The sequence below is a fragment of the Lactuca sativa genome, chromosome 4, assembly GCF_002870075.4.
Source record: "Lactuca sativa cultivar Salinas chromosome 4, Lsat_Salinas_v11, whole genome shotgun sequence".
Classification (NCBI taxonomy): Eukaryota; Viridiplantae; Streptophyta; class Magnoliopsida; order Asterales; family Asteraceae; genus Lactuca; species Lactuca sativa.
The window spans coordinates 146,937,696-146,988,551 of record NC_056626.2 but is presented as its reverse complement, the minus strand read 5'-3'; the positions used below and the strand labels follow the sequence as shown (position 1 = coordinate 146,988,551).

At 35.9% G+C, this 50,856-nt stretch overlaps 3 non-coding genes across 3 annotated transcripts; all 3 read left to right on the top strand.

Annotated features, from left to right (window-relative positions):
- Nucleotides 1-1,909: 1,909 nt before the first annotated feature.
- LOC111892331 (U1 spliceosomal RNA) lies at nucleotides 1,910-2,073 on the top strand. Its single transcript, XR_002850503.1, has one exon. It is a non-coding gene; the product is annotated as a U1 spliceosomal RNA (small nuclear RNA).
- A 10,282-nt stretch (nucleotides 2,074-12,355) lies between these two features.
- Nucleotides 12,356-12,507, top strand: LOC128133971 (U4 spliceosomal RNA). The gene has a single exon (XR_008232292.1). It is a non-coding gene; the product is annotated as a U4 spliceosomal RNA (small nuclear RNA).
- A 320-nt stretch (nucleotides 12,508-12,827) lies between these two features.
- On the top strand, nucleotides 12,828-13,023 carry LOC111892335 (U2 spliceosomal RNA). Its single transcript, XR_002850507.1, has one exon. It is a non-coding gene; the product is annotated as a U2 spliceosomal RNA (small nuclear RNA).
- Nucleotides 13,024-50,856: the final 37,833 nt, after the last annotated feature.

Below are 50,856 nucleotides of genomic sequence, written 5' to 3'. Positions count from 1 at the left end.
CATTGAAAAATATTTTGATTTGTATTAACTTTTAGGAGTCTTTAAGAATGAGAATCTACAAAGATTAAAGGATATGGTGATAAATTAACAACAACTATTTGCATCGTAAACCCACCAAAAGACCATAAAAAGAAAAGAAGCTAAAAGAGGTTGTGGTGGTGATGGTGAGATGGTTTAGGAAATCGAAATCCATGTCTGAGTCCGGCGTAAAGAGGTTGTGGTGTTGGGGAGCAGTGTCGATGGTGATGTGGGAAAGCACATGTAGTTGTGTGTGGAATCGTTTCTCGAGAGAACAAATGATGTCGGCGAAATATGTTGATGTAGAATCGAACACCAATAGAGTATAAGGTCTGATGTCAGAGAGGGATTTCAGAGGAGATGAGGATGTTGGAGGAGAAGGAACGACGAAATAATCGATGGATTCATTTATGTGGTTGAAGGGTGAAGATGAACACATAATCGATGATCGCTTCGGGGTATGATGGTGGTTTCGGCGTTGACATTGATGACCGGCGTCGGATGTGTAGCAGTTCCGGTAAGGGTTGTTATGGATGTAATTGGGTATGAGAAAGAAAGTAGTGAATCCAACTATTTTGGAGATGACGACCAGAGAAAAAGATAGGATGAGCGATTAAATCTAATGTTTTAGAGACAGAGCGATATAACATCTAATTTTTGTTAAAAGAAAGAAAAAATATTAAAATCTTAGTAAAGAGGGAAAATTGAAATTTTATAGATGATGGGAAAAAATTGTACTCCCTCAAAATACTAGTTTCACTTTTCAACACCATCACCATACAAACACTTATAGTCACATGTTTTTATTTTTTTCTTTTATCTTTACTCTTTTTTAAATTAAGATACACATAAAATTTATAATGTAACTATAAAATATTTTTAACTATAAGTTGTATTTTCTTAAATGTAATAATAAAACACTTAGAGTCACATGTTGTCATTCTTTAATATTCAAAATAATTAATTTTAGACACGCATATGAACATAAACTGCTATCATTAAACACTTATAGTCACATGTTTTTCTTTTTCTAATTTCATAATAAAATACTTATAGTCACAATTATCTACCGTGGTTATTGGCTAGTATTTGTCACGATTTTTAAGTAAAACAATGACAAAACGTGTGAAAATAGTTTTCAATGGTGACTGATTTTAGCTAACATGTTGCTAAAACAATACTATAATTTGATTAATGATCTTTAGTGACGAAAATAACCAAAACCATGACAACCCTTTTTTACAAACAATGACGGTAGGTCCGTTTTGTACTAGGGTAAAATCTTAATTTTAAGGATATTATATCTTTCATCCCCTCATTCAGCAAGAAATTATCCCTCGTTTATTAAGTCGTTTTCATAAGATAGGAAGCAAGCTTTTCTTGTGTTCGGAAGGCATATATAGTATAACAGATCCTGCTCAATTAGTAAGATGGTGATCACTTTTATCAACGTTTCCTGATCGCACTACTGTTCCTATTATACACTTCATCTATAAGTTGACATCGGTAATAATACTACTACAGCACAAATAAGCATATTATGTGGAATTTAATTATGACTATTTATTTGATCCAAAGAAAACATTGTAATTCAGAAGCATGCATCAACTTTGTCTTAATCTTCAATTTTGGAATGGACTTCTCCCATTTACCACAATCAGAGATTACAATTCTCTTAAGAGGGAGAGACCGTATTGATCTAACAGGCCCAGACACACTTGAAATAATGCAATTATATAACTGCCATTTGGCTGTGCGTTTTGCCCAGAGGAAAGGGGAACTAATGGAACACTACAATATATGATGTGAACCTGATCCCACATTGGAGGCTGAAGAAAGAAAACAGAAGCTGGGTTGTTGCATAAAAGGTGAGGGCAGGAGAATGGAAAACTCACTTACCTGGACAGGGTCTATGGGCGATCAAGAAGGTCCATGGCCTAGGTTGGTGATCTCCATTGCACATTACGGAGAGGTGCCTGTCTAAGGTCGGCCCAAGTTGGTCGAACCTATGTCATAATTTGTGCCAGTGGGGGCCTGCGTTCGCGCGGCCCCTACCAATATCCTAGTTTCAACATCTAGCTTTTTTATTGCTTCTTTGAAATAACTTAAATCTGAAAATAAAAATTAAAGAGGATATGTTACAAAAAATGATGCTTTCAAAATTTCAGGATTTGTTGAAGGTGTAGATTTTTGTCCAAATATGGAAAGAACGTGTTGACCAAATGACTCCGTGTCACATTTTTCCTTTCTCGACTTTTCAATATCAACTTTCTCTTTACGTCTCAATCATGAGAGCTCCTTTTGTAACACCTCTCCCTTGTTATGTTGGTTACTCTATCTGGACCGGGCTTTGTAAGAATGGGGAAATCGTAAAATACAAAAATGTGTCCCTTTAGCCATTTAAATATAACATGTCTAAGTCCACCGTTACAATGTTCATCTCGTGAAATTCTTATTTAAAATATATTTTATTATCACAATTCTCCGATTCGGATTAATAAACCTCGCATAATAACTTTCAAATTGCACGTCCAAATATCTTGTATCATTCAATTTCACATCCAAACATTCTTTAGTATGATAAATTTAGTTTACCTAAGGAAATATTAATATAAATTAATATGTGGAGGGTTATTTGTTAACTTAACCAAAGTATAGGTTCCAATACTAATTTAGATAAATTAAATGGACTTGGTTTGTAAATGATTTCCAAATAAGGACTACAAATGGGTTATTTAGTTTATAAGATTCAAATCTTGGACTTATATTCATAGATTTTTCAAGTAAGGGTAGTTTGTGACATTTTTAAAATGAAGTTTGAAATGGTTAGGACTAGTTTTGAAATATTTCCACAAGAGGGGTGAATTTTGGACATTTTAAAATGAAGTTTAAAAGCTTAGGACTAGATTTGTAAAATTTTTGAGAATGGGGTTAGAAAATTTATTTGGCATGTATGTTTGGTTAACTGGAGGCCTGTAACCTCCTCTCTTCTCGTCGAGTCCATGCACACGCAAAAAAAAAAAAAAAAAAAAAAAAGGTCCTGTGGCTTCTGATCGATCGATGAAGGGCAAGAATCAACAACTAAAAAACAAGACGGAAGTGGAGGTTACTTACAGTCATAAGAGGTGGCTGATAGCGGTGGCATGAGCTCCGACGAAGTGGCAGGGGGGAGGGTTCCGAGTAGTTGCTGCCTTTGGTTCTCCTTCTGTTTTCGAGCTGAAATCGACGAGGGGAAGGGTTGGGCTGGTGGTGGGGATTAAGTATAGGTTATAAGGAGGTGCTGGTGGGTTTAGGGTGGTGGAACGGTGGTGTATGGTGGGGTGTGTGTGTGTGTGTAACTGAGAGAGTGAGATAGAAAGAGTTTAGAGAGAAAGAGATCAAGAACTAGAAAGAGGAGATGATGGCTGATGTTGTGATGATTTAGGGAAGACATGAGCTTTTATTTATAGCCTAACGAGGCACTCACATGCCTAAGGAAGCCATACTCTCAAATTAAATCAAACACTTAAGATGGAGATATGTCTTGTACAATTGGAGATGGAGTGTAAGCAAAAAGGAAGTAGAGATGCAAACTGGGGCGGATATTGTCGGATACTACAATACCCATCCCCACCCCCGAACTCCGACCCCAACACCCGTACCCGCCCCCGACCCGCCAAATCCCCGACGGATTCGGGTAAAAGAAAACCCGTCGGATACGGGGAACCCGATGGATATCCGTTAAGTAAAAAAGATCCAATCATTTTTTTAATAAATCTGAGATATATATAAAAAAGACATAGTAATAATCATGATAACTAAACATTCAACAATTCATACTTCATTCTCGTACACAAAATAGTAAAAACAAAAAGAAAAAGATACGCACACATCCTCATGTTTGTTAAATAACTAAAATAAAAACAACAATTTTTCATGAACTAAATATCAAAATCCACAAAGCTTGGACCGGCTTCATCATCTTTTATAACTTCAATAACTTGTCCATTTGTTGCTCTAACAACCTGCCCATCTGTAGTTCCAGCAACATCAACACTTGGTTGTGGGGGTTATCTATCCTGAGTGTCACTGCAAAAAAAACAAAAAAATATGGTTGAAATCGGATTGATAGAACATAGATGCTGCTAAAAACATGTAGTTTGCTAGAAATTAGATTAATTCATTGATAATACAAAAAACAATTACATATATGCAGTAAAAAAGATACTGTAAAAACAATGCACTTTGCTAGAAATCAGTTCCACTTAATGCAACAATCAGATTTCTGTTTTACTAGAAATCATATTTTAGTTACAACCAAAACAGAAGAAAAAAATGTTGACTTAATAAGTTTCTACTTTCTAGACAAAACATTTAACAAATATGTTACAGCAACAAAAGATTCAGTGGCTGCAATCAAGTTGAAGGCATGATATTGATTATAACAAAATGAAGTGTAAGAAATCGTGTGACTAAGTTGTCGATTGTAACCAACATCACTAAAAAAAGATACAAATCCATTAGTTTAATAGGTTAACACCAAAATCGAGTGTAATAAAATAAAATCAAAAGCATGTAACAAATAAGTTAAAGGAGAAAAGATTCAATGGTTGTAATCAAGTTCAAGTCATGAAATCGATTATAACAAAAATGAGTGTAAGTAATCTAGTGATTAAGAAATCGATTATAACCAGCATCAGTCAAAACATATACAACCAAAAATCATTCAATCAAGAAATCGATTATACCAGGATCGATTATACCAGAAATCGACTATACAAGAAATCGATTATACTAGAATCGATTATACCAGAAATCGATAATACCAAAATCGAGGGTAAGAAAATAAAATTGAAAACTTAGGGCTTAGGATTTTGGGATGTAGCTGGGACTTTTGATTCCATGAGCGCTGAATCGGTGATGATAGCAAGGTAGCTTGAAGGTGAAAGATTGATGTCGTGATTTTGTGAAGAACTAAGAATCAAAGACGAAGGGTGGCCGCATCTTTTATAATGAAATAAAAAATTTTGATTCTAGAAAAGGAGATTAGAGAGAGAGTGAGATCAGTTAATGGCTTGAAGAAACGAGGAGTCAATTCCGAAGCGTCGTCTTGATACTGTGATTCACGAATCAATTTTCCATAAACACTATATATATATATATATATATATATATATATATATATATATATATATATATATATATATATATATATATATATATATATATATATATATATATATATATATATATATATATATATATATATATATATATATATATATATATAATCGGGTTTTAAACGGGTCGGATAGTGTCATATTCGTCTCCGACCCGTCCCCACTGCAGGTATAAAAATCTGCGCCCGTGCCCGCCCCGTTACCCGCTAAACCGGTTAAAACCCGACCCTAACGGGTCGGGTACCCGCGGGTACCCGAATCGATGGGTAAAATTTGCATCCCTAGAAGGAAGGGAGTGGTGGACGGAGAGAGGCACGTGGGCTTGAGAAATTGGGAAAAGAGCTGATTTTTCTATCTACTAGCAAAGCCATATGGGCCCCACATGAGGTTACACTCTTTAAATACCCAAAAACACACATAATCGGGTGCGTCAGGGTTCTGATGTCAAGAAATTTTTGGAACGTGCCGATAAATATAGTTTAATTCAAGGATTTCAAAAACTCATACAAATTAATTTATCGAGTTACGAAACTCCAGAAAATCGCGTTTAAAGTTTCGCGTCTAAATAGCCCATAATGCTCGATTTTTCGATTTTTGCAAATATTTTTGCTAAAAATATTTTGAGTATGTTATCAAATATTAGGCTATAACATGAGCCCAGAAAAGCTCTCGGAATTTCCATCAGAGGTGTGTAAGTGCCTCAACGAATCGATTCCGTTTTACACGATTAAAGAAAATTAGTGTTTTACTTTCTGTTTTCTTAAAACTATTGTATATTTTTCATACGAACTCCATTTTAGACGTTTTTTAAATTTTCAGAAATAAAGTAACACGTACTATAAGATTTTAATGTTTGATTTGCTTCTAACTACTTAATACAAATTTTCAGTTTTCCAGAGGCATTACCCAGTGTTACAGTTTGAGCTGTTTGATTTGTTTGACATTTTCCACATTTGGAAGTAAGGTATCGTTTGATATCTTATAATATTTGAAATGAACTCATTTATTTTACATTAGATGCACTATAATTGAATGAGTTAAATTACAAAAATATTTATTGTAATTTAGTCGTTTGTAGTCTATGACCTAAATTCTGGGATGTTACAATAAGTTCAAATTAAGAAATATATTTATTTGATTACCTACCTGCCATATATTGGGTTCAACCATTCAACATATGCAACCCTTTTCTTTATCTCTTCAGCTAGCTTATATGCATGTCCATATGTGGAATAATAACTAATATAAGGATCAAAATGAACTAATAAATCTCTCTATCAAACTCATTTACATTGGGAACTCATGTAATTTAGCATGATCATGCCATCTATTTAAACACATGGTGAGCGTTATTTATCAGATTGTCAGAACAATATGAGATAAAGAAAATCTGACAAATTTATAGTACCTACAGACAAAAAAAAGCAATGATGACTAGAGATGCTCCTTTTTACAACCTAAACTCATCCATTATTCACCAAACACACATAATGATGGATAATTGGTTATGAAAATTACACATTTAAAAATACTCCAATATTTTCACATCAACATAAACAGATAACTAGAATAAAATTAAAACCTAAATGAACTAACTCGATTAACTGAGTTAAGAAAGCAACAACGAACACTCGATACCTTGTTTCAATTGATTTCCTTTTGTTCTAGTTATCTCAGTTTTCTCTGAATCCAACACATTACCTATTTTAAACAAGACAGTGTTAAAGACTTAAATCTAAACACTTGACAATCAAATATATAAAGAAATAAAAAAGGAAAAGACAAAGGCTAACTGGATACAGTAATACAACGAACCTGGATACACAAACTTCTTCCTTTAGTGATTACATATGTTGGAATTCGAATAGATTAATTTATAGATTCAAGTAATGCAAAAATAATTGAATGCATAAGCTCAACGGAGAATAATCATTACTCCCAAGGTAACTCGGTCACCAGATTGAAAAATATTTTGATTTGGATTAACTTTTAGGAGTCTTTAAGAATGAGAATCTACAAAGATTAAAGAACCAGGTGATAAATTAACAACAACTATTTGCATCGTAAACCCACCAAAAGACCATAAAAAGAAAAGAAGCTAAAAGAGGTTGTGTTGGTGATGGTGAGATGGTTTAGGAAATCAAAATCCATGTTTGAGCCCGGCGTAAAGAGGTTGTGGTGTTGGGGAGTAGTGTCGATGGTGATGTGGGAAAGCACCTGTAGTTGTGTGGAATCGTTTCACGAGAGAACAAATGATGTCGACGAAATGTGTTGATGTAGAATCGAACACCAATAGAGGATAAGGTTTGATGTCAGAGAGGGATTTCAGAGGAGATGAGGATGTCGGAGGAGAAGGAACGACGAAATAATCGATGGAATCGTTTATCTGGTTGAAGGGTGAAGATGAACACATAATCGATGATCGCTTCAGGGTATGATGGGTGTTTTGGCGTCGACATTGATGATTGGCGTCGAATGTGTAGCAGTTCTGATAAGGGTTGTTATGGATGTAATTGAGTATGAGAAAGAAAGTAGTGAATCCAACTGTTTTGGAGACGACAGTCAGAGAAAAATATAGGATGAGCGATTAGATCTATTGTTTTAGAGACAAAGCGAAATGAAATCTAATTTTCGTTAAAAGAAGGAAAAATATTAAAATTTTAGTAAAGAGGGAAAATTGAAAATTTTATAGATGATGGAGAAAAAATTGTAATCCCTCAAAATACTAGTTTCACTTTTCAACACCGTCGTCATACAAACATTTATAGTCACATGTTTTTTTCTTCTATCTTTACTATTTTTAAATTAATACCATAAAAATTATAATGTAACTATAAAATATTATTAATTATAAGTTTTATTTTCTTAAATGTCATAATAAAACACTTACAGTCACATGTTGTCATTCTTTAATATTCAAAATAATTAATTGTAGACACTCGTATGAACTTAAACTACTATCATTAAACACTTATAGTCACATGTTTTTATTTCATTTCAGATTAAAATACTTACGGTCACATTTATCTACCGTGGTTATTGGCTAGTATTTGTCAAGATTTTTATGTAAAACAATGACAAAATGTGTGAAAATAGTTTGCAATGGTGACTGATTTTAGCTAACATGTTGCTAAAACAATACTCTATTTCTCCACACACCCTTTTTAAAGGATTTATCGATAATGTAATTTTTTAATTCCCACAGTCCCCATAAAAGCGAAGTAGACACATCATACAGAAGAATTCTCTCTATTTGACACCCGAAATGAGGTATTAGAGTATCCAAGTCTTAAATTCCGTAGCTCCCCATGTAACACACGACACATGACCATCACATGAGAGATACGTCACATAACACAAACAAGCAAGGGATGATGCATGGGTTCTAATGCCAACACCAACAATATAAGACTCCACATATCAAACGATGGGCTCCAGTTGGGACACCTTTAAAAGATGGGGGCGGTAGTGCAACATATGCCTTTTTTTTTAAACTCAACCATCATTTACCAAATACAAACAAGCATCGATAATTGGTTATCAAAATTGCACGTTCGAATATACTCCAATAATTTCACATCAACATAAACATATAAATATAATGAAAATAAAACCTAACTAAACAAGACGGAAGTGGAGGTTACTTACAGTCATAAGAGGTGGCTGATGGCGGTGGCACACGGTGGCATGAGCTCCGACGAAGTGGTAGGGGGAGTGTTCCGAGTAGTTGTTGCCTTTGGTTCTCCTTCTGTTTTCGAGCTGAAATCGACGAGGGGAAGGGTTGGGCTGGTGGTGGGGATTAAGTATAGGCTATAAGGAGGTGCTGGTGGGTTTAGGGTGGTGAAACCAAATAATTACCTGATCTAAGATATTATTATTTTAATCAAGGGTTATATAGGCTTTCTTGGTCAGCTATAAATAGAGTCTCATAGCCTATAAATTATGGCCACTTGACTCCTCAAGAGTATAACTAAAATTTTATCTCTTATATCCTCTCTCTTCAAGTTTCCTTGGTTGTTAGGGTTTAAGAGTGAATAATTAGAGGCACGACACTTGTGGTTTCAGCTTCCAAATCAAAGAAGAACGGATTTTTGATTGTTACTACAAAATAAAAAAGGTATGTAATTTTTAGCTTGTTTTTCAATCTAGAAAGTACCTAGGGTTCATAGGATTATTGTTGTTCAATAGAATGTTACTACGATAGTGTTATAACATAGATCTTATAGGTTGCATATACTATTAAGTGTTAATGATTTATCCGCGTTAATACATGTAAAACCCATCATAAGGTCTGATGTCGGAGGGATTTTAGAGGAGAAGGAACGGCGGTAGATTCGATTGCTTCGTGTATGTGGTTGAAGGGTGAAGATGAACACAAAATTTATGATCGCTTAAGGGTAGGACGATGGCGTCAACATGTACATTGATGAACAACGTCGACTGTGTAGTGTAGCAGTTCCGGTACGAGCGATGATGTATGTCATTGGGTATGAGAAAGAAAGTAGCGAATCAAAGTATTATGAAGATGACGACTAGAGAAAAAGAGAGAATGAGGATTAGGTCTAAATTTTTTAGAGAAAGGGGGAAATAAAAATATTTAAATTTTGGTAAAGTGGGAAAATATAATAAAATTTTAGTAAAGAGGGAAAATTGAAATTTTATAAATGACGGAAAAAAATTATACTTCCTCCGAATACTGTCAACACTGTCACGAAACTAACACTTATAGTCGCATGTCTTTTTTTTCTTTTATGGTTACCATACAAACTCTTATAGCCACATGTCTTTTTTTTTCTTTTATGGTTACCATTTTTTATATTTAGATAAAATAAAAAATAAAATGTAACTGTAACATACTTTTAATTTCAAGTTTCATGTTTTAAATGTCATAATAAAATATTTATAGTCAAATGTTTTTATTTTTTAATATTCAAAATCATTAATTTTATATATATATATATATATATATATATATATATATATATATATATATATATATATATATATATATATATATATATATATATATGAAATTAAATCGTTATCATAAAATAAATATAATCACATGTTTTTTTAAATATCATAATAAATACTTTTGGTCACAATAATCTTCCGTGATTATTGGCTAATATTTGTCACAATTTTTATGTAAAACAATGACAAAATGTGCGAAAATAGTTTGCAATGGTGACGGATTTTAGCTAACATGTGGGCTAAAACATTACTGAAGTTTGATTAATGATCTTTAGTGATGCAAATTCCCAAAACCCCCATGACCACCCTTTTTTAAAAACCAGTGTAACAGGTCCGTTTTGTACTAGTGTAAAGTCGTAATTTTGATGGATATTACATCTTTTATCTCATCATTTAGCAAGAAATAATCTATCATTACTCGATAGTATTATGAATACGGTAATATTACTTTTACTAAGAAATTGTGTATCTCCATTGGCTTGTATAAGATATGGGTATTCCTTTTCATCACCAAATGTGATCGGGTGTCATAATAGATGTGCTACCCATATTTCCTATAATTACATGTTTTATGAACACATCAAGCACTGTAATATTGACCGGCCGTTTCTATCGATAACCTATCACTAGAAATATAGTTTGTCTATCTCCCACCTCCTCGATGTGCTAGCATACTTAGTTATTTATTAAAGCTTTTATCACCATGGACGCTTCTGTACTTTTATTTCCAAAAATATTATATAAAAATGTAAATCATAATAACTTTGAGGAGGGATGATACTATTATGTACATTTATTTTTTAAATCGACATATATTAAGAAAAAAAATGAGCCCAAGTTAGGCACAAGGTAGCGAGGAAAAACATGCCATTTCAACAATTTACATATTCGAGCTAGATGAGTTTAACCAAGTACAACAATCCAAAGTCATTTTACTACTCCTAACCGAAATACAATAGCACACTTTCACAATACTGTTTTGAAAAAAGAGTCTCCGGTTCTTCACACACCCTTTTTAAAAGATTCATCGTGAATGTCGTTTCTTAAATCCCACAGTCCCCCTTAAAAGCAAAGTAGACACATGATACAAAATATTTTTCTCTGTATTTGGCACCCAAAATGAGGTCTTAGAGTGTCCAAGTCTTAAATTTCGTAGTTCCCCCACAACACACGCCACACAACGATCACATGAGAGATAAATCACATAACAAAGATGAGCAAGGGATGATGATTGGGTTCTAATCCCAACATCAACAATATAGGACTCCACTTCTCAATGGATGGGCTCCCATTGCATGGACTCCTTTACAAGCATTAGGTATGGGCCCGTTGAGATGGTGTTCTAACAACTTATAACACCAAGGGGAAAATGGTGTTTATGGTGTTATGACCATGTTATAAGGCGGATAAGAGGAGAATAATAAAGAGAGAAGAAATGTACAACCAATCAAAGTTCCCGTTTCAATATGTCATAACGCCAACAAGATATGCCTTAACATGAAGGAGGAAATGGTGTTCATGGTGTTATGACAATGTTATGAGATGCCACATCAGCAAAAATAGAAGTTCTCGTTGCCCATACCATATGCTCTAAATGATTGGGGCGGCTGGGCAACATATGCTTTTTTGTTAATTAGCTCAAGCCATGGGTTTACATCTCTAATGTAAAGAGTGTGGTGGTATTGGAACTTGGTGTCACGATGGAAAGCAACCGAACAAAGAACACTCCAGAGGCTAATAATGAATGGTCCACACGATATAACTAGAAAAAAAGAAGCAGCGGCGTCTCCCTTAAAATCACAGTCAGTAGATATATATATATATATATATATATATATATATATATATATATATATATATATATATAAAAGAATAGTAAAAAGTTGTAAACAGAACAAGAGGGTTGGGAACCATAAATAAATAAACAAATAACGTTGGTTGTCAGTTAATTCTGAATTAGTTACCCGCACAGGCAATAAAAAACAAATGAAAAATAACAACTTGTCATTTTAAAGAACTGTATATTGCATGTTATTCAATTATAAACTGAAAATAAAGGATGAGGTAGGTATATGATGATGCCTGCGTTTCTGTAGAGGGACTGGGAGAAATTAAAGAGTTTTGTTAGTCCCACATCGGTAGGAAAGTAGAAGGTGTTGAAAGAGAGGGAAGAATAAAAGGTGACGTGGAGGAGCATTACAAGCATCTTTGCGCTTGGGGCAATGACGCAGCTAATGAGGTATTAACCGAGGCGCGTCAATTGCTGGTTGAAAACTATTTCCAAACCCCCTCTTTGGCCTTGGGTCTCCCTTGGCCATCGAGAATTTCTGGAAGGGTTTCCTTTGACTGGGAAGCCCTAAAAATTCTTAGTTTGTCAAAACTTTAGTATATCCTAATCCTCCCTCCTAATTAGATGGCCTAAGAGTAATATTAATAATCAGACAGTTTTCATGTAATCAAAAAAAAGTCTGTTAGTAATTATGTGATTTTTTTTTGTATTGTAATTAAATATGGATAGTATTTTTGACCAATTAAATGCATTGATGTTTGTGAACTCTACATATACGGGAGATTAAATCAGCAAAAATGAAGGTTTGCTCTCCCACATCGGGTGAGAGAAGATTACATACAAGATGGCAGTGGCTATAGAAACCAAGCCCCAAGAAAACAAAAAGCATACCTTTCTCGGCCTTTTGGCTAAGATCAAGTGTAGTATCTGTTCTTATCAGTTTAATATCTGATATGTAGGCCATCGGCCTACTCGATATTAATCTTATTTTTTATGGGGGAGAGTCCATCACAGTGGCTTGCTGCTGGGTCTCTCGAGTGTCGCCTTAGCGTTGCACTACAGCCAGGGCGTGGCGCACCCCTCTAATCCTAGTCTAAAAGTACTTTTAATAGTTTTGAATGGAAGACTTTACTTCTTACCTTGTTAATGTAAGTTTAAAACTTATATATATTGGCCTTTAATTAGTAAGATAGGAAGCAAGCTTTTCCTGTGTTCGGAAGGCATATATAGTATAACAGATCCTGCTCAATTAGTAAGATGGTGATCGCTTTTATCAACGTTTCCTGATCGCACTACTGTTCCTGTTATACACTGCATCTATAACTTGACATCGGTAATACTACTACAGAACAAATAAGCATATTATGTGGAATTTGATTATGACTATTTATTTGATCCAAAGAAAACATTGTAATTCAGAAGCATGCATCAACTTTGTCTTAATCTTCAATTTTGGAATGGACTTCTCCCATTTACCACAATCAGAGATTACAATTCTCTTAAGAGGGAGAGACCGTATTGATCTAACAGGCCCAGACACACTTGAAATAATGCAATTATATAACTGCCATTTGGCTGTGCGTTTTGCCCAGAGGAAAGAGGAACTAATGGAACACTACAATATATGATGTGAACCTGATCCCACATTGGAGGCTGAAGAAAGAAAACAGAAGCTGGGTTGTTGCATAAAAGGTGAGGGCAGGAGAATGGAAAACTCACTTACCTGGACAGGGTCTATGGGCGATCAAGAAGGTCCATGGCCTAGGTTGGTGATCTCCATGGCCTAGGTTGGATATGTTACAAAAAACGATGCTTTCAAAATTTCAGGATTTGTTCAAGGTGTAGATTTTTGTCTAAATATGGTAGAACGTGTTGACCAAATGACTCCGTGTCACATTTTTCCTTTCTCGACTTTTCAATATCAACTTTCTCTTTACATCTCAATCATGAGAGCTCCTCTACACTTTGGGTTGTTTGTAACCATAAAAGAAATATGTGATTTCCGAAGGGTTTCTGTATAGACACAAATATAGCTCATAAGTGTTGGCTTATCTTGCATCACCTTAGTTAGTAAGCATCAACAAAAGGCCAGATCATTAATGTTGGGAGTTCAATTCAAATAGGATTGTTTGACTCTGTCGGAAATACCATTCCTCAAAGATGCTATGATTTCTACCGCACATGCAAAATTAGAGCATCTCTTTCACATAAAATGAAATCAAATCATCTTTCTTAAGGCACATAATGATTATTAGGAATCTGTTTGAGCTTCCGTCATACACCGTCATCAGCTTTCTGGAGGGAGTCCAACTGTTGGTGATTATGTGCCTAAACAACTACCATAACAATACACCTATTTCACAACCGATGAAATTCACATCTAAAAGAACATCAACACACTTGGTCACATAAACAAGTGTACATAGAAGGTAACAACGAAACAGCTAAAACACTAGGATGTATAAATACTATAAAAATGCCTAAGATATAAAGAAACAAACATACCAAGATCAGAAAGTGTAAATGACAATTAATCAACACATGATACACAAGCATTTAATTAACGTTTTTCCACCATAGGGGACAAGGTCGAACAAAAGATTCTAGGGCATGTAAAATTTTAAAAGTTTAGGCCCTACGACTAATAGATACATAAAATACCAAAGTGTGTCCCTTTAGCCATTTAATTCTAACATGTCTAAGTCCACCATTACATTATTTATATTGTGAAATTCTTATTTAAACTATATTTTATTAGCAGCCTATAAATAGCTGTTCATTCATTCCACACACCAATCCTATTCTCTCTCTCTCTCTCTCTCTCACTCCATTTTGGTTGGAATTTTGTTAGAGTTTAGGGTCTTTTGGCAAGTTCTGAGGTCCCTAGGCGCCCGATGTCTAGTAACTATTAGCCCAAAGTTCAGCCATTGCAATTTCCAGACTTTTGTCTAGGGAATCCTTGTAAGTTAAATTACACTCTACTTTATTTTAGTGTAATTTATATTTAAAGTCATAGTCGTTGTTATGAATTTATAAATAAGAACTATCAGTAAATCCAAGTTATAATATTGATTGATCTACTTAATCGGAGAGGTGTTTAGAACGGTCATGTTGGCTTGGTTGTTGGATTTCAAAAAGGCTATACACTGAAATGGTCTTGCCTCCCAACTATCCTACACGCCTGATCCTTATTTGATAGAACTATTGGTATTCATTGGAATGATTCTCCCAACTGTCCTACCTGCTTGATCCTTATTTGATAGAACAATTGGTATTCATTGGAATGATTGATAGGTCTAGACTATTTTTAGTCATGTAGAGTATTAGACTAAGACTTAGTGATACTAGGTTACGGAAACGGAAAAGTGGGTTGCTAGAAGTGAAGCGATGTCCATGTTTTGAGTCATCACTTTAACAGATGAGTGTGTAGTTACTTTCATCTTACACATAGATATGAAATATTTAAGATAATTACATGCTATATGTGCCTATTATTTGTGTTCCTGATAGCTATGCTAGATGAACTATTTATACATGTTTTACTTGATTTAAACTTTATGTAATTTTTATACGTATCAATATATTGGATAGAGATGGGTAGATGAATGATGAAATAGATGATGAGATGCCTTGAATTTAAAAATGATCTTGTCATCTAACAGAGTATAGACAATGACCACGAACCATTCTAGACAGTCCAATGGAACGCTAGCAGGCTCGCAACATGTAGATGTTTTTGAACTAAATGGTCACTAGGTGTAGCCCATCCCCTCGGTTTCCTTATTGACATATATTGCTAAGGAATCCCATGAGAATATTTGTCTATCCCGAAGATGATCCTTAGGATAGGTTCCTCGAATTAGATGCTTTATGAATAGAAAATGCGGATAACGGGAATGGGTAATCGGGTAGAATGATTAATAAAAGTATATAATTAAAAGAATTTAATTATTGTGGGTTGAAAACCATATGTGCTCACTAGGATCCAAAGCCTGGCCCACTCAGTTTCTTATATTACAGGTAGTGGCATGAGAGCACGGGTGTGATGATTGATGAGAGATTTATGGATTATATGTAAGTAGAATAATACATGTTTGTAAGGCCTATATTAATTCCGTTTATGCTTATATATTGTATTGACGACAACAACCCAAAGTTTTTAATATAAATAAAATACATTTCTTTGGAAATATTTTTATAATATCATCATCATGTTTTTTGGGAACAAATTCCACAATATTATTCTTTAAAAATGATACCCTGATTTTAAATAAGCATAAATAAATTGGTCTTTTCTTACCACGAAATTGGGGATGTCACAGTTGGTATCAGAGAATTAGTTTAAGCAAACTAGTAACTTGTAGGATTTATACACTTAAACATAAAATGTTAAGTGAAGATTGTCAGATGAGTGTCTACCACATTTAGGAAGTATGCCTGAATATACACAAGCACTAGCTTATAGGAAGATGCCTAAATTTCTTTTATATGCTAAATGATTTATGGTATAGCTATAATACGCCTTATGTGCCTTAGGATGGTATTATTTGATCGGATCTATTGTCTATTGCCAACCGAAACTAGAAATTTTATGTTTTCAGGTTTCTAAACGTATAATTACGATATTAGAATTGACATATAACTTTTCTGAGTAATAAGGAAATTTATACGTCTATCGTAAATGGAGCTTTCCTATCTTAACTTCTCGTCACTGTACACATAATGTCGGCTTTGGTGTATAGAACTTCATGGAGAGAATACACAGTGATATATGAAATGCTAATGGAAACCAACAGCCAGAGCCATGAGTGATTGAGCGTGCACCCGATGAAGTGCTAGTAGTTGAACTTGTCACTATGGCAACAATTATTGCTCTATTAGCCGAAAAAAGAGAGGAAATGAGGCATCTAATCCGTGAAAAAGTTGAGAGTCTACTACGCATGTTGAGAAACCTGAGTTGAATATAGAATAGTCCGAGGAAGGAAATTATAGCAAGACTGCTAGTCGAATAGAACCCCAAGTGGTTAGAAGAAATAAACTTGAGAGAGGGAATGAAGGAAATGATGAAAATGGGTGTAAGTATAAGAACTTCGCGGGTGCCAAGCCATCAATTATCTCTTGAAGCCCAAAACTTGTAGAGATTATGGACTAGATCTTCGAGATGGAGATGGTATTTGAGAGCTGCAACTATAGAAATAAGCAGAAAACCATCCTTTCCATTAGGAAACTGAAGACTGGAGTTTTAAGTTGGTAGAAGCTGTTGGCGGATACAATGCCATATGGAGAAGCCTTGTGGATATCTTAGGAAGCATTCATGGAGCAGTTGAAGATACATTATTGCTGGGAGGTGGATGTGATATACCTGAACAACGAGTTTTAGAACCTAAAGAAAGGGAAGATGAGTGTTGATGAGTATGACATTGTATTCACTGAAAAGAGGAAGCTATTCCCCTACTTGTTCCCATAAAACTCTCCAAGATAGAGAGATTTGCTAACGAACTACTAATGGACTTTGGTACAACAGTAAAGATGATAACTACTTTGAAGACATCCGTCAGAGCAGCTAATAATGTTGAGGCCCTGTTAAGGGAGAAGGATCTAGAGATAATAGAGGTAGGAGAGAAGAAAATGATGGATCTTCAAGGTCCAGTAAGAAGAGTAAGTTTCAAAATCTGGTTCCAAAATGTTTGGAGGTTGAGGAGAAGCAAAATGGTGCGAGAAGTGTAGGAAGAAGCACTCGGAAAAATGTGGCGCGGAGTTGATCTTTTACAAGTGTGGGAGAATTGGTCATTATGCCAACGAATGTACATCTAACAAAAGAGTGTGTTATGGATGTAATGAAGAAGGGCATATTGCGAAGGACTGTCTGAAGAAGAAGGAGGCTGCAAAGCCTAATGTGCCGCCTAGGCTAAAGGTCAGAGCATTCCGAATGACTCTAGAAGCAGCTACGGAGGAAGCAGATGTCGCTTCAGGTACCTTTCTAGTAAATGATTTTCCTGCCAATATATTGTTTGATCCAGTAGCTAATTATCCTTTATCACATAATTTTGGTAGAAGACTAGCATTGCCTGTAGATAAACTAGATAGTGATCTATTAGTAGAAGTTGCTAGAGGCAAATTCGTACCTATTAGTTATTGTATTAACAACATCTTCATAGATTTGAATGGGAATAAATTCAATGAGGAATTGTTTCCCATTAAGTTAAACGGGTTCAACATAGTGTTAGGGATAGACTGGCTTAGTGCGAATGACACCGACATCAAGTGTAGAAAGAAGATTGTAGTGATTAAAACACATGGAGTAGAACCACTTATGGTGAATGGCGACAAATGTGTAGTAAATTCTGGAATCATCTCCCTGATGAAAGCCAAAAAATGCTTGTCCAAAAGATGTACATCATGTTGGATTAATGTCTAAGTCCATAACTATAATTGGTAAGACTTAACCCGACCCGACATGGTCCATTTGGGTTGCATGGCATCATGCACTTGGATAGACTATAATGAGAGAAATAAGACACTTATGGTTATTAATATATTGTAAGTTCTAGTATATTAATAATAAGAATAATAAGATTATTTAATTAGTATTGATCAAGAATTAATCTAGGATTAATTAAGTGATCAAAAGAAGACTAATTAAATATATGGGTTGATTGTGTAAATCATCCATACTTGTATAGTGGGCTAATGCTCCATGGATAATCAAGTTGGGCTAAAACCCATAGGATGGTCCATGGATGCTCCATGGTGTATTTGAACCCATGGATCCAAGGAAATGGAAAGTCATGACAATTAGGGTTTACCCTAATTGTAACACTATATAAAGATCTTATTCTTGACCAAAACCGGGCACTAGAGTGTGTAAAAATAAGGGCTAGCCGATTTCATGAGTTGTGGATTTCTCTCAAGTTATTCCAAGTGTATTTGGTGCTGTGTGAACCATTTGAGGTGTCACACTTGGGGCACTAGGCACTCAAGCTTCATGAAGACTTTCTACATCAAAGAGGTATGTATTCTATCTTGTTATATTGATAGTTTTGTATGCTAGATTAGGATAATACCTTGGATGTTCATATTTGCATGTATAATAGAGAAAACATAGATCCAAGGTATTTAGGGTTGCATGTACACTTAGGAGTGTTAGAATGCTCAAAACCCAACAGTGGTATCAGAGCCTAGGCTTGTTTTCTTGTTATACTTGCAAAAATGCTTAAAAAATCGAAATTGTTGCTGTCTGATCATCAAACTCGGCGAGTTCATCAGGAGACTCGGCGAGTCCATGCCTAAAAAGTGATCAAATCGATCCAACTCGTCGAGTTGGTTCATGCACTCGACGAGTTGGAACCACAGACAGCATAAATTCGACTTTTTTGGCTGGAATTGGACTAGGAACATTACCCTAAGATGTTTTTGGACTTATAAACTTGTTTTTGATGTGGTAATGTTCATGCTAATCCAATTTCAAAGATAATTGTCAATAGATTCATGTTTTGTATTAGTTTAAGGTTTAGACTAATTACATGAAAAAGTTTGATTTGAATTATCTTGTTCTTATGAGTTGCTTAGATTAATAGAAAAGTTGAGTGAAATAGTTGTTTTCAATCCAAATTAATCTAAGAGTTGATTCTAAAATGTGTTTTTGTAACTTGTCCTCAAGTTATATGAAAAGTCACATTTAAGTTTCATAAAACTCATAAAAGTTGGCAAAGGTTACAAAATGAAGAGTCTAGTTCTAATTAAATGGTTTTATGACTCCATAACTTGTCCTCAAGTTATGGAGGACCAAGAGTCTCTTCATTAAATAATAAATAAATAAAAAAAGTGTAACCTTAATTAATTCCATAAGTTATAAAATAAAGAAAAGTTAATTCTTTTATTAGTTTAAAGTCTTCCATAACTTGTCCTCAAGTTATGGAACTTGAAGAGTTTTTGGATTAAAACTACTTTAAACACATAAGTTATGGAATTAATTAGTTTTGAATAGTTTCAAAACTTGCCCTCAAGTTTTGGAATTTGTAAAGTATTCTCTTATGAATACTTTAATTCCATGTTAGCCCTTAGAATTTTAAAGAGTTAAAATTCAACCCTTATACTTTATAATATTATAAGTTAATAATATATATATATATATATATATATACATATATATATATATATATATATATATATATATATATATATATATATATATATATGTATAAGAGTAAAGTCAGTCTTACCGCTAGTACGCCTCATTCACGAAGCCGATCTATAAGGTGGGTATAAGGTTGTTGCCTATAAAATGGCAACTTAATGGGTGTCCACTCTCACCCACCGCTTGCTTGACTGGTGGAGGGTCGTTAGCCGAACGGGTTTGACAGGACTATAATTCTCCCTTCATTAAAAGTATTAATGATAAATACTAAGTAACTAAACTCTTAATAATACCCAATCTTAGTTACTTAGGAAAAATGTGAATAAGGTGCTAATCCATGAAATTACACTTTGCACTTTGTTTAAGTCGGTTAGTGGAGCGTGTGTGGTTAACCGGCACACTAACTCGTATTTAAGCAAAGGGTAACTTAATGTTTATCATAGTATCGATGGAGCGTGTGTGGTTAACCGACACATCGATTGAGGGGTAAACACTCAAGGGTACCAAGTAATTTGCATGGTTACTTCACACCTTGTTTTGTGATCCTCGGCATCCCAGTCACAAAACCTGAAGGGCACACTCGAGATTGAAACATGCCATTGAACAGTTCAATGAATCTCAAAAGATCTAGGAGTTTCAAAACCAATTAAAACCTAATAATGCATTTCATTTATCTTGGTGGAAATTGGTGAATCGTCATTCACCTACCTTCAAATATTTTATAGCTTTTATTACGGCATACCTCTTCTAAGTTATAAAATAGTTTGTTGGGTCCTAGCCTTAATATTTCATATTTGGTATCATATTAAGGACTTAAGATCAACTATCTTGAATATCTCCCAAAAGATGTCTGGTTTAGACATTTATGATCTTCCCAAATCTCTTGAAACAAGCTTTCCTAAATGAAAATGATGTCCCTTGGAAATCATACTTCATTCACCTCCTCCAATTATTCTCCCCAACCCACAAGTTCTTGAAAAATTTAAGGTCACTCAAGCCCAATTGGCAAGGCAAGTTCTAGGTGTGGTCACGTCTTGGAGATGTAGTCACATATTGACAAGCCGGGAGAGTTGGGTGTCAAAGTCTTGAGAAAGCTGGTGGTTCAATCACTTTCTAAGTCACATAGTGAGTTCCTTTGGGACACCTATGAAATAGACTATGACAAGACCCTTAATGATCTTATCTATTTGTTAAGATCAACTTCCTTAAAACTTGATGGACATTGACAATAGTGACACAGGAAATCCAGAAAAGCATTCTCTTCCCAATGGAAAGGGATCGGCCATAGTCAACTCGGTTGACCAAATGGTAAAGAGAAAAGCTAAGTCTGTGGTAGTCCCATTTACCATTATCAAAGGGTCCATATGTTTATATTGCCAAAGGAAGGGACATTGGTTACAAATCTGCCAAATTTACCTAAGGATGTTGAAGTCAATAAGTTTGACTCTACTTCAGGTAAAGTCCACTATCTAACTCTGCTAAGTTTCTAATATGAGATTCTTGATACATGATGTGACTGGGTCACATGTTGATGTTTTAAGAATCAAAGAAAAGTAAAGAAACTTAAAGAAAGAATATGTTGAATCTGATCGCGTAGATGGATTTCTATCGCGTAGCTTAAAGATCGGATTCTTGAGCTACTTCTTAGGAGTTATGAGATATTGCTTAGGAATAGATAACAACAAGTTTTCATATGGATTGTAAGGTCAAGTTCTTCCGCAAAGTTTTTTAAAATAAAAGGAAAATTTTGATTTTATTTATTTTAAAATATCCTTACAATGGCATATGTGGAAATTTTTGTTGCTTATAAGATTCCATTAATAGCAAGAGTGGAAGTATGAAATTGATTCTTTCATTTGTGGTAATGTCTAAATTTACCAAATAAGGAAAGATTCTCACCACCCAAGTTTCAATTGGACCGGAACTTGGAATCATGGAAGTTGTATAGCATGATGAATGAGAACTTTCAAGTATTGGAAAATTAAGACGAATTACTTGTTCACATGGATGTGTGAGTCAAGTGAAGGACTAAGGGATCAAGTACACATTCTTGTGCGCTGATTAAGTCCACCACAAAAGATTGATAAGACTATTCGTCATAGTTTACTAAAGCTCAGTAAACATGATTATACTTACAAGCTTAAGTGTAACGCTGAGACATTGGAAAAGGTTCCAATGTATGGCAGAGCGAATAAGAAGAATCAAATTAGGCAGAAGGATAAAAGTTTCTCAAATCTGAAGAGATGGGAGAGTACTTTAGTATCAGTTTTTATGATCATCTTAATGATTTAGAGACCTTATCACAATTCATCCTCTAAGTGCTTTCTTATAGCTTAGAAGAGGAGCTATGAATTGGTGAAGTGGCTAAATCAAGAAGATGAGTCATACTTCGTTCCAATACAAGTCTTAGAGTCATACTCCAAGATTGTAATTTGAGTGATATGTCTTAAAGAAGGTTTAAAACACTTGTCAAATGTAAGAGTAAAAGTTTTCTACTCTTGTACATTTGAAATTGGTAAGTTGTGATGTTTTGGATAAAACAAAGACCAACTTAGGCCAATTGTGTGAAGTGTTTTTCTTGGTTAGAATCCACACTATCTCTTGGATGTTTGACAAGGGAGTCTTCTATGTCAAGAGGACAGTGGGAGTCTTAAAGGTCTTGAAAGTCTCAAGAACTAATCAAGAATAAAACCTGAAGTTCTTCACTAGCACACGACTTGAGGTTTATAACCTATCGTACTGACATATTCTGTGCCCATTCCAGTTAAAGTTGGCTTTACATATGAGTTCTTAGAGTTCTCAATTGGTTGCATAACAACTTGGAAGCAATGGCAGGCCCTTGAGCTGCCAGGTGGCAAGAAATTAAGATTGAGTTCAATCCATATGAGTTTGGATTTTTTCATTATCCTTGTCTTGTGACTATGGTTTTGAAAATTCACATGGATAAGAACACATACACCATTAAATCTAACTTTCATAAGGTTTCTCTCCAATGCATGAAAATGATGGTGAGGAAACACTTTCACTAAGTAGATTTTAGCTAGATAGCAATTGTGATATTTGCATTCTCAAAGTCGTTAGTGGAGCGTGTGTGGTTTACCGGCACACTAACCTGGACTTGTGAGAAGTGGCAAAAAGGTCTAACCATTATGATTACGGCATCCCTCTTCATAATTGTTTAGATACACAAGTGTGCTATCTAAGGGAAGGTGTATGATTTTGATAAAGTCTTATCAAAACAATCTAGTATCAGAAATCTGAACTTTGGTAAGAAAGTCAATGAAGTATTGATTTCTAGAAGTCCAGCTGATTTCTGAGTACATGTCAAAACTAGTGGGAGCATAAGTGTTATGCTAATAATCATCATGTTAGTGGGAGCATGATAATTATGATAAGTATTGCAAGCTAGCAATGTTAATTATAGAAAACAAAAGGTTTCAATTGGGAAAGAGTTGTTTTGCTATAATTAAGGGAGAGGAAATTATACTTCATCTCAAATCTATAAGCTTAGATCGTGAGGTTTTAATCATTTAGTCAAGGATATACATGTGAATTTCATGTTGGAATGGTTCAACATAAGGAAATTCTGTATATGGGTCCATTATTTGCGTTCTAAAATTCTATTATGATTACGACGTCCCTTTTCATAATCTGAATTATGAGAACTTGGCAAATAGAAATGGAAATGTTATAGCAAAAGACTGGTTTAGTCTTTATGTGAGACATCATGAACCGTGTCCCATATGCTTCGGATATAGGATCGATTACATGTGCTATATTCATCCATTCTAAAATTTTCCTAATGCTTGGGGAATTAAGAAGTGAAAAGGTTTAGAACTAGATGTGACTAAAAAGGATTAAACAGTTGTCGAGGACAATCTAAGGTTTACCAAAGATTGGGTGCTCAAGGACAGTTGGAAGTATAATGATAATTCTGGAAGGACCATATTGACATAGTCTGTAAGGAGGCAACTCTTGTTCAGAAGTGATAGTCAAAATGGAATCTGGAAATGTTTCAAAGTTAGAATTTTCAATCTGTTTAAGATTAGGAAACTTAATGCAAGAAGGATGTTTCCAAGGAGTTGATCTCCTTTGGAATACTCTGTAATGATTGTTGTCAAGTCTTTCTAACTTTGTGCATAATCATTACAAGAGGATCAATGCATATAAGTTTAGAATCCAACAAATTTCAGTAAATGACATGAATTTGGAATTCTTGTATTTGCAGTAAGGATTTGGGAGTGTGAAAAGAGAATCATTGAAGTTATGTTCAATGGATCTAGTTCACAAAGTAAAGATCATAGACAAACATAGTATGCATACTTGGTGTATGGCATGACTAGTGTTTAGAAAACATAGTGTACATGCTTGGAGCATGGGACAACTATTGTTTTAAATTCAAGAATAAAGTTGATAGCTAAAACAGTATACAATGAATAAGGTGTAATCATATGGTGATAAATAAAAGGTGTTTTATTTATGTTCATAGGTTTTGATACCATATTAGATTCAATTATTATTGTGTTTCACTTTGCATGTTTTGACTTCCCGAGTAAACTGGGTTATTCTTCCGGAATGACTAAGTTATTCAAACCATCCACAGTCGGTCATATGTTGGAAGTAGATATGAATTAAGACTGTCATGGGTTGGCTTGTAGATGTCTAAGGTGTTGGACAAAGGGCTACAACACTCATGAGTGCTCATAAGTTCTGAGTGTTGGATTCAACCCGCGCTCATTGGACTCACTTCATGGATTTTATCACGAGTGATCATGAGACGATAATATCTTATATTCTTCAAACCTAGAGATATGAGTTGTTACTATGAGTTGGTTGTACATTGATTGCACGAAAACGCATTCGGTAACTCGGTGCTATAAAACGTGCCTTTGTGTATGATTCAACAAGTAGTAGAACAAGCCATATGAGTCGAAGTTTATCCATTCCTTTTACCTTCAGGATAAAAGTGATATCTGTGGGCCCCTCGATGATTTGATGATGACAAATGGAAGTGCTCGGCCGGGCCAGGACTGATTTGATTTGTTCAATTAGTCAGTCGTCATAAATCGGAAATCGGGAAACAACAAATGGACAGAGAGAATGATTATAATCCATGTCTCAGTCCATATGATATTTAGAATGGAGGAATATATGATCCCTTATCTAATGGACAAGTCACTGACAAAGGTCAGAGTTCATCTGCAAGGTTAGAGTTCGATAGAAGCTTTTGAGAGCTACGATTGCCAGTCGGTTCCTGAAGTCATACGCAATAATAGTTTTAGACTTATCCAAGTGGGAGACTATTGGATTAATGTCTAAGTCCATAACTATAATTGGTAAGACTTGAACCGACCTGGCATGGTCCATTTGGGTTGCATGGCATCATGCACTTGGATAGACTATAATGAGAGAAATAAGACACTTATGGTTATTAATATATTATAAGTTCTAGTATATTAATAATAAGAATAATAAGATTATTTAATTAGTATTGATCAAGAATTAATCTAGGATTAATTAAGTGATCAAAAGAAGACTAATTAAATATATGGGTTGATTGTGTAAATCATCCATACTTGTATAGTGGGCTAATGCTCCATGGATAATCAAGTTGGGCTAAAACCCATAGGATGGTCCATGGATGCTCCATGGTGTATTTGAACCCATGGATCCAAGGAAATGGAAAGTCATGACAATTAGGGTTTACCCTAATTGTAACACTATATAAAGATCTTATTCTTGACCAAAATTGGGCACTAGAGTGTGTAAAAATAAGGGCTAGCCGATTTCATGAGTTGTGGATTTCTCTCAAGTTATTCCAAGTGTATTTGGTGTTGTGTGAACCATTTGAGGTGTCACACTTGGGGCACTAGGCACTCAAGCTTCATGAAGACTTTCTACATCAAAGAGGTATGTATTATATCTTGTTATATTGATAGTTTTGTATGCTAGATTAGGATAATACCTTGGATGTTCATATTTGCATGTATAATAGAGAAAACATAGATCCAAGGTATTTAGGGTTGCATGTACACTTAGGAGTGTTAGAATTCTCAAAACCCAACACATCATACCTAGAATTTGTGATCGATATGAAAAAGGAGAAGAAGGTGATGCAAAGGATACTGTCACACCCCAAAACCAAGAACGGCGAAAACGTTCTGGGGCGGAGGACGTCATGTACATTATCACAACAATGAAAAGTAGTAAACAAGCAACAACATCATCCATTGCATTAATAATATAATTATTATACAAGTGTGTTCTGTCAAATTTTGATAAACACTAAAGCATAAATCAAAATGAAAGATGCGTCTTGAACGAGCACCATCTTCTATAAACCTTGCATCGGTACCTGTCTATGTTTGACCTGAGGATACAAGTTATTTTGAAAGAGAGTATCAGCTTTGAAGCTGGTGAGATCATAAGTATTTTATTGTCTTAATGTATATGTAAGAAATCTTTTGTATATGAACTGTAAGTATGGAAAAATGTATATGAACTGTACGTGTAAAAATGTTTGTAAAACAACTGTAAACGTTTGAAAAACCCTAGAAATCCCTATGATTCCTACTATTATATAAGGGTGTCTTCTACCAAGACCTAACTGTTCTCAATGTAGTCTTCTACCAAGACTTAACTGTTCTCAATGTAGTCTTCTACCAAGACCTAATTGTTCTCAATGTAGTCTTCTACCAAGACCTAACTGTTCTCAATGTAGTCTTCTACCAAGACTTAACTGTTCTCAATGTAGTCTTCTACCAAGACTTAACTGTTCTCAATGTAGTCTTCTACCAAGACCTAACTGTTCTCAATGTAGTCTTCTACCAAGACTTAATTGTTCTCAATGTAGTCTTCTACCAAGACTTAACTGTTCTCAATGTAGTCTTCTACCAAGACTTAACTGTTCTTTATGTTCGTCTCTTGTAAAAGTGTGTAATTTACCCAAGTGTAACTATCATTAACTAAATATAGTTTTTACATCTAATGTCTAAGTGAAATGATCACTAAATATGTGTAAAGGGGTAAATTAATGTAGTACTATAGTGTTGTATTATAGGAACTACTGGTGTACTAACTACCTTAAACCGAATTTATATTAAGGCATCATGTGATTAATTGTACCATACTATAGACTAATATTAACGACAACGGTAGGTCGTAAAAATAGAAATGACGTTTGGCACCCGCAGACCTGCAGGTCCGAATGTAGCTAGCAGCAAGGTGTAGGATAGTTAATCTAGTATAGATCTATACGCAAACTCAAGCTCTCCCTCCAAGAGAATTCTGGCTACAACTTGGGCCATGACAATTAAGGCATGCTCCGATACAGTGGATCACAATTTTGTCAATGTATTTATGTATATGTAATTGTAACAACCCGAAGTTTTGTATCATCAATTGTAATCCTTTTTGTAACCCTTTTCGTTAATCCATTCGTCATTTCCGATTTCATTTCCGTTTACATTATTAAATTAAGTCATTTAATTGGAAATTATTATTATGACTTAATGGGTGTCCAAACGCAATTAGAACTCACATGAACACCCCATTCTAGTAATCGGAATATTTTTAGAATCAACCATATCGGGTTACGACAACTTGACCGGGTTCGACCAAAAGCCACGTCTAACGTCGGTATCGGGTAGAATTCCAACGTGTACAAACCTTGAACACTATTTAAAGTGGTTTAAGCTTCCATTTGAAGCTTTTGTTCTCTCGCACTACTCTCTCTCTAACCTCTCTCCTCAACCAAAGATCTAAGTCTAAATACATCAATTTAAGGCTTCAAATCACTAAGGTAATTTCCCTAACTCATAGTATAGCATCATTAGTCTTCAAATCCGAGTTTAAACTATGAAAAAGGACCTTATTCATGAGTTTACGGACCTGGAGCATGCTTGGGCCGTAAACACATAAAAAGTGGGTTTTTGAGCCTTAAAACCCCTCCAAACTAATCTTAGGACTTAGATATGACTTTATGGCTTACCAATTCAGACTTAAAACACCTTAAACATGATTTTTGAGGAGTAAACGTTAGTTTACTGCCCAAGAACATGATTGGGCCGTAAACTCATCATTCATGGAGAGTAAACTCATTTTCAAGTGTTTAAAAGCCATTTAAACACACCATTAGCCTTGGAATAAATCCTAGAACCAACCACTATCAATTTTGGGACCTTAAACATGATGAAATCACTCCTTTGAGTGTTCATGGCCGTGAACTCCCCAAGAATGAGTTCCTGGGCCATGAACTCACTTATACAAGTCAAAAGGTGCCCTAAATTCATTCTAAAGCTTGTAAAAATTGTTTAAATCACATGTGATTAGTCTAAGGCAATTAAATCATCCATTTAAGAAGGGTATAGGAGCTTACGGCCATAAACTCCATGTTTAGGGCCGTAAACTTCCTTTAATGGTGTTCTTGGTGATTTAATCCACTTCCATGCCTTAGATAAATTCATACCAACCCTCCTCAAGTGTTTTCTTTCCATTTAACACCATAAAACCCTAAACCATGAGTTCACAGCCGTGAACTCATGTGGTTAAAGTGTTTAGGGCTGAAAAATCCATAAGGAGTTTACTCTTGAAGAGTAAACACATTTCCCAAGTCCCACACGTCTGTAGATGTCACCCGGGTCACTCCAAACACTTGAATTGAAGTGTTTTCACGTCTTGGAGTGCATATTCATGTCTAATTAGTGGTTCAAAGTCTAATTAGATACATTTGTATATCATTTCATATTACATAGGAACCTCGCACGTTATCAAGCCCCAAACCGACACCTAGCATCCAAACCGACACGTTTTCTCGACTGGTGAGTTCATACCCCTACCCTTTTTCACTGTTTTTCACTGTTTTCAGGGGGGAATACAAGCAAAGTACAAGAGATACTTGTACTCAAAACTTGTTTTACATGTGTGTGTTTCATATTTCATATGCTTTTAACACTGATAATTGCAACAGATAACAATATGAACATGTAGAACACGTAAACATAGTATTTGTGAAATGGGTTATAAACTGTTATGTTTTATATTTCACAAATGGTTTTTCCACATTATATCAGTTAAAAGCAGGACATTTGAACTTTGAGCATAAAACTTAGTACACTGTTTTTGTCCTCGGTAACACTCTATAGAGATATGCGAGTGGAGGATTATTGTATTATTACTACTAAATTTGTTAATCCTATATAATTGGAGACACGTCCTCGGTGAACACTCCACAGAGATACGCGAGTGGAGGACCGCGTCTGTAACCATAATCTCTTAGATAGGGAGCGTGACTTGATTGTATAGATCTATACGGTGCTGACTACCCCGTACCTGGCTGCTAGCTACAGCCGAACCGAAAGGTTCAAGGGTGACGGAAGTCATAAGGTGATGTGGACTACTTATTGCCATATCTATTCTATTGTATGGTTATGGAACTCGCAATTAGGATAACAGAGATTTACTAAATAGTAATAATGAATAAAGTAATTAATTTACTTTGTATATATTAGTTTTATATATGTGTTAAAACTAATACATTTCACAAGGACAACCAGGTTTTCAATATACATCTTTCACATTGGTAACCAACATTCAGGAAAGTATGGGATTTTCCTGGGGTAACAATTGTACATAACCAGAAACGTGTAACAAACCAGATAACTAACTTTACAATTCACAGGGTAAAACATGTTTTCAGTGTACATCTTTTACATTACATTTTGCGATTCAATAACCAACTTTAAGAAAATATGGGATTTTCTTGGTGTGTATCATTTTCAAAAACAGAAAAGGAACTTGTACATTTTCAGAAAACAAAACCGCTTATGAACTCACCAGCGTTATGCTGATTTTTAAACTGCTTGTATTCTCAGGTCCGCATTAGACAGGTACCCGATAATTCCTTTTGGCAAAGATGGAATGCGTTGAAGACTCGTCTTACTTTTGTTCATATATACTATGTATCACACTTGTACAACTTTACTTTTGAAACAAATGTAAACTTCTTTTATGTAATGTAATGGTTGTTTACTTTACTTACTATGTGCATTGGATTTGATACTCAACGTGGAGTCAACCCCGGAAATATTTCCGCCTTCGGTTTTCGGGGTGTGACAGTAATGTACTGAAATGTTCTACATGTGCTAGCTGTAATGTGTGTTCTCTCTCTATCTAGCAAGTATAGTAATGTACTGTAATGTATGCTCTCTTTATCTAGCAAGTATAGTAATGTACTGTAATGTTCTAGAAAGTATTGACTCATGAATGAACTGACTTATTGTATGATATCGCGTTCTAGTAATAGTTCTAGCATCTTCCTAAACTACCAATATGGTAGTTTACTAGTAATCTAACTGATACGTATGGACATGGATGTATACCCTTGCTACCCAAGGGCATGTGATGAACTGGAAGGACCTTTGTGACTATATATGTACACATGATATATAACTAATATTTAAACGACCTTCAGACGAGTACCTGATATCCCATCAGACCACATCCAAATCGAGGAAAAGGAAACAGGGTGGATAGCCTTCCTAAGTCTTTTAAACATTTCTTATATAACTATACATATAGAGGCATGCAATTTATAATATAAAAGCATAAAATAAGTTTTGTAAAACCTTTGAATAATTGTTATCTAAGAAAAGATCGACATGATGTCAATCTATAAAACGGTTTGAAGGCATGGGTTTGATAAAACAGTTTAGTATAAGGAAACATTTGTTTTAAAACAAAATTGTAAATAAGTTTGAAATGTGACATGTAGAGTAAAATGAACAGTTTAACAAGGAGTTTTAAACATATAAAATGTTTAAGAAAACATTTGATGGAAACTGTTTGGTAAAACGACTAATGAGTAGCCAATCATTTGAATGCTGCTTATTAATCACATGTGATTGATATAATAATTAGCATAATTCTACTTGTATCCCCCCCATAAAACATTTAAAAACAGTTAAAACATTGATTAAGGGGTATGAACTCACCTGTAGCAAGTGGATCGGAAGGATGTGTCGGATAAGTGCTTGGTGTCATGTAAAGACTTAGACACACACAAAGATCCTAATTACATATGAGGGCATATGTATACAAACAATTAGTCTTTAAACAACTAATAAATAAAGTTAAGACACTCTAGGACATGCTAAACACTTTATACAAGTGTTATAAGTCTCAAGGGTTGCATCTATGTGTTGTAGGGAAAGGCTAGTATGATTGGGGTTCACGGAACACTCTTAAAATGAGTTTACTCCTTAAGGACCAACACCCCTTGAGTTTGCGGTCATAAACTCTTGATTTTACGGTCGTAAACTCCTAACCTTTTGACAATTTGATGATTTGAAGTCTTCTAAGCTATTCCAAGCATTCCTACTTCATGATTTAGCCTTAGGAAGTGTTATGTGGCATCAAAACACTCCTAAATGGAGTTTACGATCTAAGTACCATTTATCCATGAGTTTACTACCTTAAACTCATGAGTTTACCACCTTAAACTCCTAAGTTTGGTATTTGGCGGTTTTCAAGTCCTTAGCTCAAACATGGCACTAGACTAGGTTAGATTCTAGGCATAAGGAACAACCATGGGCCATTTATGGGACATTTGCACCACTTTTGAGGTGTTTATGGTTTTGGGAGATCCCCAAACCGTAAACACATAAAAATATATGATTTTGGTGCTTTTTGTGTGATACACTCATCAAGGATGGATCTAGACAAGTCCCTAAGGCATTGTCAAGCATCTAGACACCTTAACACACCATTTTGGCCTTATTCTTGGTGTTTACGGTTTTGGGACCTCCCAAAACCGTGAACACCTTTAACTTGGTGTTCTTGGGACTTTTCCTTGGTATAAACATGTATAGCTAGCTTAAAATGACTCTAGGATAGAAGTACTTACATTGTGGAAGCTTGAAATGAACTTTAAGTCCAAGAAAACTAGTGTGTGTTCTTGGTGTTTTGGAAAAACTAGTCAAAACACATAAATGAATGGATTAAAGGATGTACAATCACTAGATTAAGTGATATACTAACTTGAAAGGGTTAGAACACTTACTAGTTTGAAGATCTAGAATAAAAACTTGGATGATACTTGAAAGGATTTTTGGAGTTTACTCTTTTGACTATTGGGGAGTAAACACAAATGACTAAGTTTTTGGGGAGTAAACTCATACATAGGTATGAGTTCACAGTTTTGGGTGATTTCTCAACCCAAAACATAAAAGTTTGTTCAGGTGTTTCTAAGCCGTGAAGTGTTTGCGGTTTATAAAAATCAAAACCCGAGACGACACTTTCTTTCACCTATTCGTTTAAAAATAATATTAAAATAATGAAACAAACTTATTTTTCCCTAAAACAAGTATAAGTAAACTTGACTTATAATATGAAGTGGTTGACTTTTAGGGTTTAACCGAATGGAAATTTCGAGTTGTCACAGATACCCATGGTGTGCGACTTACAAATATGAGTTCCACAACCAATATCTAATACCATCTCATTTGTTTGACCGAAAATCAATTGCTTGGGCTGCAACCCGTGCTCCATTGCCCCTACATGCAATACCATCTCATTTGTCTTCAGTTCCCTACCCTTTCTAAACCCCTGTAACGAATTACAAATATGAGTTCCACAACCAATATCTAATACCAGAGTGTTTGATGAAAAACTAAAGAATCCCACTTCAATAACGAAAATGGATACACCTGAAGGGCCTTCCCCAACCTTCTTGTTCTTCAACTCTGCAAGGTACTTAGGACAATTCCTTTTCCAATGTCCGACAACTCCACACTCAAAGCATGTTTCATCTTTGGCAACCTTTTAATTTCCTTCTTTTTGGGTGGTGGGTTTTGGGAAGCTTTCTTTCCTTTTCCCTTTCCAGCATGCGGCTTTCCTTGAAGTTCTTGCCTTTGTTCTTCTTGACTTTTCCTTCCCTAATCATGAGCACTTAGGGTGTTTTACTTGGGATATTCTTTTCTACAGTTTTCAGCATCCCGAGCAACTCAAATATAGGTTTGTTCCACTCATTCAAATTTTAGTTCATGATAAAAGCATTGTATGACTTTGGCAAAGAGTTAAGAATGATATCTGTAGCCAAGTCTTGTGGATATGGAGAGCCTAATTTCTCAAATTGATCCATGTAACTTTTCATCTTGAGAACATGTGTGCTCACATTCCCATTCTCCTCCATTTTCATGGCATGAAGTGCTCTCATAGTGTCAAACCTTTCGGTTCTAGCTTTTTTACCAAACATCTCATTGAGATGTTCAATCATATCAAAGGCAGTGTAGTGTTCTAGATCCCGCTGAAGATCGAGAACCATGCATCATGTGCAACCTTTGGGAGAGCAGGTGGTTCATTAGGAGTTTGGTTTTCAAGGACATAGTCTTTCTTTTCTTGTTTCAAAACGATTTTTAAATTTCTGTTCCAATCCAAAAAGTTGGAGTGGTTGATCTTTTCTTTTTCAAGAATTAACCAAATGTTCGTTGGATGATGTGTTACAGTAATTGAGCCATTTAAAAAAGCTTAACAAAGTTTTCATTTAGTATTTAATTCATTAAATAACAATAGCCCTTTTGTTTCTAAAAAAACATTATTTATTTAAAGTCTAGGATCCAAGTTACAAATCAAATAAATGGTTGGATATCCTTTATCCCATTTACCCAATTTTAATAAGGTAAATAGATCGTATTAATTAAACCATTTGTAATTCCTAGATTTATGAGACCGTTAACAATCCATTTGGTAATTTGACATGTTTGGTCTCATCTATGCCTTGGAACACTCTTGCTTAGGTGACCTTTATCACAAGAGGTTTCCAATCAAGTCATCCAATTAGAGAAACTTGTATAATTGGCCTATAACTTGGTTATAGAAATCGAAAAAATACTTTGGCCACCAAAAGATGATATGTCACACCCCCAAACCAAGGATGGCAGAAACATCCGGCGGTTGCGGACTTCATGTATAGTATCATAACAACGAGTATAATAGTGATCAGTGTTACATATTTCAATGATTGATTAAAACATGATATAAAAAAAATAGTTGTTCAACGTCGTAGCGTCCCATCCTCAAAAGCTTGTGGTTACCTGGTTTCGTTGATTTCCTGAGAATACAAGTAGTTTTGAAAAAGTGTTAACAATTAAGTTGGTGAGTTATAACCTTTTTAGATGATGAGTTTGGAAACCGATCTTTGTAATGAGTTGTGTGTTACCAAGAAAAATCCAATATTTTCCTTACAAAAGTGATGTGTAGTCTTTAATTCCAAGACCGAAAGTGTACAATAATATCCATACTTATTGAAATAAAAAGTGATTTTAAGTCGACACAAAACCCTTTTTGATTTGTTAAAATCCCCGTAAATTTTATGTGTTGTTAACTCCCTATGTGAGTCTCTATAACCATATTATGACTAATGAACCTGCCACGACGTTTCTCAGGCGTCGAAAAAGATAATGACACTTGTCACCCCAGACCTGCCGGTCTAGCTGTTGCATGCAGCTCAGACGTTGTTTGTCTAACCCAATATAGATCTATACAAAACTATCACGTTCTCCCTACAATAGACTCTTGTTATAACTACCATAAATTTTAACCCGTACTCTAGGAGTACTGAGAAGAATGTCTCACAATTTAAGTTAACAAGTTTATGTGTAGTGTGCGTGAGTGTAAAACCTTTTTGTGTGGGAATAGAACCTTTCAAAATGTGTTTGTTGTGTTAATGGAATCATAAACTATACCTATTCTAGCTTATCAAAAACATTTTGTAATGGTAGAAATCCTCTTTGTATATGATGTTAACCTTTATAATGAGGAAAAAGACATGTAATATAACCAACATGTATTTATATATGATATTACACACCTTTCTCAACAAGTTACAGGGTGTAAATGAGTTATTAACAATTTGCTAGTTTTATCCTTTCTGTTCCTTTTCTTGGAATAATTATAGAAAAATCATACGGAGTTGGAAACTGATTCCGTAAATTCTGTGGGTTTAGAAAATGTGTCTAGTTTGTCCATAATTTTTATTATGATTTTTAGAAGTCTCTAACTTGTGTGATAATGTTCATTTTTACAGACCGGTCCGAATTCGTTTCTGAAATGATAGGCAGTTTTGTAAAAATCACCATAAATGGTAGACAAATCATATGGAGATGTGCAAGTAGTCATTTTAAAGGTATGAGCCTGAGCTATTTTCACATAAAATAGTTTTTAAAACTAAAAACTTTAAGATGTTTAAAACAGTCCGTGAATGGAGTTAAACTTTTCTGATGAAGGCTGATTGATGAGTTTAGTTGTGTTCTTGGTGTTTTAACTTGTATTCCCCCCCTTAAAACTTAAGAAAAACATGAAAAGATAGGGGTATGAACTCACCTTGAGTGATCTCTTAGGATGGATGATGGAGAAAAGGAGTTTCCAAGTCTATAACACTTGGGAGATGCTTGAAGATTTGAAGGTTGTATGAACAAATATGATGATATTTGTGTAAGCAATCCATAATTTGGATGAAGGATAGTAGAATATTTACGTGTAGGAGGAAGATACTTACCAAATGTGGAGCAAAAACCCAAGATCAGCCTTTGAATCTTGAATTTTAGAGAGAGAAAGTGAGAGAGAGAGAGAGAGAGATGTGTTTGTTCTTCTTGAGAAAGAGTGAATAAAGTGGGAGGAGAGATAAGGATTTTTCCATCTTTGAGTATTGAATCTTGCTGGAGAGGGTTGGTGAAAGGACAAATAGGGCTGACGGGAATAGTGACATTAAGAAGGAATAGTGACATGGAGTGGGTATGGGAGGTTCCTTGTGTCATAACTCCATGGAAGAGTCAACACCCTATCACAAAATCTAACTTAATAGATTTTATTCTTGGACAAGGATTTCCCCTAAAATATGATAAAAAAAATGAATATTTAGGGTCTCTTATGTTAAAATACGAGTTTGGGTGAAAATCTCGCGTCAAAATCACGAAAAACGTGCTCAAAATGCTAAAAGGATGCAAAACCAGGAAAAAGGGCGAAATCTGCAAAATTTCGAGCTTAGGGCTGAAGGTTCGGTTCTTAGGAGGTGAGGACTGAAGGTAGGGAGGAGGAACCGATGGTAAGGCTCGCTTGTCTGATGAGAATCGATAGGAGGGTTCGGTCTTGAGCAGCCTCGCATGCGAACATGGGAAGGAAGCGGAGGCGAAGCTTGGGTTTGGTCCATGCGAGGTTCGGTTCGAATGCTATGTTCGGTTCAGAAGGGGCCAAGTTCGGTTCTCACAGGGTAGCTTCGGTCCCTAAGAGAAGGTTCGGCTCCCTAAGAGGGTTCGACTCTAAGAGGCTGTTTTTCGCCTAAACTTCTGTTTTCGAGCAGTTTTTGACGAAATCAATGGTCGGGATGCCTCGAGTGATTACAAAAAGTTGAGAGAGATTTTGAGAGAGATCTGGGATAGATTTCACATACTTGGAGAGATTTCACATACTTAGAGAGATTTGGGAGAGATTTCACATACTTAGAGAGATTTGGGAGAGATTTCACATACTTAGAGAGATTTAGGAGAGATTTCACATACTTAGAGATATTTGGGAGAGATTTCACATAATTAGAGAGATTTGGGAGAGATTTGTGGTAGCGAGAGATAAAGTGAGAGAGATTTGAGAGAGACTTCGTTTGAGGCCCCTTTGGATGTTTAGCTTCGCTATGCAAGGTGTGTAAACCCCGTTTTGCCTTGTTATGAGTGTTATACGCCCTCGAAGGGTATGGGATAATGTTTTATGAAGTAGTTTCATCACTTACCCTAATTTGGGTGTAGATTTTCTGAACACGTGAAACTTCTAAGCGATGCTTTATATTAAGATGGTGCGTTGTATAATAGTAAACATAAGGTAAACCCTACTATACAAGGGTTAATTGAGTTGACCAGTTTGACTTGTTCACTTTTTTTTACTTTGACTTGACCAGAAATTGACGGTTGTCACATCATCTCCCGTTAGAAGGAATTTCGTCCCGAAATTAACGTTTCGACTGGGACTTCAAGAGTTGGGGAAAAGATGTGGGTATTTGTGTTTCATCTGGTCTTCGCGTTCCCAGGTGAACTCAGGTCCTCATTTTATGTCCCAACAAACCTTCAAAATAGGAATGCGACTTTGTTTTGTTCTCTTGATTACCCGATCTATGATTTCAACCGGTTCTTCTATGAAATGGAGACTCTTGTTGATTTTGATTTCGCCGAGTGGTATCACAAGAGTCTCTCCAGACATACATTTCTTTAAATTTGACGTGTGGATGGTTAGGTCTACGTTATTAAGTTCTTGTGGTAGCCGAAGCTTGTATGCCACTTGGCCAATCCTGAAATGGATTGCGAATGGCCCGACATATTCTTGATTTAGTTCTCCCACGTTTACCCAAAACATATCATTCTTTTCCACGGTGAGACCTTCGATAGTACATGGTCACTAACCTGGAATTCCAAGGGTTTGCATCGCTTATCTGCGTAGCTCTTTTGTCACTTTTGAGATGCTTTCAGTCTTTATCGAATTTGCACGATCTTTTCCATTGTCTCTTTTATGATTTCAGGGCCGTTGAGGGTGCTGTTAGGGACTTGCTCCCTCGCTAGCTATGTATCTCCTACTTCAGCCCAACGCAGTGGTGATCTGCCCTTGCGGCTATAGAAAGCTTCGAATGGAGCGACCATATGTTAGGGTGATAGCTGTCGTCATGTGAAAATTTAATGAGTGGTAAGTGGCTTTGCCACTCTTTTACTGAAGCCAATCACACAAGCTCTTGCCTTCTAGGTTCTTATGATCGATGAGGATTGTACATTTCGTGTCGTGGAGATAGTGCCTCCAGATCTCTTTGGTGAATGCTACGGCTCCTAGTTCGAGGTCATGCATGACCTAGCCGACCCTTACGTCTTTAGCTGTCTTAATTCATAAGTAATAACTTCTCCTCGGATAGCTGCATAGGGCCTGCTGTAGTGTTTCTCGTTTATCATTTAGATCAGTAGGGAGCATATGGGTTTAGTTTACACGACTAAACTTATTCGGATGGTAGAACGTTCACTCGCACTCTTGGGTAGCCTTATCCCGAAGTTCCTGGTAGCACTCATACCTGGTCCATCTATCTTTAACTTGCACATAAAGGTCGTATGTAATTAGGGTTGGTAAGACAGTTGGATGGGTGACTCTGCCCCAAGTCCACAACCAGACAAGGAACATGAAATAGGGCGGAAGCACACATCTAATGTCTGTAGAATCTTAATTATATATTTTCCTCTCATATACACATAGTAGTGATAGACTAACCGTATTCGTCCCAGGCTCCCGTGCTTGATCTTGACCTGCTATACGAGTGATATTCTCGAAGGGTTTAATAGGGATAATTTGAAATGGTTACAGAAGGTATAACATACCTCCATAGAGCGTTTCGGGGTTTCGCAATGAAGGATGACCAGAGAGTCAGAGTCAGATTTAGGGTTATGAGAGATGAGGGTTTCGATATTCAGTTGGTTAGGTGGAGGGTCTTCTCGTAACAAATGCAATTGATAAGGTGATGATCCAAACCAATCCATATCGAATGACGACACCGGATTTTCTCGATGACACATGTATTAAGTTGTATTCATAAGAGGTATTCGTTAGAGTGATAGTGCATCCTGTGTTTCTTTTTAATGTTTTCCGTTTTGATCGATGTTATTGTTACTGCAAATGATTTATACCACAGTGGCTAGTGCTGGTAGTAAGTGTTTTCTGATAGCTAGTAATGATACTTTATATCGTGATCCCCAACCGATCATTCTATGATCGATCGGTGTATGCAAGTCGTACGTCATTTGATATTGATGAAACCAACGAGTGAATGGCTTTACCCTAATCCCACCACTAGACACGGAACAAGAATTAGGACAGAATTATTCACTTTAAGTCTGTAGCATTTTGATTATAATTAATCCTGATGTATACATCAACTCATCACAGCTCACCGGTAATGATTCTAAGGTCATATATGAGTGTCTTTGATTTGATTTAACGAGAGGGTATTTTAACTACTTTTTTTGAAAGACGATACTTTTTAGCGAACACACCGAATTCATTACAAACATATGGTACTTAAACGTTTTCGTTGTTGGAAACATTACAAATGTCCTAATAAGTTTCCTTGTTGCTTCCGCTGGTTCAGTTGTCACACTCCTCCTGCTCCGCCGTCATTCTTCTCGGTTGGACAGTCTTTTTTGAATTTTCCTGTTTCACCACATAGGAAGCATACTGGACTTACACCAGTATTGGTGGTTGAAGCGATGTGCTGGGTCGGGGTCCTGCAGAAGCGGACGATATGTCCTTTCCTATTGCAGTTGAAACAGTGTGGAATCCGACAAGCTCCTATGTGATGGTAGTTACACTTGTTACACTTTGGAAGTGTTCCCATATATTGCCTGTTTGGTGCTTGAGTAACAAATGTTGTGGCTATTGTCGAGGCATGTGTTGTGACTGTTGTCGTAATTGTAGGGGCAACCACGGATTGCTGTCTCTTAGCGAATTTTTGAGATGGGTCGCACTTCTTTCTATCCCAAAACTTTCGTTTCTTGCTCTTAGGTTTGTGGTCTGAGGTATTTTCATTGGTAGACGCCCGGTGATGTCCTTGGTTGTTATTGCGGTTAGTATTTCCGGCACCATCTCCGCGCCCGCTGGCATGGTTAGCATTGAGCTGTGCCATGACGGCTGCCACGGCTATCGTGACTGCAGCTTGAAAGGTAGAAGAGTCTATCTGTAGGGTTGGTGACTTGCTAGTTGGTTGGTTACCTCTTGGTGAAGACATAATTCTATTTTATGATGAAAAACAACTTCGTGAGTGGGGATGATTACCTCAAGTGCATTCATACAATTTATATTCATATATATAAATTTCGCACATTGCTGTACTATTCTTAGTGTTTCTGCTAAACACTCCTGAGATGGAGTTACGGAAATGGGTAGAAGTAGGTTTTGTACGAATGTTAAATTTACTCATCCTAGTTACTATCTTTTCCCATACACTTTTAGCTGAGGAGTTCTGATGGGATCCGGTGCATTAGTGCTGGTATGATCGCACCCTATGGGTCCACGAAGAAGGCACCTTTCAACCAAAATGTTTAATGGTGAGACGACAATGAGTCGTTAGAAAGGGCTATGTGTCATGAGTTATCTAACTAAGTTTATCTTAGTTCTAAGTGTATTGTATTTCGATTTTTATGGTGTTCTGAAAGAAATTCCTAATGAAAGTCTATATATACTAAACCCATGTATTTTAGTAGTTCTGTATCCAAGTGAAACGTTGTAATTTGATACAAGCTAGGTCCTTCTTACGACCATTTGATGTATGCTTAGTGGTATGATTAAGACTTAATAGACCTTTGAGTCTGATGGGCCTGCTCCAAGCCCATTTTGTTGATATGATTCTAGTAATTTTAGTTTCAAAGAAAATTTTGACCTCGATGCAGGTCTACACCACATCATTGTAAGGAAAAGTTTTGACAGCAATTAAATCCACCGATTAGAATAACCACTTAAATCGCAGGGTTGAGCTTACACGTAGAATAGAGTAGCACCAACGCATACTCATGAACCTAACCTACAAGGTCTTGTGAGCAGTATGAACTCTACTCACGACAACCCGTCCCTTACGATGCCTGAGACAAAATCAATGCACCTTGCAGCTCAGCCAATCGGCGCTTGGCTACAACCATTCTCTCTTCGAGTGTCGTGCGTCTACCCTGTTACTCTTTTGCCTCTGCCCGTGCGGCAATAAAGTTCTTAAGAAGTTGGTCTCTGGAATAGCAGTCTCTTTCCAAGTTTCGGGTACGTGAGATCGTAGTGTCTTTAGTAGGGTGTAGTTTCCGATCTCGATTTGCAGTCTCCTTGTTTTGATCCCCGATGTTCGCGATCTGCCGGATCTTCGCTGGGAGGGCTCTGTCAGTCGGTCCCCTGTGGTTGAGGTCATAGCAACCTCGTTGGTCTCCAAATGGTGATCGTTGTCGTTGCTGTTGAATCCAACCCCCGGTCACGGTTGCCCAACGGGGCACAGGTCCGATGTAGTCGAGACGGTTCGTGGGAACCTTGGCTATGTACGGAGGGTTGATCACCTCCAGTTCCTCTTTTGATTCTGCCTCGTCTTCATCTTCACCCATCATTACTTCAATTTCTTCCTATTCAGATTCCACTTCCTCGTCTTCCTCGGGTTCTTCTCCTAACCGTCCACCATTTCCCTGGTTGGGAAAGTAGGGGTCACCTGGTAAGTAAAATCTTTCCATGTTATACGTGCGAGAATAGGAGGGGTATGAAGCATATATTAGTCGTATTCCTAGAATTACATATAGGGGTTTGATCCTCATTAGTTACTTCTATAATGACATAGTACATACTAATTACATATAACAAAGATATGATAGACCTTCGAATAAGTGATCCTACCCTAGGTCCACATCCAAACAAGGAAAAGGAAGTAAGGCATTGACCACAGATTCTAAGTCTATGATCTCTAAGTTATATATAACTTTAGAGTATCCACTTAGTGACTTTAGACCTATTATTAAGGATCTGTTTAGTTTTCACATAAGTTATAATATTACAAAATACTCCTATAGTATTTTAAATGTTATTTTTGGTTCTTAGTAATTTTCTTGTATGGGAAGTTTTCAGGCTTGTTGCTCGCCACGACCATACCCCGACATACATTAGTCACACCTCAGATAAATATAGTTGATCAGGCTATATTCATCCCAAGTCTGATTACATATCCCAAGGTCTACTCGTAGTGTCCAATTCCTCATTTTGCTTTTGTGTTTTCCTTAGACGTGACACTGAACCAGTATGCATGTATGTACTTATACTTTTAACAAGAAACTATTTATTTCTAAAAGAATAGTTATTTGAAAATGTTTAAATCAGAGACTTTAGTCCCAATGCATTTATAGTTTGTATATCTTATGTGGTTTGATATACATACTTCACTATAAACAATGCACTGATACCAATCTGTCACACCCCCAAACCAAGGATGGCGGAAATGTCCGGGGGTGGCAAACTTCATGTATAGTATCATAACAACGAGTATAATAGTGATCAAAGCAATACAACCAATCATAAATATAATCGGAAAAGAATTACATGGTTTCAAGTGTTACATATTTCAATGATTCATTACAACATGATATAAAAAAATAGTTGTTCAACGACGTAGCGTCCCATCCTCAAAAGCTTGTGGTTACCTGGTTTCGTTGATTTCCTGAGAATACAAGTAGTTTTGAAAAAGTGTCACCAATTAAGTTGGTGAGTTCATAAACTTTTTAGATGATGAGTTTGGAAACCAATCTTTGTAATGAGTTGTGTATTACCAAGAAAAATCCAATATTTTCCTTACAAAAGTGATGTGTAGTCTTTAATTCCATGACCGAAAGTGTACAATAATATCCATACTTATTGATATAAAAAGTGTTTTTTAGTCGACATAAAACCCTTTTTGATTTGTGAAAATCCCCGTAAACTTTATGTGTTGTTAACTCCCTATGTGAGTCGTTATAACCATACTATGACTTATGAACCTGCCACGACATTTCTCAGGCGTTGAAAAAGATAATGACACTTGTCATCCCAGACCTACCGATCTAGCTGTTGCATGCAGCTCGGGTGTGTTTTTTCAAACCCAATATAGATCTATACACAACTATCATGTTCTCCCTACAAGAGACTCTGGTTATAACTACCAAAAAATTTATCACGTACTCTAGGAGTACCGAGAAGAATGTCTCACAATTTAAGTTAACAAGTTTACGTGTAGTGTGCGTGAGTGTAAAACCTTTTTCTATGGGAATAGAACCTTTCGAAATATGTTTGTTGTGTTAATGGAATCATAAACTATACCTATTATAGCTTATCGAAAACGTTTTGTAATGGTAGAAATCCTCTTTGTATATGATGTTAACCTTTATAATGAGGAAAAAGACAAGTAATATAACCAAAATGTATTTATATATGATATTACACACCTTGCTCAGCAAGTTACAAGGTGTAAATGAGTTATTAACAATTTGCTAGTTTTATCCTTTCTGTTCCTGTTCTTGGAATAATTATAGAAAAATCATAAGAGTCGAAAACTGATTCCATAAATTCTGTGGGTTTAGAAAATGTGTCTAGTTTGTCCATAATTTTTATTATGATTTGTAGAAGTCTCTAACTTGTGTGATAATGTTCATTTTTACAGACTGGTCCGAATTCGTTTATGAAATGATAGGCAGTTTTGTAAAAATCACCATAAATGGTAGACAAATCATATGGAGATGTGAAAGTATTCATTTTAAAGGTATGAACCTGAACTATTTTCACCCAAAACAGTTTTTAAAACTAAAAACTTTAAGATGTTCAAAACAGTCCGTGAATGGAGTTAAACTTTTTTGATGAAGGCTGATTGATGAGTTTAGTTGTGTTCTTGGTGTTTTAACTTGTATTCCCCCCACTTAAAACTTAAGAAAAACATGAAAAGATAGGGGTATGAACTCACCTTGAGTGATCTCTTAGGATGGATGATGGAGAAAAGGAGTGTCCAAGTCTAGAACAGTTGGGAGATGCTTGAAGATTTGAAGGTTCTATGAACAAATATGATGATATTTGTGTAAGCAATCCATAATTTGGATGAAGGATAGTAGAATATTTACGTGTAGGAGGAAGATAGTTACCAAATGTGGAGGAAAAACCGAAGATCAGCCTTTGAATCTCGAATTTTAGAGAGAGAAAGTGAGAGAGAGAGAGATGTGTTTGTTCTTCTTGAGAAAGAGTGAATAAAGTGGGAGGAGAGATAAGGATTTTTCCATCTTTGAGTATTGAATCTTGCTGGAGAGGGTTGGTGAAAGGACAAATAGTTGACGAGGGCTGATGGGAATTGTGACATAAAGAATGAATAGTGACATGGAGTGGGTATGGGAGGTTCCTTGTGTCATAACTCCATGGAAGAGTCAACACCCTATCACAAAATCTAACTTAATAGATTTTAATCTTGGACAAGGATTTCCCTCAAAATATGATAAAAAATGAATATTTAGGGTCTTTTATGTTAAAATACGAGTTTGGGTGAAAATCCCGCGTCAAAATCATGAAAAACAGGCTCAAAACGCTAAAAGGATGCAAAACCAGGAAAAAAGGGCGAAATCTGCAAAATTTCGAGCTTAGGGTCGAAGGTTCGGTTCTTAGGAGGTGAGGACCGAAGGTAGGGAGGAGGAATCGAAGGTAAGGCTCGCTTGTCTGATGAGAACCGATAGGAGGGTTCGGTCTTGATAAGCCTCACATGCGAACATAGGAAGGAAGCGAAGGCGAAGCTTGGGTTCGGTCCATGCGATGTTCGGTTCGGATGCTAAGTTCGGTTTAGAAGGGGCCAAGTTCGGCTCTCACAGGGTAGGTTCGGTCCCTAAGGGAAGGTTTGGCTCCTTAAGAGGGTTCGGTTCTAAGAGGCTGTTTTTCGCATAAACTTCCGTTTTCGAGCGGTTTTTGACTAAATCAAGGGTCGGGATGCCCCGAGTGATTATAAAAAGTTGAGAGAGATCTGGGAGAGATTTCACATACTTAGAGAGATTTGGGAGATATTTCACATACTTAGAGAGATTTGAGAGAGATTTCACATACTTCGAGAGATTTGGGAGAGATTTCACATACTTAGAGAGATTTAGGAGAGATTTCACATACATAGAGAGATTTGTGAGAGATTTCACATAGTTAGAGAGATTTGGGAGAGATTTGTGGTAACGAGAGATAGAGCGAGAGAGATTTGAGAGAGACTTCGTTTGAGACCTTTTTGGATGTTTCGCTTTGCTATGCAAGGTGTGTAAACCCCGTTTTTCCTTGTTATGATCGTTATACGCCCTCAAAGGGTATGGGATAGTGTTTTACAAAGTAGTTTTATCACTTACCCTAATTTGGGTGTAGATTTTTTGAACACGTGAAACTTCTAAGCGATGCTTTGTATTAAGATGGTGCGTTGTACAATAGTAAACATTAGGTAAACTCTAATATACAAGGGTTAATTGAGTTGACCAGTTTGACTTGTTGACTTTTTTTTAACTTGAATTGACCAGAAATTGACGGTTGTCACATGATACTAATGGTTAGGTATCCTTTATCCCAATAGCATTATACAAGTGATGTGCAAACGTTTCTAAAGTTGGATGGTATAGACTTGCATTTTGAAAAAGGGATTTGTATGTTTTATTATTCTATCTAAAACATGTGATATCATGACAATTTCATGCATCCAATATGTCATGGTATCAAATTTTCCAAAAAAACAAAAACTTTTAAGGCTCTGATACCAATTGTTGGGTTTTATTTAAGACTTAGTTTCAAAAACTACAAATAATGGCAAATGGAAGACTTGGGTTTTATAAATACCATAAGCAATTTATTACCCACCAAGGATCATCTTGCAAGTAAAAGAAATATTTAAAACACAACCATAGAAGGAAGAAGTGGTAATAACCTTTGAAGCACTTTGAGTCCTCTAGGAGAGGCTTGGAAGTTGATGGAGTGAGGATGAACCCTTGAGACACCAACAATGTACCAACTTGATGTAATGCTAGTTACAACTCTTAAGCTTTATGTCAAAACAGGATTATGACTTAAAGAGAGGATGGAAGCAACTTATATCTTCAAAGTGCAAGACCTTAGAGAGAGGATGGAGAAGGGAAGGAGGCTCTCGGCCTTTTGCAAGTAGAAGTGCAAGAAGAATGTTGCAAGAGTGCAACCTTTATATAGCCATAAAGAAGAGTCAATAACCACTAGATCTTAACACTTTAAGCAAGCATGTCCCTACGTCATGAGTGTGTTTCTTCTAGCTTGTATTCTTTACATTAAACAAATACAAAAGGCCATAACCTAACTAGTCTACACTAGTTTCGGCCATGCCCATAAAAAGAAGACAAAATATTTAAATTTTATAAACCCTAAGTTTATAAAATATAATCTTTGTGTTTAGGTAAACGCCAAAAGACTCTTAGGACCATATGTCATTTAGCAATATCATTTTAATATGAATCTTGATCAGACTAGATATTTCAATCTCCCACTTGCTCAAGACTCATATTAAACTGATATAGACAGTGGTGAATGGCTAGCAATATTTCACTGCCCCCAACAACATATGATATAGTGCCATTCCATAAACTTCCAATTACTAATAAGCCCCAAGGCTATAATTGGTGAGTAAGGTAAGTTTATCACTAATCCATTTGCTACAGACATTTTGTTGAACATGAGATATAGATCGCAGTTAATCTCATATAAGTGTTCAACTTTATATCATGCCTTATTTGTCTAACTCTCAACAAATAAGAGGAGAAAATCCCCCCTTGACTACATATTCCTCTTGTATGGTTTAAATCATGCTTGATAATAACTTTTATAATTGCCTAATAAAAGAACACCTTTTAACTACATCAAGGCATAACGTTCCCCATACTCAAGTCCCATATATGCATCTCAGATGTTAAGGATATTCAGATATTACGTTTTAAAAAGTATCATTCATGATAAAGATCCATGAATTGATCTTGAATGGGTCACTCCAATACTTATTCTCTAGTAAGTATCTATGAAACTAGTTACAACGCTTTGTCAACCATACCATTTCATATTAGTCTTATTTCATTATTTCTCCCACAATAATAACTGGCTATGGAGTTTTAGAGTGAATAAATTTACTCAAGGATTAAACATGTTAATAATGAACACAACAAATATTTAATGAAAAGATCATATGCCATATATATCATAGTCATTACAATAGATGTTGTAACATAATGTTCTAGTATTCAATACTAATACATAGATCAAATTCAATCACTAGAGTAGCAAAGTCTTATTCCTCGAGCATGTACCTCAAGTTTTTCTTGAGGACGAGGCTTCGTGAATGGGTCCACCAATTTTTATCAGTGTGAACTTTGTGAATACTAATTTCACCTTCTTCAACTTTATACCAAATGAAGTTGAATCTGTGGCTAATATGCCTGGTCTTCTTGTGTGCTCGGGGTTCTTTTGCCAAAGCAATAGCACCCTTATTGTCACAAAAAACGTCTAGGGGGTCCTGAATGGTAGGGACTACCCCTAGACCCCTAATGAATTTCTTCATCCAAGCAACCTCTTATGCAACTTCAGAAGCAACAATGTATTCTGACTTTGTAGTGGATTGTGCAACAACACTTTGCTTGGAGCTTTTCCAATATACCTCACCCCATTGATAATGAACACATATCCTGATTGCGATTTGCAATCATCTCGATCAGGTGTGAAGGAAGCATCAGTGTAGCACTTTACACTTAAGCTTTCTTCCTAACCTCCATAGACGAGGAACAAATCCTTAGTTCTTCGTAAGTACTTTAGGATGCTCTTCACAACTCTCCAATGACTCTCCTATGGATTTTGTTGGAACTTTCTTACCATGATCATAGCATAAGAAAGATTAGGTCTTGTACAATTCATGGCATGCATGATGGATCCAATTTTAGAAGCATATGGAATATCTTTCATCTTGTCTAGCTCAACCTTTATGCTAGGACATTGAGATGAACTTAGTACAATTACATGTTCCATGGGTACAAATCCTCTCTTAGAGTTTTCCATATTGAACTGTTTCAATACTTTCTCAATATATGTACCTTGGCTTAGACCTATTAATCGTTTTGATCTATTTCTATATATTTTGATTCCAAGAATGTATTGTGCCTCACCTAGGTCCTTCATTGAGACATTTTCCAAGCCATGTCTTTACACCTTGTAAAGTTGGAATGTGATTTCCCATGATCAATATGTCATCCACATATAGGACCAATAATGTCACCAAGCTCCCACTAGTTCTCCTGTAAACATAAGATTCATCTTCATTTCTAATAAAACCATACTTTGTGATTTCATCTTCGAAACAATGATTCCAGTTGCGAGATGCTTGCTTTAACCCATAAATTCATCTCTTGAGCTTATATACTTAATTAGGACGCTTTTGGTCGACAAAACCTTCGGGCTGATCCATGTAGACATCTTCGTCCAAGTATGCATTTAGAAAAGTGGTTTTGACATCCATTTGCCATATCTCATAGTCATAAAATGCAGCTATGGCAAGTAGTATCCTAATTGATTTAATCATAGCGACTGGTGAAAAGGTTTCATCATAATCAACCCCATGAGTTTGAGTGAATCCTTTAGTAACCAATCTTGCTTTGAATGTGTGTAAGTTGCCATCCATTTCAGTCTTCTTCTTAAAGACCCACTTACTTCCAATAGTCTTGCTATTAGGAGGAAGATCAACCAAGTCCCATACTTGATTTTCTCTCATGGATTGCATCTCTACGTTCATGACTTCAAGCCTTTTGGCAACTTCGGAATCTATCATTGCATAATGGTAGCTGAACGACTCATCAACATTTATCATTATGAAGCACTCATCAATGAGAAATCCATATCTCTCTGGTTCATGACCAATTCTACTAGATCTGCGAACACCTTGTGTTTCAGTAGGTTGAAGGATAGTGATCTGTTCATCTTCAATAACCTCTTGTTTAGTACTAGTGCCAACTAAAGATGCATCGGGTTGACGTTCTTGATCTTGTTCAAGTTCCACACGCCTCCCACTTGCCTCATCCATTAGAAACTTGCTTTCTAAGAATTCACCTTTTCATGAAATAAAGATCTTATTCTCGCTAGGGATGCAGAAGTAATATCCTAAACAATCTTGAGGATATCCTACAAAGACGCATTTGCTAAATCTAGGATGAAGTTTGCTGGAAGTCTCTTGTCTAACATAAGCCCCGTATCCCCAAACTTTCATGTAAGATAAGGATGAAGGTCTTCCATACGACATCTCATAAGGTTTTCTCTCTACCTTCTTAGTTGGTTCCATATTCAAGATATGGATTGCGGTGAGTAAAGCATAACTCCAAAATGATAAAGGAAGGGTACTTCGAATCATCATAGATCGAACTATATCAAGTCAGGTTTGATTTCTCCTCTTAAAAACACCATTAAGTTGTGGTGTTCTAGGTGGAGTGAGTTGTGAGATAATCCCACGACTTCTTAGATGGTCTTGGAACTCCTGGCTCAAGCACTTACCTTCTCTATCCGAACGAAGGAGTTTGATTGTTTTGTCGACTTGATTTTCAACTTCACTTTGAAGCAATTTAAACTTTTCAAATGCTTCATGTTTATGTTTCATCAAATACACATAACCAAAATGACTGTAGTCATCAGTGAATGTGATATAATATCTCTCACCATATCTTGACGTTGTTTTAAAAGGTCCACATACATCAATGTGTATGAGGCCTAAAAAACACTTGCCCTTTCACTTGTTCCAAAGAAAGGGGATTTTGTCATCTTTCCACACAAACAAGATTCACATATGTCAAATTACTCAGTGTCATTTCCCCCCAAAAGTCCACTCTTTTTGAGTTGATATATGCCTTTCTTGTTTATATGTCCAAGGCGACAATGCCATAGATATGTTTGGTTCATATTTGGTTTGAGCCTTTTGGTGTTAACATGATAAAGGTACTTATTGTTTGAGGTGTCATCTAGATTTAGTTCATAAATTCCATTTATCGGTCTAGCCTCAAAACAGAAGATTCCTTTCAAGATGGAGTGAATGTTATCATCAACAAATTTGAAATCATAACCAGATTTTCTCAAACGGGAAACTGATACAATATTTCTAGTAATAGAGGTGATCAAACACACACTGTTTAATGTTAAGTACAAACCAGATGGTAAACATAAATCCACATGTCCTATTTCTAGGATTGCAACCCATGCTCTATTTCCCACATACAATACCATCTCATCTCTCCTCAGTTCCCTACTCTTTCTGAGCCCCTGTAACGAATTACAAATATGAGTTCCACAAACAGAATCTAATACCCAAGTGTTTGATGAAAAAGTAAATAATCCCATTTCAATCATGAAAATAGATATACATGAATGGCCTTCCCCGACCTTCTTGTTCTTCAACTCTGCAAGATACTTAGGATAATTCCTTTTCTAATGCCCGACAACTCCACACTCAAAGCATGTGTCATCTTTGGCAACCTTTTCCTTCTTTTTGGGTAGTGGGTTTTAGGAAACTTTCTCTCCTTTTCCTTTGCCAACATGTGGCTTTCCCTTCAAGTTCTTGCCTTTGTTCTTCTTGACTTTTCCTTCCCTGATCATGAGCACTTGGGATGTTTTACTTGGGATTTTTTTCTGCAATTTTCAGCATCCCATGCAACTCAGAGATAGGTTTCTCCCACCCATTCATTTTGTAGTTCATGATGAAAGCATTGTAAGACTTTAGCAAAGAGTTCAGAATGATATCTATAGCCAAGTCTTGTGGATATGGAGATCCCAATCTCTCCAATTGAGCCATGTAACTTTTCGTCTTGAGAACATGTGTGGTCACATTCCCATTCTCCTCCATTTTCATGGAATGAATTGCTCTCATAGTGTCAAACCTTTCGGTTCTAGCTTGTTTACCAAACATCTCATTGAGATGTTCAATCATATCAAAGGAAGTGTAGTGTTCTAGATCCCGCAGAAGATCGAGAACTATAGAGGCAATCATAAGACATGAAACATCAAGTGAATCATCTATATGCTTTAGCCATGCATCATGTGCAACCTTTGGGAGAGCAGGTGGTTCATTAGGAGTTTGGTTTTCAAGGACATAGTCTTTCTTTTCTTGTTTCAAAACGATTTTTAAATTTTCGTGCCAATCCAAAAAGTTGGAGTGGTTGATCTTTTCTTTGTCAAGAATTAACCAA